General features: G+C 37.0%; 1 protein-coding gene and 3 pseudogenes across 1 annotated transcript; 3 read left to right on the top strand and 1 right to left on the bottom strand.

The window, feature by feature from the left end:
• Positions 1 to 6,630: 6,630 nt before the first annotated feature.
• LOC149170996 (putative thimet oligopeptidase) lies at positions 6,631 to 10,436 on the top strand (annotated as a pseudogene).
• Positions 10,437 to 13,089: 2,653 nt separating this feature from the next.
• On the top strand, positions 13,090 to 19,125 carry LOC149170995 (putative thimet oligopeptidase; annotated as a pseudogene).
• A 1,146-nt stretch (positions 19,126 to 20,271) lies between these two features.
• LOC149170994 (uncharacterized) lies at positions 20,272 to 20,927 on the top strand. The gene has a single exon (XM_089425804.1). It carries the CDS (start codon positions 20,272 to 20,274, stop codon positions 20,812 to 20,814), a length of 543 nt encoding a protein of 180 aa, XP_089281930.1. The 3' UTR covers positions 20,815 to 20,927.
• Positions 20,928 to 29,323: 8,396 nt separating this feature from the next.
• Positions 29,324 to 67,638, bottom strand: LOC149170993 (photosystem I chlorophyll a/b-binding protein 3-1, chloroplastic pseudogene; annotated as a pseudogene).
• Between the last annotated feature and the right edge of the window lie 4,451 nt (positions 67,639 to 72,089).

Raw genomic sequence — 72,089 nt, 5'->3', positions numbered from 1 at the left:
AAAACATTTAACTAGAGTCACATGTTCTTCCAAAGAAACTAGAGCACCAATCCTACTAGAATCATCTCAAGAAAAAAAGCGAGGGAAATGCTATAGGACCTTAGGTTGTTCCTAAAGAATATATTCCCCTAGATCCTTATAAATCTCAAAGGAGTGTGTTCTAGCTGCTTACCCTAAATCTCACTGAAAATAGATCAAATAAACCTCACCATCCTGAAGATCCCAAATGGATTTTTTATTTCTCTTAGAGGAAGAAAATTTGTGAAATAACTTTGTGTTACCATCCCCCTCTCGGATCTATATGGCCTTACTCTTTAAATGCCACCTTTCCTCTTCGACTTTTAGAAGCTGGGATTTTCTCTCATCCAACGAACATAGATCCCCCTTTAGAGAATTCAGGAAACATGTGGAAATATAATTAGATTTACAAAGATTAATGTCAGCTTCAATACATTCCAATTCTCTTTATTGTTTGCGGATGAAGTTCCGAGCCCATCTGGTAACGTGAGACTTTAAATGAGACATCTTACATTTCCAGAGAGACATAGCAGATTCGAAGGGACTAGGATGACAACTAAACTAACAATCACAAACCAAAGCAAGGAAGGATTCCTACTTCAACCATGAGTGATTAAATTTAAAAGGAGTATGTACCCAAAGTCGTTGAAATGAAGTTTGAGACAGATACGAAAATGGTCTGATATAACATCTAGGAAAATCCAGGATCTATACTTAACCACCCTCGAAGTCAATGATTCTGTGAGAAGAAACCTATTAAAACTCTTCGCCACCCCATCAATACTCGATCTGTTGTTTATCCATGTTGCACCCAAAAGGGATGGGGCAACGGTTGACAAGTTTTGAGTCCATTATTAATTTGGAAATCACCTTTGAGAAAAAGTCAAGGCTAGCAGAATGACCCAGTTGTCATTGGCACATGTTGTAAAGTTAAGGTGACATGCTAGAATAAGATTTGGGGAGCAGAGAAAACCACTCTGAGAAAGTAGGTCCGAGAAATTCCTGTTGTCTAAATAAGAACCGTAATAATTAAACAAAAGAACTCGTCCATCTAAACCTCTGGAAGTGCCTTCTAAAATAATACCCGCCAAAGAGAAGTAGGGTTGCGAATTTGTCTCTCTAAGGTCCATAGCATAGTCAAGCCCTTGAGAACACCAATCAACATCCCCCGCACATATAAACCAATCTGGACAATTTTTCAAAATAGAATCTCTAGCCTTTTTAGCAGGAACCATAATTTCTTCGAAGAAAAAAACAAAAGGTTGATGACTAGAGACAAGTTTGTGAAGGAAACAGATCTTATGAGGCCCCGTGACACATCTAACATTAAAAACCAATATAATCATTGAAACCCTCATAAGAGGGCAGTTTCACTCTAAGGGCCCTCGGGTATTCCAAGGAGATTCAAATACCGTGTAGAGAATCTCCCTAAAGGTGACAGTCATGAGCAAATGGTTTCCTAGAATTCTTCTTTTTTTGGGTAGTAACTTTCTTAAAGGAAGGGATGGGAGCACCGTAGGGAGACAGAGAGGCAAACGAAGTAGAGAAAGTGGAGATGATTGGAACATTGAAAGAATATATAAGAGAGGGATCCAAAGTTCCAAGGTCTTGTTCCTTGGAGAATCCATTAGGAGGTATAGATGGCTAAAGGAGTTTTGAATGCAGAATAAGGGAGTCTAAGACTAGTTCCTGATCAGTAGAGACGATATGGAATGAAGAGGTGAACAAAGAAGTTTGGAAAAAACCTCCGTAACACAAGGTACGATTTATGCAAAAGCGTTCTACAGAGCTAACGACAGCAGGTGAAGGGTAGGAGGAATTGTAAGCAATTCTATCTAACAAGGAAATATCATCATATGAGAGGGAGGAAAAGAGCCTACCTGACATAGAATCAGTAATTGAGTGTGTCAACGACGGTGGAGGAAATGCCAAACTAGAAGAAGTCGCCGAAATCCTAGAGCACGAAGAACCAATAGAATCATCGATTGATGTCTTTTGATTGCCAACATCCTGAGTTGTGAGATCCAAAGGGCCCAAATCTGTTGTGCCCACTAAACCCTTAAAAACAGAAGCCCCGACAAACCCAGGAGGTAGAGGCACCACACCATCATGACCCTAAGCACCAAGATAAGGTGTAGCTCAGAACCCCTACCCGTAAGAGTCCAGTGAAGTTAAAAAATCATGTGAACATAGAGAAATAACAAAAAATATAGTAACACCACTAAAAAGAAAAACCACATACATATATACAAATAATTGTATTAACAATAATAATAATAATTAATAATTAAATCATCAATAATAATCCATATATTCCCCATAGTTAACCATTGAATAATTAAACCATCTGTACTTATACAAAAAGAAAAGCCAAAGGAAAAACTTGGATGGTTTACATTTACCACTGCTATTGTTTACTCGTAACACAACTGAAAGGAAAAAAATATTTACACTTCCAAAAGTATTCAAGTTTACAAAAATGAAAGCCCAAGATTCTGAGGAAAAGCACGACAGGCGCCCTGTATGTTGGGAATTTTCTGGTAAATTTCAAAACAAAATCACTGAACAGAGAGTAATACTCTGTTTTTGCCACGGGATCTTTAACACAGGGAAGCTTAAAATAGATTGCTGGAGAAGCTCAGAGTTTTTCACACACATAAAAACTTTATATTCATTAATAAATTGCCTGATACAAACTTCATCCTCTTAACAGAGGGATTCACCAAGAACTTAAAAAAAAATTACTCTATCTCTTTTAGAAATTTTACACTACTGTGTGTAAAAATTTCTTTTACATTTACTGTTGTAAATAAAAAAAAATACATGGATTTACTGCTGTAAAATAAATCCCTTACATATGCTCTGTTGCGATTTTCATTTCATATGCCCAATCAACAAAAAAAAAAAAAATTACAATTCATTCGCACTAATGTGCGTTACACTTCGTTTTTCAACGAACACCCAAACAAGCTTCACGCTACTGCATATTACATTAAGAAACAATCTGCCTCTGCATACAAAATGTTACACTGCTGTGTAATAGTTTTCACTCACACGCTACTGTGTGATTCACTCTATATTTTTTTAACAAAAAAACAACGAACATTGCATATGCACAAAATCAAAAAAAAACATAACAAAATATGTTGACCTATGCCCATACTTCCGTAAAAATAAAAAACATTAAAATTAAAGATCTTACCAACAATCTACGAACATAATAAATTCATTAAATTACTTTCCTGACGAGCCGGCGGTCAAATGAAACTTTTACTCCATGCAAATTTATGTGCAGGTTTGTTGTTGTACATCAACCGTTGATCTGCCCTCAAAAAATCAGACGGCTGTGGTCAATATCGACAAGCCTCTTCTTACCGACCTTTACCTTCCAGGAAATGGTTGTTTTGGAACAGTTCCCGTGGACACGCTTCAATAGGTGAGTGTGATCGGAGCCGTCTCGGGAAATACCAGTGTACAAGAAAAGCGGTGCGATAAAAAACAGGTGGTTTACAGCTGAATTAAATGTGCAGTTGGAATTATATTTCAACACTCCCCTTTAATTTCAACTGCTGGGTTATCAGTCATACCCAAACACTTCTTCAAAAATTCAAAACTCTTCTGGCCCAATGGCTTGGTCAGAATGTCTACAACCTACTCCTGAGTCCTGCAATGTTCTAAAACAATTTCTCTGTTGCTTACCAATTCCCTGATGTAATGAAACTTTGTGTCAATGTGTTTCGTTCTCTTATGAAACACCAAATTCTTGGATAATGCAATAGCTGAGCTATTGTCACAAGAAATTATTGTTTCTTTTGGCTGCTCTTGGCCTAAGCTCCTTAACATCCTTCTCATCCAAACTGCTTGACACGCTGCTATTGTAGCTGCCACATATTCAGCCTCTGTTGTAGACAATGCTACAATAGGTTGTTTCTTAGAAGCCCATGAAATGGCTCCTGAACCCATGTGAAAAACATAACCGGATGTTCTTTTCCGATCATCTACACTTCCAGCCCAATCACTATCAATGTATCCAATTAAATCTGAACACTCTGAAGTAGTATATAAAATGCCAAACCTTTTAGTGCCTTTAACATACCTCAAAATACTTTTTGCTGCCTGCTAATGTGCTTCTTTTGGCCTCTCCATGAATCTGAAAATTAAACTAACAGCAAACATTATATCCGGCCTAGTTGCAGTTAAATACATGAGGTTGCCAACTATGCTCTTATACAAACTAGGATCAAAATCCTTCCTGTTGTTCTATTTGCTGAGTTTTAATCCCATCACTGTGGGAGTGATTGCTGCTTTGCTGTCCTGCATGTTAAATCTTTCTAATACTTCATTAACATATTTTTCTTGTGAAATAAAAATTCCATTTTCATTTTGATCTACTTCTATTCCTAAGAAGTATCTCAGCAAACCCATGTCAGTCATTTCAAATTCCTCTTTCATGACTGCTTTGAAATTTTCAATGAGATATTCATCATTACCTGTGAAGATAACATCATCAACATATAACACAACAATTAGTATTTTACCATCCTTTTCTTTGATGTAGAGGGTGGGTTCTCCCTCACATTTGTCAAATCCATTTTCCAGTAGATAGGAATCTATCCTACTGTACCATGCTCTTGGTGCTTGCTTCAGCCCATAAAGAGCTTTCTTCAATTTGCACACTTTGTGCTCTTGGCCTTTCTTTTCATAGCCTAGAGGTTGTTCAATGTAAACCTCTTCCATTAACACTCCATTTAGGAATGTTGACTTCACGTCCATTTGGTAAACTTTCCACTTGTTTTGTGTTGCTATGGACAACATTGCTCTCACAGTTTCCATTCTTGCAATGGTTGCAAAAGTTTCCTCATAGTCTCTCCCATACTGCTGCTTGTATCGTTTAACAACCAGTCTTGCCTTGTGTCTTTCTATTTTGCCTTCAGCATTGCTCTTGGTCTTGTAGACCCATTTAACTCCAATGACTTCCTTTCCTTTTGGTAGTTCAACCAAATCCTATGTCTTGTTTCTTTCTATGGCATTGATCTCCTCATCCATAGCTTCTATCCATTTCCTATCTTTAGTTGCATCTTCGAAATGAATAGGGTCATCAACATGACAATATAATGCAAACAAAGAATTCATTCCTTCATTTGCTGTCTCTTGTTCATAAATGTCATTTAAATTTCTAAACTTCTTACCTCTTTCATTTGGTGTACAAGTGCTTGAAGAAGCACTTGAATTTCCTCCTTGTGGTGTGCTTGTAGAAGCACTTTCATTTCTTCTCAAGGGTGTCCTTTGCTGTCCTTGTATTGGTGTTGCTATTTGGGGATGTATTTCAGCCATCTCCTCATCATCTTCATCATGAGACAAACAGTTTTTAACATTCACTGTTTTCTCTATGCTTCCATCCCAAGCTTCCTCCTCAATGAATTGAACATCTCTGCTCACAAAAAACTTCTTGGTCGATGGGATATACAACCTGTAAGCTTTGGATTCCTCACTGTATCCAATGAAAATACATTTTTCCCCTTTGTTGTCCAACTTCCTCCTTAGCTGATCTGGAATGTGTGCATAAGTCACACAACCAAAAACTTTCATGTGGGTGACTCCTTGCTTTCTCCCACTCCATGCTTTTTCCGACACTCTATTCATCACTGATTTTGTAGGGCATCTATTCAAAATGTATGCTACACAATGTACAACTTCAACCCAATAATCATTTGGCAAATGCTTTGCCTTTAACATACTCCTCGCCATATCCATGATTGTCCTATTCTTTCTTTCAGCTACTCCATTTTGCTGCGGAGTGTACCTTGTGGTAAAATGTTTGTGTATCCATTTTCTCTACAAAACGGTAGAAATTCCTTGGAGATATACTCACCTCCTCTGTCAGTTCTTAGAACGTTGATATGCAGCCCACTTTGATTTTCTACAAGTGCTTTCAAATTGCGAAATTTTTCAAACACTTCACTTTTGTTCTTTAGAAAGTAAACCCAAATTTTTCTAGTAAAATCATCAATGAATGCTAGAAAATATTGGCTGCCTACTAGTGATGGAGTTTGCATTGGTCCACATAAATCTGAGTGGACAATTTCTAAGGGTTCTTTTGCCCTGATGCTTTTCCCTGATGGAAAACTTTCTCTGTGTTGTTTCCCCAAGATACAACCTTCATAAACGTTGTCTGGTTTCTCTATCAATGGTAATCCTCTTACCATTCCTTTTCTACTCAACAAGTTAAGACCTCCAAAGTTGAGATGTCCAAATCTCAATTGCCACAACCAATTTTCATCCTTTGATACACTTTGGAAAGCCTCTTGTGTCACTGCTGCTATTACTTATTTATTTTTCAAATCTGCCCTTATTCTGAGAGGGAACATCTTGTTCCTCGTCATCTTCACTTCAGCAATGCATCGTTTGTTGGGTGCTCTATCCATGATGGTGCATACTGTTATCACTGAAAATTCTGTTGCCAAAATTGCTCAGACTAGCTTAAGGACAAAGTGTTTTCGCAGCGCATAAATCCTTTTTAGCAGTTTCGCAGCGCTACATGTTAGGTGGTTTCGTAGCGCGCTACGAAATCGGGGATTTGTCCTAATCCATAGCAGACCTTACCCAGCTGTCATGTTTATGTCCACTGGTGAATGCAAGGCTAAGGTAACTGCAGCTCGCTTGTCATTTTTTGATGGTGATTATTGGCCAGGTGCTGCAAAAGATATGATAATGCAACTTCAACAAGCGAAAGGAAAGACCAAGAAAACTGCAACCAAAAGAGCATCAGAAGCTGCATCACAAGCTGAGCTTGCAAGCAATGCCTCAAAGGATGCTTTATTAATGCAGAAACTTGGGGAGTCCATATCTCCAATGAAAAAAGACTTTATTATGGTTCATTTGCAATATGCATGTTCTCATTACTGTCATTTCATTGTTTCTGGCAAACGCTGGGCTTGCAGCCAATGTAAGAGTTGACAATTATGTGATATTTGTTACGAGGTACAACAAAAGCTTGATGAAAGGGAGTGGCATCCTGTCAATAGTAAGGAAAAAGCATTTATTTAATTCTGTTGAAGTGACAGATGTTCCTGCAGATACTAGGGATAAAGATGAAATTTTGGAGAGTGAATTCTTTGATACCCGTCAGGCCTTTCTTAGCTTTTGTCGAGGAAATCACTACCAATGTGATACTTTGCCACGTGCCAAGCATTCTTTCATGATGATTCTTTATCACTTGCATAATCCTACAGCACCTGCATTTGTAACCGCATGCAATACCTGTCATCATGATATTGAAACAGAGGATGGGAAGCTACGGGTGAATGATAAGCCAACCCATACTTATCCTATACTAAAGCATTGCAAGGTTGGAACAACTAGGAAAGCTATGGCAGTAGCAAAAGACTAAAGATGCTTGACGGAGAATACAAAGATCCTTGAAGAATTGATCCAATTAAGGCATAAGATGGCACGCTTGCTGGGATATTCTAATTATGCAGAATATGCACTAGAGAATCAGATGGTTAAAACACATTTAAGGTTATGGAGTTTCTAGTGGATATATCAGAGAATATATCAAATTCAGCTGCTAAGATCAGCAGCTGCTGGGTCCCAGCCCTATCTTCCTAGCCTCCACGGTCCTTGCTTGGTATGGTCTCTGTGTTTCTTGTTTCCTTTCCTTAAGATTTGTTTCCTCTGTGTTTGTGGTTTATTTGCTTGCTTTTCTCTTGATTTGATTTGTTCTCCTTTTAATTATCGCCCTTATGATCTTGATTTAGTCCCCTCTTTTTCCCTTTATATTCGAAGATTATTAAATTTGGCAACCTGGGAATATTTAACATAATATATGATTGAACTATCCTTAGATTGTACGGTAATTATTTACTTTTTATTAACCTTATATTTTTAACATCCTTATGCTATAAATACATGTATAATTAAAATATGCATTTTTCTTAACTAATCAATATTACTTTTCATTTATTCATTTGATTAATTTTGATTTTTTGTTAGTTCTAGTTAATTGAACTAACCTTAAGAGATAGTGTAGGATAAAAATTTTAAAAAAAGTTTTTTTTTTTTAATTATATAAATAGAAATTGATATAATATTTTAATATCTATACTTTAAATAAAAATTTTATTAGAATGATTAGTTATTAAAGAATTTTAAATTGATATATTTATATATATATATATATATATATATATTAAAAAAAAAAAAAAAAAAAACACACACATATATATATATATATATATTCAAACATTAAATATAATATTATTAGAATGTTAGGTATGGTAATATATTAATTTATATATATACTTATATATATATATATATATATATATATATATATATATATCTATATATATATATAATATTTTAAATAAATAAATGATTTAGTTTGATAACTAACCATTGATCTAATTCAATTTTTAGTAAAAATTATAGTTTTCTAATAATTTAAAAACTAAATATTAAATATAGTATTATATTAGGTATTGAAAAATATTATATATAATTATATATTAAATATATAAATAGATTAATAATCTCTGATCTAGTTAATTTTTACCCAGTTTACTTAGCTCTAGTAGTATAATAATAATTATAAAGAATATTAATATTAATTTAGTTAAAGGGGTTTGACTGGGTCCTTAAGTTGAAAAATAGCCATTAGTCTTTTTAGCCGTTGGAGTCTCTGCTTGGACTATTTAACTCGCTATACTGGATCTGTATCTTCAACTTGTCCTGACGATGAACCACACTAGTTGGTTCGAAACGCGTCGACAAATGATCAATTATGTGATTTCGCCAAAGATTTTTCTAAACAAACGTTATGGATCACAGAAGTCTAAATTCCTTGCTAAGGAACTGCAAAGACTTAAGGATTTGAAGAGAGACGAGGAAGGAGAAGCTGTATTGGGAATGGAGGATTTACAATACTATATGCACAAAGCAGAAGAACTAGAGTTTGAAATAGATTATGCGACTGTGAAACAATATTTTCCAGTGGATTCTGTTACATCAGGGATTCTGAAAATTTATGAACAGTTTTTTTTGCCTAAAATTTGAGACAGTACAAGCAATCGAAGTTTGGCATCCTGATGTGTCACTATACTCAGTTTTTGATTCATCTTGTAATCAGCTTTTGGGTTTCTTCTACCTTGATGTGTATATTAGAAATGGAAAGTTTTCCCATGCATGTGTTATCCTTCTTCAGGATGGTTGCTTGATGCAAAATGGCACTCGCCAGTTACCAGTAGCTACGTTGATTGCAAACTTCACAAATCCTACGGCAGATAATCCTGCAGTTCTGCGATTTGCAGAAGTGGTTACATATTTTCAACATTTTTTCCATGTGGTACATCATATTTGCAACCATGTATCATTAGCAAAATTTTCGGGGATTAGGGTGGAAACTGATTTTGTTGAACCTTCTAGCCAGCTGCTAGAAAATTTGTGTCATGAAAGTGCAATCCTACAAATGATGAGCGGATTCTATAAGGATATCCATAAACCAGTTACAGATGAAGTTTGCAGGGCTTTAAAGAAGAAACGAAAATCTTTCTCTGGGCTGAAAACTAAACAAAAGATAGTCTTATGCCTTTTGATCAGATTATTCATACCAGTGAAGTGGTGGATACAAAGGCACTTCTTCGAGATCTTTATCCAAAGGATAGCCCTTACAGTGTTGACAATTTGGTTTCACAGGTTTTGTAAAAGTTATTTTGAGCCTACTTTCCGAAGATATCCACTGGAGGAAACCAGGGCAAAGGATACTTTAGAACAGTTGAAAGAATTTTTCTAAAGAGGGTGGAAAGGATTGTTCTAAAAATAGAGGGCACAGCATGTTATTGAACACATGTTTTTCACCTGTTAGATCTCCAGCAAAAGACGGAAAGAGAGCAAAGGAGCAGAGTGATATCCAAGAATTCAACAAGCATGATAAGGACTTTTTCAATTTACTTGAACAAGTTTTTGGCAATGGTATCTGTGTCACTTCTGATTCAGATATTAAAAGACAAGACAAATCTGGTGCTCCTTTTTCAGGAAATGAAATTGAAGATAAGGTATACAAACAGAGGAAAGTCAAAGACTGTGTTTTTGAAATTACACAGCAGTTTCGTAGCGCGCTACGAAACTGCTGTAGGTGTTGTTTTATGATGAAGACAAACAGTTTGATGGAAGGATCAGAAAATTATCAAAGGAAATACCTAAGGAACATTAAGGAGACCACATGAGGCTAGCATAGCCCTTCAGATAATGACAAGTGTACCTTTTTGAAAAGGTGAAATGTTTTGTCTTAAGTTAAAGCTTTGATAAAGGTACTTTATGACCGGTTGTTAGGGTTTGGAAGGAGGTGCATACGAATAGTTTTGGCTTGCACACCTGTTCAATCAACGAAGCTTCCAGCACATTTGGGAATATGGTGAAGCTCATCATTTTTGGGGTATTAAAGAGCTGGGAACATGCTGCTTAATTTTCGAAGAATGGTGGGAGACAAGGACCGGAAAAACAGGGGTTTTATCATAATGATTAATGAACCATCAGCGCATTCAACATCCAATGCTAACCTTGTTCATTGCATCCTCTTCTCAGCTATCTCGGCCAAACTGAAAGGAGACAGGTGTCAAAGAGCAAAGAAGGATCATGATACGAGGAAGATAGAATTAGATATGTAGTTTAATTAGGACTCTTTGTATTTCCAGTTCAGCACTTAATGTATTTAATGAGTTAGTTAAACAGTAGATAGGGGTAATTAGTAGCAGTCTTCGAGCTCTCCTCATGCTGGAGGTGGAAGCTCAAAGTGGTTAAGGATGTATCTCTATATATAGATCAAACTTTGATGTAATGGAGGTTGGATGTTTTGGAGAAGACTGTTTTGGTTTATGTATAAACAAATTTCAGTAATGCAAATGACTGTTTTTTTCTTCTCAGGATTCACAATGGATCTTCTTGTTCAAATGTGTGATGGTATATTTTCTTTAAGGTTCTTTTACAGTTTTGTTAATGCATAATCACTCAGAACTCATGGATCATGCTCTGACTTCCTGTATGCCTTGGAAAACTGTGGTTTCAAAGTTATGTTTGAACATTTAGATGTAAAGTGCCCTGATTTCTATGAAAAGATAATGTTATTGTTTACTGAGATATGAGTGACTCCATAAGCCCAATGGGAATCAATTCAATGTTGTCCAGCCAAAATACTTGTTCATGTGTCTTATAAGAGTTAGCCATCTTGTCATTATTCAACATTCATAACCTTTGAGAGAGCCCTCTCAGACTAAGGAGGCTAAGCCTTAGTCAAAAGCCTGGTTTGAAATAGTTACACAGAGTCTTACTGATTGGCAGCCTTCAGTGCTTGATTTTGTGATAACATTTTGGTGCGTCTGCCGGGAGCCTGAAGATTATTCATTCCCAAAATCATGAAGCTGAACTTCTGAAGGTAGCAGGAGCTCAGACATCTTTTTGAGGCTGCAAAACTACCTTGGCGACTCCACACATCAAATAACAAATTGGAAGGTGACTCCACTGCTAGAAGATCAGTAGCTTGATGAAGTTTCAAGATGGATTCTACTGCAAGAATGAATGCCAGGTATGCTCCTATGGATCGGTCTCATATCCCTGGTTTTCCAAATCCTATGCCAAAGGTTGATTGGTTAGATGATCTTCCAATATTCAAAGATGAAAAGAAGGATAATGCTGCTCTCCATTTGGTTAAATTCCATATGCATGTACGCAGTCTTAAGGTTCATTTCCCTGAAGATTGTCTCATGAAAATGTTTATGACCACTTTAGAAGGAAAAGCATGGTCTTGGTATAAAAGTTTGGAAAATGGTTCAATATATTCGCTTGCTAGTTTTCATGATGAATTCTGTGAAATGTATAAAGAAGGTTATCCTTCCTTATTGCTGCTTAAAGATTGCTGTAGGCATTCTTTAAATCTCATTCAGTATTTGAAGGATTGTTATGATGATGATGAGTTTACGGATGAAGAAATTTTAGAGGCTCTTCATAACAATGCATTCCAGCACCAAGGAGAAGGTATAACATTCCATGAAACACAGTATGAAGAGCAGCAGGAGTTTACTTGTGAAAACCATGTTTTATCCTTAGATATTGATGTAGAGATGCATCAGATTTGTCAGGCTTCAGATCATGATGAAGATGAAATTGATTGCACCCAGCAAGAAGAAATATTGGAGGAACTTTTCTATGACCCTCAGGCAGAGGATAAGATGAGATTTTTGGATGAAGTTGCTGAGGACATTGAGAAAGAAATTGAAGGTGTAGAAGGTCAAATTCAGGCATGTAGTTTTCATAATCATGATCATTATTTTCAGAAGTTTTCTATGGTAGAACGCAAGGAGACAATGCTGGTTCCTTTCTCTTTCACGATTGAGGAACTGAACACTGTTGTTGAAGATCAGTTTGCACAACCAGAAAGTTACAAGAAAAATCAAGCTGATCATGTATTCTGGGATCCTATAGCTGATTACATGGAAGAGTTTTACTCTCCAGTGTTTCAGTTTTTCTATAAAGATCAGAGACAATTTCAGTGGCAGCGGTTATCATACTATCATATTGGCTCAGAACTCCGATGCAGTCAAAGAAATCAAATATCAGATAAGACAAATGATTGGCTACATTGGAAATTTCACATTGATTGAGCTGAAAGAAGTTTGAAATTGATAGGGTAGGTAGGTAGGAAATTGCAAATAAGCTCAAGGTTGACTGAGCATTTTTTTCAGTAGATGTAGTTTTCTTTCTCCTACAGTGATCATCCAGCTAAAGCCCGAGGTGAAGGCCCAAGGAACTTAAATAAGATGTTTGTCAAATAAATTTTATAAGGCACTGGACCTGCGAGTTCTTAGTGTACCACAAGGGCACACTATCCCAAGTGGAGCCACTGTTATCACTGAAAATTCTGTTGCCAAAATTGCTCAGACTAGCTTAAGGACAAAGTGTTTTCGCAGCGCATAAATCCTTTTTAGCAGTTTCGCAGCGCTACATGTTAGGTGGTTTCGTAGCGCGCTACGAAATCGGGGATTTGTCCTAATCCATAGCAGACCTTACCCAGCTGTCATGTTTATGTCCACTGGTGAATGCAAGGCTAAGGTAACTGCAGCTCGCTTGTCATTTTTTGATGGTGATTATTGGCCAGGCGCTGCAAAAGATATGATAATGCAACTTCAACAAGCGAAAGGAAAGACCAAGAAAACTGCAACCAAAAGAGCATCAGAAGCTGCATCACAAGCTGAGCTTGCAAGCAATGCCTCAAAGGATGCTTTAGTAATGCAGAAACTTGGGGAGTCCATATCTCCAATGAAAAAAGACTTTATTATGGTTCATTTGCAATATGCATGTTCTCATTACTGTCATTTCATTGTTTCTGGCAAACGCTGGGCTTGCAGCCAATGTAAGAGTTGACAATTATGTGATATTTGTTACGAGGTACAACAAAAGCTTGATGAAAGGGAGTGGCATCCTGTCAACAGTAAGGAAAAAGCATTTATTTAATTCTGTTGAAGTGACAGATGTTCCTGCAGATACTAGGGATAAAGATGAAATTTTGGAGAGTGAATTCTTTGATACCCGTCAGGCCTTTCTTAGCTTTTGTCGAGGAAATCACTACCAATGTGATACTTTGCCACGTGCCAAGCATTCTTTCATGATGATTCTTTATCACTTGCATAATCCTACAGCACCTGCATTTGTAACCGCGTGCAATACCTGTCATCATGATATTGAAACAGAGGATGGGAAGCTACGGGTGAATGATAAGCCAACCCATACTTATCCTATACTAAAGCATTGCAAGGTTGGAACAACTAGGAAAGCTGTGGCAGTAGCAAAAGACTAAAGATGCTTGACGGAGAATACAAAGATCCTTGAAGAATTGATCCAATTAAGGCATAAGATGGCACGCTTGCTGGGATATTCTAATTATGCAGAATATGCACTAGAGAATCAGATGGCTAAAACACCTTTAAGGTTATGGAGTTTCTAGTGGATATATCAGAGAATATATCAAATTCAGCTGCTAAGGAACTGCAAAGACTTAAGGATTTGAAGAGAGAGGAGGAAGGAGAAGCTGTATTGGGAATGGAGGATTTACAATACTATATGCACAAAGCAGAAGAACTAGAGTTTGAAATAGATTATGCGACTGTGAAACAATATTTTCCAGTGGATTCTGTTACATCAGGGATTCTGAAAATTTATGAACAGTTTTTTTTGCCTAAAATTTGAGACAGTACAAGCAATCGAAGTTTGGCATCCTGATGTGTCACTATACTCAGTTTTTGATTCATCTTGTAATCAGCTTTTGGGTTTCTTCTACCTTGATGTGTATATTAGAAATGGAAAGTTTTCCCATGCATGTGTTATCCTTCTTCAGGATGGTTGCTTGATGCAAAATGGCACTCGCCAGTTACCAGTAGCTACGTTGATTGCAAACTTCACAAAGCCTACGGCAGATAATCCTGCAGTTCTGCGATTTGCAGAAGTGGTTACATATTTTCAACATTTTGTCCATGTGGTACATCATATTTGCAACCATGTATCATTAGCAAAATTTTCGGGGATTAGGGTGGAAACTGATTCTGTTGAACCTTCTAGCCAGCTGCTAGAAAATTTGTGTCATGAAAGTGCAATCCTACAAATGATGAGCGGATTCTATAAGGATATCCATAAACCAGTTCCAGATGAAGTTTGCAGGGCTTTAAAGAAGAAACGAAAATCTTTCTCTGGGCTGAAAACTAAGCAAAAGATAGTCTTATGCCTTTTGATCAGATTATTCATACCAGTGAAGTGGTGGATACAAAGGCACTTCTTCGAGATCTTTATCCAAAGGATAGCCCTTACAGTGTTGACAATTTGGTTTCACAGGATTTGTAAAAGTTGTTTTGAGCCTACTTTCCGAAGATATCCACTGGAGGAAACCAGGGCAAAGGATACTTTAGAACAGTTGAAAGAATTTTTCTAAAGAGGGTGGAAAGGATTGTTCTAAAAATAGAGGGCACAGCATGTTATTGAACACATGTTTTTCACCTGTTAGATCTCCAGCAAAAGACGGAAAGAGAGCAAAGGAGCAAAGTGATATCCAAGAATTCAACAAGCATGATAAGGACTTTTTCAATTTACTTGAACAAGTTTTTGGCAATGGTAGCTGTGTCACTTCTGATTCAGATATTAAAAGACAAGACAAAGCTGGTGCTCCTTTTTCAGGCAATGAAATTGAAGATAAGGTATACAAACAGAGGAAAGTCAAAGACTGTGTTTTTGAAATTACACAGCAGTTTCGTAGCGCGCTACGAAACTGCTGTAGGTGTTGTTTTATGATGAAGACAAACAGTTTGATGGAAGGATCAAAAAATTATCAAAGGTAATACCTAAGGAACATTAACGAGACCACATGAGGCTAGCATAGCCCTTCAGATAATGACAAGTGTACCTTTTTGAAAAGGTGAAATGTTTTGTCTTAAGTTAAAGCTTTGATAAAGGTACTTTATGACCGGTTGTTAGGGTTTGGAAGGAGGTGCATACGAATAGTTTTGGCTTGCACACCTGTTCAATCAACGAAGCTTCCAGCACATTTGGGAATATGGTGAAGCTCATCATTTTTGGGGTATTAAAGAGCTGGGAACATGCTGCTTAATTTTTGAAGAATGGTGGGAGACAAGGACCGGAAAAACATGGGTTTTATCATAATGATTAATGAACCATCAACGCATTCAACATCCAATGCTAACCTTGTTCATTGCATCCTCTTCTCAGCTATCTCGGCCAAACTGAAAGGAGACAGGTGTCAAAGAGCAAAGAAGGATCATGATACGAGGAAGATAGAATTAGATATGTAGTTTAATTAGGACTCTTTGTATTTCCAGTTCAGCACTTAATGTATTTAATGAGTTAGTTAAACAGTAGATAGGGGTAATTAGTAGCAGTCTTCGAGCTCTCCTCATGCTGGAGGTGGAAGCTCAAAGTGGTTAAGGATGTATCTCTATATATAGATCAAACTTTGATGTAATGGAGGTTGGATGTTTTGGAGAAGACTGTTTTGGTTTATGTATAAACAAATTTCAGTAATGCTAATGACTGTTTTTTTCTTCTCAGGATTCACAATGGATCTTCTTGTTCAAATGTGTGATGGTATATTTTCTTTAAGGTTCTTTTACAGTTTTGTTAATGCATAATCACTCAGAACTCATGGATCATGCTCTGACTTCCTGTATGCCTTGGCAAACTGTGGTTTCAAAGTTATGTTTGAACATTTAGATGTAAAGTGCCCTGATTTCTATGAAAAGATAATGTTATTGTTTACTTAGATATGAGTGACTCCATAAGCCCAATGGGAATCAATTCAATGTTGTCCAGCCAAAATACTTGTTCATGTGTCTTATAAGAGTTAGCCATCTTGTCATTATTCAACATTCATAACCTTTGAGAGAGCCCTCTCAAACTAAGGAGGCTAAGCCTTAGTCAAAAGCCTGGTTTGAAATAGTTACATAGAGTCTTACTGATTGGCAGCCTTCAGTGCTTGATTTTGTGATAACACATACATCATTCACAAAGAAAACATTGTAACCCTTTTGAACAAGCTGTCCAATACTTAAGAGGTTACACTTCATTCCAGGAACATAATAGACATCTGCTATGGTTTTATTTTCACCTTTCTTTGTAAATATTTTTACTTCTCCTTTTCCCATAACAGAAATTTTACTATCAGTGCCAAGTGTGACTTGTGACTTCACACTCTGATCTAGAGCAGAAAACAGGGCTATGTTTCCTGTCATATGGTTGCTGCAACCAGAGTCTAGAAACCATATATCATCACTGTTTGTTTCAGCCATATTACAAGCTAAAAGCACATTATCTTGGCTGATATTTTCTCTAGTGATATTTGCACTTGATCTATTACTCATATCATACTACTTCTTCCTACATTCATTTGCATAATGCCCATATTTTTTACAATAATAACATTGGACATTGGATTTTTCATATCTTTGTCCTTGAGCATGATGTTGTCCACTTTGTTGGTTGTTGCCTTAGCCTTGGTTCTGATTTGGATTGTTGCCTCTTCCTTGAGCATTTGCTGCACTGTTTCTTCCACCTCTGTTTTGGCTTCTGCCTCTTCCTATCTTGTTTCCTCTGCCTTGACCTCTTCCTCTTCCAAAGGACATCTGTGTCTTGAAGGCTTGCTCTAGAGATGAGTTTTCATTTCTACTCAACCTCTGCTCATGTGTTATCAGTGATGCATGAAGTTCATCAACTGAAAAGTTTGTGAGATCCTTTGTCTCTTCTATGGTGGTGACAATCACATCGAACTTTGAGGGTAGGACCCTCAATAGTTTCTCCGCAATCCTCCTTTCTTCAAGAATTTCTCCATGAGACATTATTTGTGTGACCAGACCAATTACTTGTGTGAAGAATGAGTCAATATTATCTGACTCCTTCATGCAAAGATTCTCAAAATCTCTCCTCAGCAACTGCAGTTTTGCTGTCTTCATTTTCTCCATGCCTTGATAGGCTGTCTTTAGAGTTTGTCATGCTTCTTTGGATGTTTTGGCTACTGCTATCCTTGGAAACACACTCTCATGCACTGCTTGATACAAAAATATGAGGGCTTTTGAATCCTTCTTCTTATTTCTCTTCAACAGATCTTTCTCCGCCTGAGTTAATCTATTAAACTCATCTTTATCTCCTGGTTCTTCAAACCCATATTCAACAAGTTCCCATAAGTCTTGTGAGGCAAACAGGGCTCTCATGGTTATTGCCCAATAGTCATAGTTTTTCCCATTAAACTGTGGGAGCTGACTATTAAAGATACCCATGCTAGTGCTAGTGCTGGAGCCAACCATTCTTGCACTCTTAACTATGTTTCAAAATACTTGACTGTATTTAAAAACCACTGACTGTTTCTTCAACAGCAACACAAAAAAAACTTGAGAAATACCTTGGACTTTTCACTGAGTCTTCACACCGGAGAAGCTGCTGCAGCAAGAATGCTTCCTTCAGCTTCTTTGACACCTTCAAAGAGCCTCGAGAAGCTTTGATATCACTGTTGGGAATTTTCTAGTAAATTCCAAAACAAAATCACTGAAGAGAGAGTAATACTCTGTTTTTGCCACATGATCTTTAACACAGGGAAGCTTAAAATAGATTGCTAGAGAAGCTAGAGTTTTTCACACACATAAAAACTTTATATTCATTAATAAATTCCCTGATACAAACGTCTTTCTCTTAAGAGAGGGATTCACCAAAAACTTAAAAAAAAAAATTAATGTCTCTTTTAGAAATTTTACACTACTGTGTGTAAAAATTTCTTTTACATTTACTGCTGTAAAAATTACATAGATTTACCGCTGTAAAAGAAATCCCTTACATAGGCTGTGCTGCGAATTTCATTTCATATGCCCAATCAACCAAAAAAAAATTACAATTCATTTGCATTGTTGTGTGTTACACTTCGTTTTTCATTGAATAAGTTGACCTATGCCCATACTTCCGTAAAAACAAAAAACATTAAAAATAAAGATGTTACCAACAATCTACGAACATAATAAATTCATTAAATTACTTTCGTGACTAATGGGCGGTCAAACGAAACTTTTGCTCCAAGCAAATTCATGTGCAGGTTTGTTGTTGTATATCAACTGTTGATCTGCCCTCAAAAAATCGGACGGCTGTGGTTAATATCGTAAGGTATCTTCTTATCGACCTTTACCTTATGGGGAAATGGCTGTTTTGGAACTTTTACTCCCCGCAAATTCATGTGCAGGTCTGTTGCTATATATCAACCGTTGATCTACCCTCAAAAAATCGAACGGCTGTGGTTAATATCCAAAGGCCTCTTCGTACCGACCTTTACCTTCGGGGAAATGGCTGTTTTGGAACAGTTCCAATGGATACGCGTCAACAGGTGGTGAGTGTGATCGGAACCGTCTCGGGAAATACCAGTACCAGCGTACAAGAAAAGCGGTACGATAAAAAAACACGTGGTTTTCAGCTAAATTAAATGTGCAGTTGGAATTATATTTCAACACTCAAATGGAATTTGACAGGAAAATTGCCCGTGCTTTGCCGCTCAAAAACAGCCAATTTCCCGCTTGTTAATCTTCTATGTCGAAATGATTAAAACGCGCATTACACGGTGGGTTCAGATTTGAAATTCCTAACCTGCGGGCGCCTATCTGAGCATCGGACGACTCGGACGTGTCAAGATTTTGATTCACGAACGCTCTCAGTTCAAATTCTAAATTAGGTGCGTTTCTTAATTTGGTCGAGTACCCCCGTCCGTAGCTGCGCAACCTGATTTCGACTGCCACCGATTGAACGAAAATTGATTTACACTTGCACGAATAGTGAAGTTAAGTCCAGATAAGCAAGCAGAATGCGAAATGAAACAAGATAATGTAAAATGACGGGAAAGTCACTGCTGTCGCCTATCTGATTTCCAATTTTCTCGTGTACCTTACGACTGTACCTGGGAAGCCTTCAAAGGCGACTAGCTTTACGTATGTTCGAAAACTCTTTGAACGAACCAAAGGAAAGATAAGCTGAAAAGTACTTTGGTTTTGTTGGGAAAGTCTAACTTCATGCGAGATCTCAGTCAATCTTTAAAATCTTCTCATCCATCAACTGCAACTCCCTCTATTTATTGACTTTTTGACAGGTTTCAGTCCTTCCCGGTGGTGTGTAGCCGGAAAATAAACTTTGAACCGTTCTAAGGAATAAACGACCAATTAACGATTTACATTGGTACGATTTACGTTTGTCCAAACTTTAAATGTTAACAATATATGGAGTTAGGGTAGCTACTCTTCCCATAATGTATTTGGCTAAATTTTATGGTTGGCATGTATTGTTTTAGCGCAATGGACGGATAGAAATTCCAACGGCATTTTGAAAAAATCTAGCAAATATTTTTGGAAATCTATATCATAGATGCAAAATTTTTGAAAATTTAGATAACCTGATATTAATCTATTTTTAAGCTTAAAAAAATCAAACAATCTATTTCCACCCTCAAAAAAGTCAAACAACCCTAAATTTAGATTTCTTGAAATATTTTAACCCAAGAATTTTTTTGCTGCCATACCGGTGGACTCGGTAGAGAACGCAAAAAGTACTGACCAACTGACGCTTGACATCTATCATACTTTGAAGTTAAAAGGATAGCATAGCTTATTTAAACGAGGTTATCTGTAGTTGTATTTGTTATTGTGTTCTAACTTTTAATCACAGCATTTTTTTACGGAAATGGCCTCTTCCTTACTAGTTTCTCAGAATAAGCGAGGGACAGATGAGTATTGGAATTGTGAATTGGCTTTGCCCGGGGCAAAGAGAACCAATACCGGAAGGTTGGTGCATGATAGTGTTATTATGGCTTTACTTGAGAAGATCGATAATATGGATGCTATTAACAGTAATCCAGAAGAAACACATACAGAGATTCAGTTCCAGGACGAGAGGCTGAACGGGGTAATGGAAGATGAAATCGGATTGAAAGGGCGAGCAGATGACGATGGCGAGAAGGGCATCAGTGAGGTGGGTTCAATTAAACAAGGTGAAATAACGGAAGTGAATTCTCAAGCGACCTCGGATTCTGACACAGCAGACATTCATTTCGAAGGAAATTTTACGTTTTACGACTATGTCAGTCCAGAACCTGGCATCTTCATGGACCATACTGCCGTCGAGCTTGGAATCATCATGAACCTTTTGGATGGAAATTCAAAAGGCGATATTATGTTTTCAGATGCCGTTTACGCATCTCTTTGGGAGGATGACATTTGGCAGTAGAATGAACATTCAGTCATTCAAAATGTTTTTTTATCGACACAGCACGAAGAATTCATATTTAGTGGAGCCGAGTTTCATGGCATTTCCAACGAGTTTACATGGATCCAGCGTCAGAGCGCCACCGCCGAGGAAGGTGGCCTGCATCGTAGAGATAGTTTAGAAAGTTTGCCTATTTTATAGAGTTAATTCTTCCAAATTATGATAGTTGTGTAGACGCGGCCACGAGCAACATATCACTTCAGTGCCGAAGGTTGATGCATAGTTTTCATTTTCGTTGAGATCCTTGTCTATATTTTCAAAAGACTTTCTCAATTTTTAGTGGATGGTTTGTTAAAATGTAGTCGATCAAATGTTTAGCCACTGCTTTCAAGGAATTTCAGTCTTGCAGTCTCTCTTAGAAAGAATTTTAAAATGGTGTAATTTGTAATATCAATTTTGAATACAGCGATTTTATATATGGATTGCAAATTCAATGATCATTAATATTGAAAGATTTAAATTTTCAAAATATTCGACCTTCTGTAATTTAATTGGTTTTTAAATGGTTTTAGCATAAATTTAGTGGTTTTTTTGAGGAATTGCCTGATAAAAGTGGCCGGGAAAAAAATTTAAGAAATTTTGTAGTATTATTATTTAAATCATATTTTTGATAGTGGAAGTAGATTCAGCCTCATCAAAAAAAATTGGGACATTCAAAATCTTCAAATTTGACAACTGTAATTTAGATTAACAAAAACTCTCATTAGATTTTATCAATATTATCAAAAATTTTATAAATTTCAGTAAAACAATTCTAATTAGACTATGGCTAAATTTACTATTTTTTGACAATAATTATCTCAATATGCTCTAAATTTGAATATTTCTCTTTGGATATATCATTTTTCTAGAAGTAAAATTGTGTAACAAAATGTAACCCCCACCCGTGGGGCTTATGCGCCAGCGAGTTTGAAATTTTTAATGACGCACGCATTAAATCAGGACACTTTTTTTATGACGCGGGAACTTCATACTTCATGACACTTTTTAAATACTTCATGACACTTTTTTCAGAAGCAGGGTAGAGCATCCTATGAGAACGACTACTTTACAATTTTGTGAAATCAAAAATCAGATTAACAGGAAGTCTCTGTGTAAATTCAAGCATAGCTTATATTTGCTTCTACAGAGTTAGTGTTAAAGAAGAGTAACTCATTGTAAAGCATTCTGCAGTAGGTCTTCGATGTTTACATAGGCAATTAAGGCTGATCTTAATTTCAGTTTTTTATCTATTTTAATAATTAAATTTTTCCCTATATTGACACATACAAAAACATACTTTCACACACTCATTATAGCACCCCGTCAAATCATAACCCAAATAAGGTCAAAATGGTAACTTAATATTTAAGGGTAACAGAGATAAGGTCAAAATCGTAACTTATTATTATTTAATGTTGTATATTGTGGTCTTATTAATTCCATGACACCCACTGGTATTATGTAAAAAATTCACAATATACCGTGACAATTTCACAATATACCGTGAATAAGTTTATTGATTCTTAATATATCTGTAACGGTATGTTTTGCACAAAATTGCCGTAAAAATGCCATTATCAATATTAGCAAATCCGCAAAACCTTTAGTGGTGACGAGGATCATTAGGGAATGGCCATTTTTTTAAAGTGATTAACTAGTTCGATGAAGAAATACACGGCAGAGTAAGAATTTGGAAGTACAGAAGACAAAGTAGGAACTGTTCTAGATATTCCGAATATTGAGCGAACTCCGGCTTCACCCAAAAAAGAAATCAGTCTCCTTTGACTCTCATAACTTTTGATAATATAGCTAATCATTGTGAAGAGGCTTGGAGTTATTTACCCTCTCTATGAAGTGAAAATTTGATGACAATTAATGTTGTGTTTGGGTTTAAAAGAGTATTTACAAGTTTACTTAGTGTGTAAATTTATAAAATTAATTCAAATAGTTAATTTACTTATTTAGATGTAAAATGTATTGTTAATTTATAAAATTAATTAAAATTGTTAACTTATGTAAAATAGTTAACATGAAGTGAAATTTTGATTTGTGTTATTTAGATTGGTTTTTTATCATATCTATGGATTCAGTCCTTTTAAAAACCCTTAGGGCACTTCGATTGTGCAGAGGTACCTATCGAACTTGATGTTTCAATAAATTCTTATCAGATTTTAGAGAAATTAAACTAAAATCTACATTATGTTGATAAAAAAAATTTAGCCGGTTCAACTGGGAAGCTATATTTATTATGTTAATATGTTGCCCAATAAAAATGCATCATCAATTTTAAAAGAAGCCGGACGTATAATTACGCATATTAGCGTGGCTAACAAATAAAAATGTTATTCAAAATGCTTTACGTTATTGGCATTGTTTTCATATATTTATCAATTTATTATTTACGAATCAATGTATATTCATTTTAATTTCGTTGTCACGTCTCTCATTTATATATTGATTTTTTTATTTTCTATATATATATCTTAATCACTACAACTTTTTAATTTATAAAAGGATAACACATGAACAAATAGCTAAGGCAACTGTGTTGAGGATTTTAGTTATATTATTTGTTTGTCCTTCAATTTACAGGGTATGAGGGTTCAAAGGGTTTCAGAGCGATGAGGATGAGTGTGAATGATGGGAATGTAAGTGGCAAAGGTATAAAAGAGTGCGAAAAAATCTAATCGTTGAGTGCATGAATGAGCATGATTTGGGTGATTGGATCAATAAAATTGGGATGTGGGTTGGAGCGTAAGTAATGATGAGGGGTGAATGGCGGATTAGATCTCATTTGATTAGTAATAATGATTTTGAATTTTGGTAGTACTATGCGTATATAATTTATACTTTTAATGTTTTTGATCCTTATTATAAAATTAAAGAGTTTTATACATTTGAATTATTGCTTTCTAACTTTTGGTTGTTGTCCTTTTTATTGTCTTACTTTGCAATGGATGGAGTCAATTATTTTTTCAATTATTCCGTCAGAAATTTCTGTCAAATTTGTTGTAGAAATCTGTTAGAGCTGCAGAAACTCAATAATTCTTTAGTTATTTTATCTTTGAAAAAGAAAGAGTGAGATATAAACAAAATGGATTTAGAACAAATATGAGGAAAATTAAGTCGTCAAAAATTGATTTTCATGTTAGATTTTTTGTATAAACATGTCAATTATTGTTGATGACCTCCTGGGAAGTCCTGGTTACCGGGTGCAAGCCCCGGAAGTGATGATTGATGCTATGTGATTCGTTCTCCACATTTCACTAGTTTCAATCCCACTTCTTCACCCCTGTGAGCATCACCCGACGCAATGAGTGCTAAGTGAACTATTCAAAAATCATGAGATATTAGTCACTTTACGACTACCTCTCATGGAAATGGTCATACTTTGAATGACTTACTTAACGCAGTTGAATCCCAAAAATGATATCTAATTATTGTTGATTTTCAAGTTTATACATTTTATTATTATTGTTATTTAGAAAGAAAAAGACTTTTAAGTTACTATTAATTAATATAAATTTTAGTATATAATATTAAATATTAATATTAATATATATAATAGTTTATATATATTTAGGTGAATATATTAAGATTTTTTAGTTTATTATTATATTATTAATTATAATATAATTATAAATATTATAAGTTTAATATCAACATTAAAGGGGTCAGATAGGAAATTCGAGTAAAAAGACCCATAAGATTGCTATCTATTACCATCTCTGAGTTAGGTAAGTGTATTAAGAAGGGTTGTCAAATATATGCAGTGGGTTTTACTAACTCCAAAGGTAAGTTGGCCTCCTTAGAAAACCTCCTAATTATTTAAGATTTCACTGATGTTTTTCTAGAGAAAATCCCATGACTAACTCCTAAGCGAGATATCAATTTCACCATAGAATTAATATCAAGGGTTGCACCTATGTCAAAAACCCTCTACCGTATGAGTATTCCCAAACTAACTGTTGGGTGTGGATCCTGATTGTCTTTTTTATTCATAGCTATCTCCACGTTGGACCCCACGTTGACGTAACACAAATTCTTCAACACAAGAAAATCCCATGACTAACTCCTAAGCGAGATATCAATTTCACCATAGAATTAATATCAAGGGTTGCACCTATGTCAAAAACCCTCTACCGTATGAGTATTCCCAAACTAACTGTTGGGTGTGGATCCTGATTGTCTTTTTTATTCATAGCTATCTCCACGTTGGACCCCACGTTGACGTAACACAAATTCTTCAACACAACTAGCTTTCTGTCTCCTCAAATCATTGTTCTTGGCATTCATTCTATTCCTAGTTGGTAAAAATATGATTTATCACGAAGAGATATTCCTTTTTCTTTTTGTAACGACTGTGACATAACACAATTTCTTCAACACAACTAGCTTTTTGCATCCTCACATCATTGTTCTTGGCATTGATTTTATTCCTAGTTCGTAGAAATATGAGTTATGAGGAAGATCTATTCCTTTTTCTTTTTGTAATAGCTTTGACATAACACAATTTCTTCAGCACAAATATATTTATGTGTCCTCAAATCATTCTTCTTGGCATTCATTCTATTCCTAGTTGGTAAAAATATGAGTTATCGGGGAGAGCTATTCCTTTTTCTTTTTGTAACAGAGAATATTTAAAAAATAGGATTATTACTAAAATAGTTTATATAATATTATATTAATAATTATATAATTTATATTAATAGGTTGTAAGCAGTACACCCTTTTTCTTTTCGCAAAAGGGATCTATCATGTTCGAGTGTCTGTGCCATTCAGACTTTATCATCATCTGAAAGTTTTTGAATTTGTCAGCCCATTCTGCATATGTAAAATGTAAATACTCTCAGTATGATCGTGTCTCTATGTAACAGCCTAGGTAAACCTATGGTTTTGGTGATGATATCCATTCTAGGAGGTTTTTTGTCTCACTTATTCATCCGTGTCTCTAAACACAAATGATCAACAAAGTTTTTCCCTCCATCATCACCCCAAAGCTAGGGTGGATTTTGTCACTAAGATTTTAGGCGAGTCCAAGTATTTTAGATCAAGTCTATGTAAAAGTGATTTGGGAATAATCCTAGCTAATTGCCTAGATTATTTTACTACAAGTCACTTAGTCTAATAGATAATATTTTGTATTGCAAAAATTGATATTTTTTTAGGGTCTATAACGAATAATTTTTTCCCCTTCATGTATTAAAATGTAAAATCTTGGTGTAAAAAATATTTAGTGCATGGTCCCTCATAATAGACACCACGGCTAAGTATTAGAGGGTTGGGAAAATAATTAATCCCCTCATAAGTCAATTAATTAAATTTTCTAGACAAATTAAATTAAAATCCTAAGCCATAAATTTAATTAATTTTTTATTTAAATGTGATTAAATTGATAATATTCTCCAAAGTTTGCAAGTTTGAAAAGTAAATCATATGTTTTCTTATTGAATATTTTCTTACATATCTATATATATGTTTTTTCAAATTGAAATGGTTTCCTAAGATATTGTAGATAGATATAATATTTGAATCCTTAAAAAAATATGCTAGTTAGTAGTGTTCATTTTGTGGAAAGAAGGACCATTAACTTGCATTTCTATAGGAGAATAAAGGCACATGCCACAAGAAAAAATAGTTTTAGAGGAAGAATGGAAAGGATACTTCCCCAAACCAACAAAAAATTCAAAGGATTCGTACTCCACAATCTTATAACTACATAATTTATTTGATATAATATAATAATTTTATTATTCTTCAGAATTCTCTAACCTTTTGAGTTTCAATATCCCTTTCCCTATCTCTTGTCGTAGTGGCAGAACCATATTACTCTCATTTATATACGATCTATCTTAGACAATTACTGATCGATCCTGATGATGAGCCACGGTGGATGGCTTGAAACATCGATGCAAACAATTATGGATGCAAGAACTCCGGAAGAAAACTACACACAAAGTTTCACTTGCCATTGTAACAAAATAATAAATCTCTATGTTTAGACCAGTCATAGTAGTACCTTTGGTGATTGGTCTTGGATTGTGATTATGCTGTTTAAATATGGGCATATTCTCACTTGAACAATTTTGATGCATCCGGTCGAGAAATCAACAAGGTATTTTGCATTATAAAAAGGAACCAGTGACATAATTAGTACAGGAAAGAGTTACAGAGTCATCAAGCATGTACTAAGAAAAATTATTGAACCGAAGACATCCTTGTAAGATGAGCACCTCTATTTATAGTGTTGTGATTACAAACATTATGCACAGAACAACAAAATTAATCTTTTATCACCTAATAGTCTTGATTCTTCAGCTACTTATTTCTATCCTCGCCAAATGACATTTGAAGAGAATGAAATTAACTTGAATCAAATCCCCTTCCATAATAGTTTTCCAAAGAGTTGAAAAGGTTAATTTTGATTGGTTAAGTTCTTCTTTTGAAAATGTTAATTTTGATTGGTTAAGTTCTTTTAGGCTGGACTATGAAAAAATGGGCAGTTGGTTGGCCTCACTCAAACCCTATATCACTATTCTTGCAGCTCAGGCATGTATTGCAGGAATGAATATAATTATCAGAATCGCTTTCGAAAATGGAATGAACCATTTTGTCTTTGTAGCTTACAAAGAAGTTGTTGCAACAATGGTGGTCAATCCTTTTGCTTATTTTCTAGAAAGGTATAGTATATGATAGAAAATATGGTCTGAATTGGAACAAAACATGTTGATGATTTCTAATCTATTAAACGTTTGAAATTATGTTATTTTCATGTTTTTGCAGAAACAAACATCCTACAATGACCTACCCCATATTTTTCTAGATATGTTTGCTTGGACTTTGTGGGTAAATGCATAATCAAATGGTATTTCCATTATCATTTTCTTTTCTTCTTTCAGCTGGATTGATCTAAAAGAATTGGCTTGGCTTGAATTATTGTTTACATCATACTTAGTAACACAATTATCATCAATTTTCATTATTATTAAACTAATAATTGTAATATTATTAGACTAATGAGGTATTGAATATTTCCAACCATATTATTGCAGGATCACAATATTTAAGAATTTTTACTTTGCAGGCCTCATAGACACTTCCACCATATTTTCTTCTACAACCTCAGACATTATTCCTATTGTTATATTCCTCTTGGCCACAGCTTCTGGGTACTCCGACTAATGATATCTCATGCTATAAATATAGATATTTGTACAATTTTATGTGTGGTCAGTCTTCAATTGTTTTATGCATATGATGAATTGTTCAGAATGGAGAAAGTTGATATGACTAGCATGTATGGGCAAAGATTATTTGTCACTATGGCTAGATCTAGGTTCGATGTTGGTAGGGCCTGGTAGGTAGGTTATCCACTTCTGGTACATACTATTCCATGTCCTGTGTTAATGTTAGGTTTTTGTCTCCATCCAAAAAAGAGAAGAATCCTTATAGTTAGTCTCCCATTCCGAAAATAAGATAAGAAAGAGAGTATCTCCACTAAATAAAATAAGAGGAGAAAAACCTAAAGTTAGTTAAAATTAGGGCAAGAACTTGTAGTTCAACCTAGTTGTTAGTTAGCGACAATAGATTAGCTTTGGCACTTTCAACTTACCTTGATCATGCCATAGCAACACCTAGTCAGCCAATATCCTAAGTCCGTTGATGGTAAGGTGCCCAGGAGGTCCTTTGTGGCTTTCTGGTAGATTTTGAATAGTCATAAATAAATGGCACATCTAGTGTTGGTGTGTTTTGCTTTGATTCTTATGAGTTTGGCTTGTTACAACCCTTGTTAGTTGATATTCTGAGCATATGAGACAGTATTATGAGGACCTTTTAGGATTCACCTCCATTTACCTATTGGTGGCATCATGGCTGTAATGTGCCCTTGTATCACAAAAGAAGACACATTTGCATTAGTTTTTACAGTTGGCAAGTGCTTCAAGGTCTTAACCTTCACTGTGAAGACACTGAGAATGGGAAGGTTGTGGTGGAATGCTTCAAGCAAGGTAGAACATATGACATGGGAATGAGATATGTAAATGCTAAATCATTAAAACTTAAAACAACTATGAAAATGACAAAGCAGACTATTGTTTGGATTTTCTGTTGGGTCGAGACTTGACTCTAATGATTACCTAAGCTAAATATTAAGGATTTTTGTGCCTGCTGACGTACAACGATCTATGTTTACATCCTATATTCCACATTAGGTTGTGCCAAAGGCACCAAATGTTGTTGTAACTACCCAGTAGATAGAATCTACAACATATTATTGTAATAGAAATGACTGGAGTTGATGACAAATGAATATCACTTTGCAACAGAATTTGATAAGTTTCATTACACATTTCATAAATAAATAGTAATGCTATTCAACATGAACGTGATCCTTCTATTTTTACATTGCAATTTTACATATACAGAAGGTTCATTATACAATATATTAAAAACATGAACCGACATGAACTAGTCAAAGCCAAAAGAAATTTCAGTGTGTAATTCCTTCTATATTTTTTGCTGAGGAGTCGATCTTCAGGTTGGTGAGAATCTTGTTGTTTATTGAATCATCCAAACGATCCAAGAGGTTTTGAAATGGACTAAATCTGGTAACAAGGCCCTGAATGATATAATCCAAGATAGCCAACATTGCAAGCCTTCTATTCTCGACCTCTTTCAGCTTCAAATCTTTCATGTTCTTTTCATCATTACATAATCCCAGAGGATTGAATAATGGACCTCTAGGGTATACGGGATTACTTAAATCACCCAAGTATTTCTGAATTCCCAAGAAATAAATATTATTTTCCCATCAATGGAGGATTTCTGTAATCTAGTAATCTTCTTTGTTCTGCAAATCCCATCAAGGAAATCTCTAGCACAAAAAGAGTGAAAGGGTCATCCTAGTAATCACATTTCCCTGCTTGAGGAATGACACCAGTTCTGAACTAGGGAAGTGCAGTCTCCTATGGGGTTAGCCCAAATTTGCATAGGATTTGAAGAGAAATGTCTTCAACTACATGTAGCATTGTGTATCGCCCGTTCATGATTTCTCCATAAGTGAGCCAACCTGGTTTGATAAAACCTCCAGGTCCTTTAGGATCCATCAAGCTTAACAAATCAAATCCAAAGTCACTAGGAAGCTTGTAATTAACCAAATATATTCAAATAATTAGAAGAAGAATCACCATTCCAAATATATTAATGTCGCATGAATGACCAGCCTAAGGAGATGTTTATAGTAATAGGTGAGCATCACTACAAGAAAAATGGACATTGGTGAGGGGTGAAAAATGTCACCATAACCTCAATGGTGACGGTCAAAAGAGCCTTTGTCACCAAAAATTGAACGTCACCAAAGGTGGCATCGCCAAAAGTATAGGTGTTATGGTGACATTCAAATTCTGTCACCAATAATGATTTATAATGATGGATAGTGACCGTCACCATTTCATATGAGAAATGGTGATGTGCCATAGCCTCGGTCACCAAAAATTCAACGTCACCAAAGGTGGCATCGCCAAAAGTATAGGTGTTGTGGTGACATTCAAAGTCCATCACCAATAATAATTTATAATGATGGATAGCGATCGTCACCATTTCATATGAGAAATGGTGACGGGCCATAGCCTCGGTCACAAAAAATTGAACGTCACCAAAGGTGGCATCGCCAAAAGTATAGGTGTTATGGTGACATTCAAAGTCTGTCACAAATATTGATTATAATGATGGATAGTGACCATCATCATTTCATATAAACAACAACGATTTATTGTGATGGATCTTTCATGCCCATCACTATTGGTGCATATATATGGTGATGTTCATTAACCGTCAGCAAAAGCTGCATTGTCAAAAGTATAGGTGTTGTGGTGACATTCAAGTTCTATCACGAATAATGACTATAATGATGGATAGTGACCGTCATGATTTATTATCAACAACAATGATTTATGGTTACGAACCTTTCATGGTCATCATTACTGATGCGTATATATCGTGGTATTCATTGACCGTCACCATTTCATATTTTGGTGAGGGTCGAAAAACGTCACCATAAGCTCATTGGTGATGGTCAAAAGAGCCTCCATCACCAAAAATTGATCATCGCCATTCCATATGGATATCAGGGCACGATGGAATCAAACCATCAACCTCCTACTTGTAAAGTAGGTGCTCTTCCATTGAGCTAGCACCCTTTAAAGAATTAGACCTTGAAACATCATAAATTGTAAATTCTACAACTTTCAATAAATTAAAGTTTTCACAATCTTTTACTAAATAAGCAAAGTAGCATCGAAGTTGCAAGTCCCTACCTAATGGTTATGGAAGTTATGAAAAGTGGGTGGAGGGAAAAATATATAAGCTTCCAAGGAAGAGGACATGTCCTAATGAGGTCGACTTCTTAGCTGCCAAACTGACTTGGTCTTGGAGGGGTATTTTGACACTTTATACACAAAAATAATTCTTTTGACATGTTACAAGATGTCCAATGGGGTCTTTTTCATGTGAAAATGACTCTATTGACTTCTTGACTTCATGACAAACCCTAGAAGCACTCAATGGGTGCTTGACTATAAATAAAATGACCTTGAGCATGAAACCCATGCTACAAAAATAATAATAATTTTTCTTTTCTTTTTACAACATAAAAGAATCAAGAGTACATTTCATATTTATGAAGACCGAACCTAGTTACATATTTCAACATATCCCCCCTCTACCTTTATAGAATAGATCTAGGGGATAACAAAAAGATCCATAGAGAATAAGATTGGGGTGGGCAAAATAAAGATGATAAGCAAAAAGACAACAAGCAACGAAATCTACTAATTTGAACATGTGTCCACATGTACTCAATGATTAGAGGAACCAAAATAACCCAATGTGATTGATTATGCACTTGATAAAATGGCATTCACTTCTTTAGTAAAAATAAATAAAATCATAGCCTCTTTTGTATTGTCCTCTAGAATAAATCATCTATGTATGGCATTGGGGTTTTGTGCTACACTCTATGCTTATAATCCAACAATAAAGTAAGAGTTCCCAAATTTGTTTCTAAATGTCTGATTTGTTTGAGTTTGGGCCAGCTTAGTCAAATCTTGTCAATTTTGGCCAAGATGTAATGAGCTTAATTATGTTTTCCTGAGCTAGTCAACAAGCTTGACCCCAGATTTTGAAAAAGAAGTCTGATAGAGATGAATACTCTAACATATTTTGACAGATTTTCCCTTTTTTTATGTCTTGAAAAGAGAAACTAAACTAGCCTCCTCTTACCATAATGTGGCTAGATAAGCAAGACAAATCAAAACCAATAGTATCCACTAAGAGATTATGAGATGGGGGGGGGGGGGGGGGGGGGGGGGGCATTTATTCTACCAAAAGATGTTCAAAACTTGCATCTGACTCCAACAATTGTTTTTTGTGCTGCTTCATCCATAAGCACAAATGCAATTTTGTCATCAAAGAGGCTTGAACATTGATATGGGCAATTTCATCATCTCACTTTTATCAACTAGGCAAACTACTATTTTAGAATTTAGTTTAATTGTGGAATTTTATGCCAATTTTCTATTGGGGAATCCAAATCGGGCTTCTTTTTTAGACCTTTCCCAATGCTTCTTGGGTCCATACCTTGTGACTATGCTCTCCACCATGATATAAAATTTTGAAAACTCATCTCTTTGAATCAAAAACTTGTACCATAATATAAATAGGCAACTCGTGTCTTCCAATTCAGAGGTTACCCTAATTAAAGATCTCTCTCCACATTTTGTTTCAGATATGAAGTTAAACATGTTAACTAGGATTGGTCATAGAGTTTACAATAGCTAAGCAACATTTTAAAGGTTGGTCCCAATTTGAATTCATATTCATAGCTAGAGGCTTTCTAGCTATAAGGTGGTTTCCCATCGTTTCTCATATGCAAATTTGAGTTAAAATGCAATATTTTAGATCATAGAACAAGGTTTTGAATTATATCTATGACTAATAAGATGGATCTCAATTAGAACTAGTCATTTCTCATTGGGTGATGCATTCCTTTACTTGCACATAGATGCCAACGTTATTGCAAATGATGGAGAGGTTCAGTAGGGAATTCTAATTATAAGAATATATCCTCTAACTCAAATCAATAAAATTCCTATATTAATGTGGAATAAAATTGTTTAGGATGAACCAACTTTCACTTCAAACCATAATCATCAATGGACCATGTAAGCAAAACAACCAAGAGCTTGATTAACCAAAGCTTCTTAACAAAGCAATCTAAACATGATATCTTGGACTGTTTTAAACTTACAAAGAGTAGTAGAGGTGTTGCACAAAATATTGTCACCATAAAATTCTACAATCAGTGTGAGTTTATCACCACTCATACTTTCCTCCTTTGCAAGTCTTAAGCCTCAGTTCTTCATGTCAAGCCTTGAAAAAAGAGAGAAAGCTCTTAAAAATCTCTAAAACTTTGGTTTCGCACTTTCTCTTAGCATTACCTGTGGTCCCGCACCTACTGGTCATGTCCCCTGCATACCTGACCGCTCTGTCTTGGTGTAATGGGTGCGAACCCCTGTAAAAGTCAAAAAGGCACAAGTACATTCCTAAAAAATCACTTTGAGTCATTTCTGGAAGCTTCTAGAGGGAATCTTGAGGTGGCAAGTTCGCTCCTTTAAGGTTCATGCATCCCATATCTAAAAAGACTAACCCCTTGATAAGAGGAGCTTATCCCTTTGAAGGAAGACTCTATCCCTTCATAGGTGGACCTGTAACCTCCTTCCTTTGCACTATAAAATGAGGCATTGGGCTGGTTACTGAGGAGGTTAAAAGCTGAATATTTTTGAGGGTAAATGTTGTTGGAATTTAGTCTTCCTAATTAAGCTTGAGAGGAGAGATTACATATCTTTTGATCTCATTGGGAAGAGTGTGAGGCTTATCAAAGTAGAGGAGATTCTTGCTTGGACCCTGGGAGGAGCTTGTACAACATTAAGGCACCAAAGGTTATAAAGTTTTTCTTTGTTCAAAGTTAATACAATCAAGTTTATTTTTCTCAATAAGCTGTATTTTATGATTTATTTCATGGATTCCTTGATCACCATGATGAATATGATTTATTATATTATATATGTAGGTGTTATTTGATGTGTGCTTGTTTTTGTTTGCAGGTTCTTAAAAGGAAACTCATTCGGACGGTCGAAGCATGGCTGCGACAAACTAGTGTTGGACTTAAGGTAGGGTCTAAAACACCTCTTGGTTTTTATTTATAAATCGCAATATTTAGAGAAAGATAGATTTGCTTGTTCTACTTGTCGCTAGATATCTGTTGATACTAGGGAGATCAGTCTTGTCCGCAAGAAAGGTTTATCCGGCCGACAAATTGGCGAATCCACTGGGGATCAAACGCAGAATCTCTGGTTTCGCAGACCATAGATCAACCAAGTGGGGTACCGAATTTATTACATGTAACCCTCACTCGACCCGGGGGCATGTGTATATCATCCTTGCAGTAGATTATTTCACTAAGTGGGCCGAGGTGATGCCTACCTTTTTGGCAGACGGAAAAACTGCTGCAATTTTCATTTTCAATCATATAATTACTAGATTCGGTGTTCTCCAAGCGATTATTACCGATCATGGGAGTCATTTTCGAAAAATCATGATGACTGAACTAACAGATCAACTTGGCCCACGTCACGATAGTTCTACTCCATATTACCCACAAGCTAATGGTCTAGTTGAAGTGATCAACAAAGTTCTAGTCATTATGATCCGACGAATCATTGGTATTCATAGGTTGAATTGGCATAACATGTTATTTTCAGCGCTTTGGGTGTATCGAACCTCAGTAAAAACATCAACTGGTTTCACTCCTTTTCAACTGGTTTACGATTTGGAAGCTATGTTACCCATTGAATGCGAAATCCCGTCATTGCAAATAGCCATAGAGTTACTCCCAGCCACTTCCGAAGAGGAGAAACATTTGTTGTACTTAGCTCAGCTAGATGAGAATCGACGTGATGCTGCATTAGCAATCGAAACTCATGCCAAACAAATTAAAGCTCAGTACGATCAAAATGTTACACCTCGTAATTTTTTAGAAGGAGACCTAGTCTTACTATATGATCAAGCAAACGATAAGCTATGCCCTGGAAAATTTGTACCTATGTGGCATGGTCCTTTTGTTGTTAAGCGAAAGCTGGCAAAAGGGGCCTATGAATTGGTAGATTTTGACGGTGTCTCTTTGGGTAAACCAAGAAATGGTCTTTATCTAAAGAGATATTATGCTTAAATCTCGGTGTGGATATTTTAGTTAGATTAGTTTCCTTTCTAGCTGGTGTGTTTTAGATTATAAAAGTGTGCTTAGTTTATAGAGTGTTTTTATCATTATTCCTGCTTATCTTGATTTTACTCTTGATATTGCAGATGTCGATGTCTCTTCAAGCATACGTTGGTTTCGCTGATGGTGCTTGTCATAATACATAGAACATTTCTTCCGCAACTTGGATTATCTATTCACCTCTGATGAGTTGCTATTTATGCATGGGGTAAGCCTCGGTCAAACAACAAATAACATTGCAGAGTATAGTGCAGTGATTGAGTTATTATCTGAATCCATCTCATTCGGGATTCAGAGTTTGATTGTTAGGTTAGATTCTGAGAACTCGTTGTATTGCAACTTAATAGAGTTGATGCCATTAGAAATCCAGTGTTATTAAGATTATTTTTGAGAGTTCGTCTCTTGGAACGTGAATTTGACTATATTGAATATCAGCAGATTCCAAGATATTTAAATACATTAGCAGATGCAATTTCTTCTCGAATGTTAAATAGACATTTGCAATAATCAAACAGTAAATTTAAGAACATTCCATAACATGTTTTACAAGATATCTAATAATAGTGATATAGCATAGCATAGAAGTATGTCAAATATACATCGTCTTAGATCATAGGTTGAAAAACACCTTATGATCGGCAAAAATGATACTACAAAAAGCAAAAATGTTGTATGAGTCTACAAAAGGCGATCATCCTATCACTGGTGATGATCACGATAAGAAACCACTGCTCGGGCCACCCTACAAAGGAACCTCCTGAAAGGTCCTAGGACCCCAATCACATAGCATTGTAACCTAAGAGGAACATCATCTATGCTAGTCTCTGGAATATCTGCTATCAAACGCTCTAGATGACTTTCCAATTCAGTTAGGGTCTATGTAGATTCGTCCCATGGGGCCGGTACTGCTGCAGCTAGGTGTCTCCTCTCATACGGTCGAAGAGTGGCTGGTCGTCGTGGACCCACATCTGCATTTGAAACTTTTACTATCAGTTTTGGATGATATAAAAATAAAAAAATTAGTTAAAAACTTAGAAAATGTTGAGAATGATTTTACCTGAATCATCCCACTGCTCTCCTGGTGGAAGAGTCATGTCTGGGTCACCACGATAATCCATCCCAGCATAAGGAAAATCTTGAATCACAAAAAGTTGGTTCTCTAACCAACGGAAATACTCAGGAGAAAATCGAACAACCTCTGAACCCTCCTCAGGATGACAGGCCATAACTGCAACCCAACGCATTAGCTTAGGCTCTCGGGGAAGTCCAACTCCAATGGAAAGATGTTGTGGGACCAACATTGGGACCCTCTCTAGACCAAAGCTCACAACTAGGAAACCATATCCAAAGTTTTTTAGTTGTCCGTTCTTTGCTCTAGTTAGTTGGCCTTTTACATTCACCAACACAGCTTCGCACCAGTTGAAGATGGTGCCTTGATAACAGTCTACTGCCATTCGCATTTGGGATCCGGTAGCAACATGCAATGTTGTGCTTCCACAGAGTCTGGTGACAATAAATGCAGTCACTTTGAGATCAGGATGGGAGATAGTTTTGATATCAATCCCTTTGTCCTTCGTTTGGTCATTACAAACTCTAGTCGGAGACTATAGACAAACTGGCCACCTGGCCTAGTCCCGAATAGAGATAATCGTTCACCTCTCTTAGGCAAACCAGTCAAGAAGTAAATGTCCTCTGGCTCCATTTCGAGCTGGTGGCCACCAATAATGAAACACTGGTCCTGTATATTCCATTTGTCCACCAGCCACTGCAAAAAGTCTACTTGGGCCCTCATGCCAGGTATGGCCCAGAATTTATATAGCCCGCATGCTTTTAATGCCTGTATTGAAGGGGGATGAACTAATGCGGCTAGGTCCACATATTCGTACTCCCGTTCCCGCCAAATGAGCATTGTGTATGTCCTACATTGCAAAAAAGGTGGATTAGAACATTTTAATTCAAGAATTTTTGGGCGGAAATGAAAAATTTGTAGATTTAAAACCTATTTCATGGGGTCCACGCCCGCTAGTTAGGGACAGTGCATAGATCCGCACTCTGCCCCAGCAGCAGGTGCGGGCCCCTGGCTCTTTCCTTTGTAGGAAAAAGTCGGGGTCCACAGGTTTCGCATGTTGCGCTTGCGGACCCCCGCGAGCGATCTTTTAAACTAATTTTTCTCTAAAAAATCAAAATGGAAGCCTAAAAACAAAATTAGAATGGTTGAAATGCAAGATTAAATTAATGTGGATTACCTGAAGCTAACGGTTTTCGATTCCAACGGACGGATTTTCCGCAATCTTCACAGGAAGTTTCTTACCCAAAAGCTCTTTTTCTCACTCTAAAGTCAAATAGTAAAAATGAATTTACAAAAGCCCTTTTTATAAGCTTTTTTGAATAAATGAATTTTTAATTTGTTTATTTTTCACTTTAAAAGGGTAACTTTTTGATGCATTTTTATTTATTTCAAACAGGTATGAGTAATGTTTGAGTTTTTGTGCAGAAAATTGGATTTTTCAGGGAAAATTGATCATTGTCAACAAAAAATATTGGAGTCCTCTTTAAGCTCTTTTCTGACTCGTAAAATATGAAAAGATTGTCGAGTTTTTCTTTTTAAGCTCGTTAAAATGGAATTAAAAGGACGGTCCACTTACAGCTCTTTTTTGACCGTATAAACATGAAAAGATTATCGGACTTTTGTCGTTTCAAGTTCGATATTGGTTATAAAATGATGTGTCCTTGATCACTTTTTTACTTTTTCAGATCAGAGACACTAATTATGAAAAGTACTCCTTGATCGTAATGGTCAAGCGGTTCTCTCAAGTATTATTTGATACTTTTTCGGACTTGGGAGACACAAATTTACGAAAAAGGATAACCATGGAGTTTTCTCAAGTTTTTCTTCTGACTCCCTAAAATTGAAAAACGTTGAGTTTCTCCTATACTGGACTCGTTAAAATTTAACAGTAAAGGACCTATTCAATTACAAACAGGAACGAACCACTCCTTCTTAGGGTTCGAATTTTAAACTAAGTTGGACTCATCCGAAGGATGAGCTTATAATCAAGCAAATGTTATCCTCCTCAAGCTTGTCAAAAATAAAGAGGTACTTGCCAGAAATGGTGGGGGAAAAGAGAGAAAAATGAACCTGTTTGTTATACTTTGTGTCTCAGAAAAGCATTCAACCACTCTTGAACATGACACTTTTTGTTCACCTGGGTTGGGAAATCCTTTGCCTAACAGTTAATCAAACCATATTGAAAGTCTTCAGCCGGTTTCTGGGTATTAGCTTTGGGTCAATTGTCACCAAACCATCTGCAGTGTCATTATGTGTTCAAGAGGTCAGTTCAAATAAACCATTCATCTGCAAAATATATGTCATCCATCTTGACCGTCCCTGAATTAGTCCTTGCAAATATATTTCTTCAAACTTGATCTATGATTTCGTGTTGTGGGCTTGCCTATGACGAATCGCTTTCTATCGACTACAGCTCATTATCTAGAAATATGATCTAGAAATCATCAGTACCTTGGAATCTGCATGCCTCAATGGCAGGTTTCTCGCCTTCGACGATAGGTTGCATCATTGACCTTCCATCAAAGGATTTTGTGACATGTTCGACATTAGCTCATCTATTCACATTTCATGGATTGTATTGAGTACTTTGAGAGCCATTGACATTACTGGTGGTTTCTCTCACACTTGTTAACAGTTTACATCATTGACTGGTAATCAAGTGGTTTCTACCATGTTCGACTTCAACACATTCATTCACATGGATAGAATCATACTAGTTCAGGAAGCATAAATCAAGACCATGGAGCTAGTTTTCACCATCCAGGCTGCGAGGAATTTTATCATTCATTATACAGTAGACTATTCATTAACAGATGACTGCGTCCATACTTTGTCTACCTATGTCTATACTTGTGATGTATTACAAGATCATTCCTATATCAGAGCAGTTTAGTTAGTTCTCTAGTCAGCTTTGATCTGAGTATGGGAATTCCTACCTCAGTGATGATATGATCACATATATATATTTTGTATTGAATTTTTTTACAGGTTCCAACCAAGTTGTCCACAAGATGATCCCTGAAATGATAAAGTTATTCACTCTTCTTATATGACAAATATTATCCTCATCTATTACAGACTTCACACTTTAGGGGGCAATCTATTGCACAAAATATTGTCACCATAACATTCTGCAATCAGTGTGAGTCTATCGCCACTCATACTTTCCTCCTTTGCAAGTCTTAAACCTCATTTCTTCATGTCAAGCCTTGAAAAATAAGAGAAAGCCCTTAAAAATCTATAAAACTCTGGTTCCGTATGTTCTCTTAGAATTACCTGCGGTCCCGCAACTACTGGTCATGTCCCCTACGTACTTGACCGCTCTGTCTCTGTGTAATGGGTGCGGACCCCTGTAAAAGTAAAAAAGGCACAAGTACATTCTTAAAAAATCACTTTGAGTCATTTATGGAAGCTTCTAGAGGGAATCTTGTGGTGGCAAGTTCGCTCCTTTAAGGTTCATGCATCCCATACCTAAAGGAGCTAACCCCTTGAGGTGAGGAGTTCATCCCTTCGAAGGAGGACTCTATTCCTTCATAGGTGGACCTGTAACCTCCTTCCTTTGCACTATAAAATGAGGCATTGGGCTGGTTACTGAGGAGGTTAAAAGCTGAATATTTTTTAGGGTAAATGTTGTTGGAATTTAGTCTTCCTAATGAAGCTTGAGAGGAGAGATTACATACCTTTTGATCTCATTGGGAAGAGTGTGAGGCTTTTCAAAGTAGAGGAGATTCTTTCTTGGACCCTGGGAGGAGCTTGTACAACATTAAGGCACCAAAGGTTGTAAAGTTCTTCTTTGTTCAAAGTTAATACAATCAAGTTTATTTTTCTCAATAAGCTGTCTTTTATGGTTTATTTCATGGATTATTTGATCACCATGATGAATATGATTTATTATATTAGCTATATAGGTGTTATTTGATGTGTGCTTGTTTGTGTTTGCAGGTTCTTAAAAGGAAACTCGTTCAGATAGTCGAAGCGTGGCTGCCACAAACTAGCGTTGGACTTAAGGTAGGGTCTAAAACACCTCTTGGTTTTTATTTATAAATCGCAATATTTAGAGAAAGATAGATTTGCTTGTTATGCTTGTTGCTAGATATCTGTTGATACTAGGGAGATCAGTCTTGTCTGCAAGAAAGATTTATCCGTCTGACAAGAGGATACACAACGAATCATGACTCCTAATCTTGCTTTACTCAAACGTATAAAGGGAAATAATTCTACTACATGAAATATAGATACAAACTAATCAATAACAACTTCTGGTTGCAGCATTACATATAAGCCCGATCTATAGAAAATGGAAAAGGATGAATGGCACAACCATGGCTACCCCTATTTTTCACTGCCCTTGGAGATCATTTTTTGTCTTATTGCAAACTTCGGAGGATTAAACCCAAAAAATCCACGCCTTATAGATTTTACAACATCCTCAATGTAGATTGTTTTGAAGAAGTATAAAATGATTATCTAATTTCTAACCTTGACCATTTGGCAAAGTCAACGTTTATTTTCCAATAAATACATACTATATCATTGATCAAGTCAAAGATGATCATCATTCCTCTCATAAAATTGGTGATCAAGGAAGTAATTTGCAGCCCTCAACATTAATCCCTTTTACATTGTCAAAGATGATAATCCTCCTCCCAGGCCTTAATCGTTAAAAAAAAGTTCCCAAACCATTAAGAATCCTACCATGCAATATGTCATCTTTGAGTTTGACAAAGTCAAACTTGATCACTAATCCCATACTTGGAGGTCTTTGGAATGGGTAATTTGCCAAGTTAGCCTTTATGATGATTTTTTGTCATGCCACGTCTAGGTGGAAACCTACTCATATTTCTCACCAACACCATCTCGTACCTTGATTTATACTCCCATGGGCCAAAATATGCTTTCTGTAAGACCAAATTTGCTTTCTACCTATTATTTTCATAGCGCCAAAATGTCCACTTGCATTAAAAATGCATGCCATGATCATAAATTGCAAACCTGATGGATGATAAGGAAAAGGGGCTATCTTATATCCCATGAAACATCATATTCCATACTTAGAATGCACTCCAAAGTGTCAAAATTACATGCCAAGTGGAAAAATTGCATTTCTCAAGTTAAAATCTGTGTTACAGCCTGACCTGATTGCACACAACCTCCTACACATGTACCTATGGAGAAGCCATAAAATATAGTGCTATATTGTTTCTCCTTGTGCATCTTCCTACACTTCCATAATTCTAATTTACATCTTCGAGTGAGGGTACTAAGTCTCCCAAAACAATTTCACTAATTTACCTCATCTTTGGCTAAATGCAAATAGTCTTTAGTAACATGCATGTCCAGGGCTCACTAAAGATCAAAATTGAGATTTTCAAATTTATTTGTGGTTCTTAAAACATTATTTATCTTTTTACATTGTTAGAGTTTCACTTCCAATCCAAGAAGTCACTATTGTGCAAAAATACCATGAAACTGCCAAATTACACAACATGACAAATTAGGCTAGGGTGCCTTCATAATTTTATATGCCAAAACATACGTGAGCACATATGGTGAAATATAGAGATTGATAGCTAGAGTATCTTATGGTCTACAACAATACATGATCAAATTCCCAAGAACAATCTCCAACTATTAGTTATTAAGCATCAACCATAGCAATTTGTTTGGTTTGGAACTTTTCTCCAACTCTAGAAACACTCTCAAGCTTAAAATAAATTGCATACACTATTCTTATTATAAATCCAAATGCTAATTCTTGAATTCTACGGTTAGCTCAAGTAACGAAACACAAATAAAAGAGGAAGCTTTACATGGAATCAAAGGTCTGAAAATTAATTATCTTATTTGCAACCATGGAATTACCTCAACAACAAAGCGGACCGAGATCTTGTCACTGTGAGCTTCCATGATTTCATTTAAAATCATATGCCCCAAGCGTCGAATGATGTTAGTTATTCCAAGCAAAAGCCCCCACTCCTCACAAAGCATCTATAATATTGGTGAAAACTAGCACAAAATATCATGACAACATTAAACTATGTCTCAAAATAAAACAAATGAGTTATTGAGTGGATATAAAAACACTGTTAATCTAAGAATTTAACTAGCCTGTATAAGCAATTGTCAGGGTTGACTCATACTCTCCACTATGATAGGGCACCCCATGGATTGACCACCCAATTCCACTACCCAGCTTACCTTTTGAAAAAAATCCACCATCCTTATCAAGCACCTACATAGTTTCCAAGGAAATAAACAATCATACTTGACTGGAAATTTTACAATGGTATTTTCTTATTTTTTTAACTATTGGAAAAGGAAACTATCAGCTAGAGTAACACAATCACTGCATAGATGGATAATACATAAACAAGCATAAGAATATCAAAATGGAAAACATAAATCCCTAGTATATTATAATGGAAATGTAGTATTTTAAAGCACCAATTCATATTCCCCTGTGTATGGGCGGAGTAGAGAATGAAAATAAGATAAAACTAAAAAGATAGTTGTAAGGATATGATGGTATGATGCTCCCAATCATATCATATCTGTGCATTGCAATTTGGCATGTGTGTAAGTGATTAGAGCATATGGCTACATCTTCCTGCTTAAATAATTGAAAATTTAGGAAAAGACAGTGGCATATTGCATGCAAAAGCCCCTATGTTTCATAAATATGTCTGTAGTAAAAATTCAGTAGGAATATATATTACACTTTCCATAGTATTGATTTGTAACAAAATTCTCTCTTTTCTCAAGAATGGTTTCCAAAATAATTGGACCTTTCAAGTTCCCAGAATAAGACTGCTAAATATTAAATTTTATATGTGAGCATGGAGGGGAGAAAAGCATAAAGATGTATACAAAAAGCAGTCGTTGATGTCAGCAAAACTTTAGAGAGGTCTGCTTGGCAATTATTTCTACAAATTAAGGTGCACAATTTACATAGGGAATGATGTAGAGAGGATAAATAATAATTGACTTAAAACACCTAGGTGACATATTCATATACCAACAACAATTTTGAGTGTTACCACTCTACCACCACCCCTCCATGCCCCAACATTGAATAGCACATTTTATCATTACTCAAATCCCCCCAATCTCCCCTAGTAAAATAATTCCAAATTTTACAAAGATGACTAAAAAATTCTTAAGACCACATACTGATTTACCACCATCCACTGAGGCACCTAGGTAACCAGCCATAGTGATTGTTGGCTATCTAGGATGGTAACCCAGTTCCCAATTACATGTCATATCTTCAACTTTCTTCATCTCTAGGTCTAGGTCCTTGTTGGTTCTCCATCATACTCTCATTTTCCTCATTTTGAAGGGCATATTTCCATAAACTCATCAAAACAATATTTCCACTCTATTCAATTGCCATCTCTTTCCATCGATAAAAGGATTTAATGGAATTAAGCTGGACAATATATCAAGCTAAGAATTCCAACTCATGTACCCTTTGCCTCAAAACCTAATTGAGTTACTTAATTAAAACTGGAAGTCTTTATTGGTTTTCACAAATCACATGGTAAATTCTAACATGCACATAATTTTAAGAATTAAATCTTCAAAATGCTTTCTAGAATAAAATTGGATAGTGTTTTGGCAACTCTCAAGGTTTTCTGGTAGGCAGGCAAACTAGTAGCTTCATCCCTAAGATAGTCTTGATCATTAATTAAGAAAATTCATCAATAATTTTCCAAAAAAATAAATAACTCCAAAAAAAAATAATGGAATTAATTCACCATCCACTGAATATAAGCAAAGACAACAATAATGGGTTGCACACATCTCCATGCATCTGCAAATACAAGGACATGCAGATGGTTTTGATTTCTTCCCTACGTCAACTTTAGTCTAGGTCTAACAATGTTCCTTAACAAGGAAGTTTCTATAGTGGCTTCCATCCTATTATCAATGGCTACACAACATGTTCATTGATCTATGACTTTTTTCATAAATTTGCAAAAACGTTGTCCGATATCTAGGGCACATAGCAATTGACTCAATAGCCATACATTCTTTTCCCACTTCTCTATACAAGTTTTGGGTATCTGATTATCACCATATCTTAGTGTAGCAAGAGGAATAACACGTAAATAAAATCAAGATTGCATTAATAATGATATAAACGGCTACAAGCTAGTCAAGTCAAATCCACTTTATGAATGTGGGATAGACAAAAAAATACAGTAAAGTGAAATAAAGAATAAAAGTATAAAATAACCTAAAGTAGAAATTGACTTTATTAATGACCATGTCTAATATCTAATTGACTATCATAACCTGGTATTTATTTTAACACCCTCTCTTACTAGTCAATTTCCTAACTACATCAAGTTTGTTGGAACCCAAATACTCATTGAAAATCTTTGTAGTCTGATCCTTTGTGGTACAATTCTACAGTTCAATAGATCCATACTTTGTAAGTGTCTGATGAGGAGGTAGTGAATCTCAACATGCTTGGTACACTCATGAAAAAAATGATAGTTGGATAATATGAGCACCCATTGATTGTGACAAAATAAGGGTGTTGACTTTGTCTGCAACACCATTTCTGAAAGCATCCTCCTCAACCAAACGACCTCAAATTGTACTTTCATTGATCCTCGATATTATATTTTTGTCAATGAAGGAACTATTGTGTGTTGCATTATTGCGAGCCTATGTGACTACACCCACACCAAGCTTGAATACATATCGAGAAGTTGGTTTTCTATCATCCACACAAACTACCCAATCTGATTTTCTATTCAAACATAGCCTAGGGTCTTTTCTTCTTCTATATTCAAGTGTCTCTTTCACATATCTCAACACTCACTTCACTATAGTCCAAATATCTACATTTGATGCTGTCATGAATCTAGAAATGAAGCTCACGGCATAACTCAAATCAAGTCTAGTGGCAACAAGATATATCACACTCCCCACTAGTTGCCTAAAAATTGATTCATTAACTGCTTTAGAGTCAGTCTTAGCTGAAAGTTTCAGCCCTATCTCCACAGGTGTAGATGAGATTTTGCACTTCTAAACCTGTCAAGTAAAATCCTAGCATTTTTCTTTTTGTGAGACAAAAATGTTTCTCCCTATTTTCCAAACTTCTACACCTAGACAGTAATGTAGGAGGCCTAGCTCAGTCATGTCAAAATCTTTCATATTAGAATTCATCTGTTTAATAACACTAAAATTACTAGCTATAATAATAATGTCACCTACATAAATGACCAATAGAATGATATCATTACCAACACTTTTGACATAAAAATTAGAATCTGAAGGACTTTGTTGGAACCCTATTCATCGAAGTATCTTCCAACCCTAATGTACCATGCCCAAGGTGTCTACTTTACACTATATATAGTCTTATGCAATCTGCAAACAATATGCTCCTCCACTAGAACCCAAGACTCCTCTAGTTGATTCATATACACCTCTTATTGAAATCTCCATCATCCATGTGATGGATCTTCCAACCAATCTATGCTTCTAGGGCTAGAACTAATCGAGTGGTGCTCATCTTTGTTGTAGGAGCAAAGTTCTGCTCATAGTGAATGCCCTCTTGCTAACAGTACCATTTTACGACCAACCCAACCTTGTGCTTGTTAAGTGTGCCATCTGTAGGTTTTAACCCCATACAAAAATTACCTGCATACAAATTCTAAAACACAAAAAATAAACAATGTGAGAGCATAACACTTAAAACAAATATACACATAGATTTTCCCCTGGATCCCAAAACCGGGACTACCAATTTGATTTTTTTTACTTTCCTTTCAATGTTACAATACATATTTAGATATGTTGAAGCATCCAATCCCATGGACCGAAAACCATTGCGTCCAAAACCATGTGCGAAAATCATGCACAAAATCATATGTAGATCCGCCCAACCTAATATAGGCCTTGTTCATTCTTTCTGCAACTCCATTTTGCTTAAGTGTATATGGAGTGGTCTTCTGTTGTGCTATACCACACTTCTTACAGAATTATTCAAATTCCTTACTTCAAACCTCTCCATCCTTATCTGTCCTCGGCGCCTTTATCATCTTCTCTGTCTTGTTTTCCACCAGAGCCTTAAATTCTTTAAACATATCAAAGACTTCAGATTTCTTCTTAAGGAAATATATCCATGTATTCTTTGAGAAGTAATCTATAAATGATAGATAGTACACATAATTACCCAGTGATGGAACCTTCACAAGTCCGAACACATCACTGTGCATGAGCTCTAATATCTGTTTTTCCCTCTTACCACCAAAGGGGAAACTCACTCGATTCTGCTTCCCATATACACAATTTTCACAGAAATCAAAATCCAGAGAGCTATTACTAATACCTTCTACCATACCTTTACCATGAAGCATTCAAAGGCCCTTCTCTCCAATATGTCCAAGCCTTTGATGCCACAACATGGTCTTCTCTCTAGAGACCACTAGATTTTCTGCTCCACTTTCAGGAACCATAGAACTGTTGCACCCAAAAAAAACAGTGCTACCTTGCAGCTTGTACAAAGTTCCAATCCGAACTCCCCGCAACAATACTAGTGCTCCCCAAACCATCTTGCAGGTATCCTTCTCAAAAACTCTTTTTACACCTACATCATCCAACTTTCTTACAAAAATCAGATTTCTAGCCAACGCAGGAATATGCAGAACACCCGGAAATGTTCTAACCTTCCACCTTGTAACTTCAACTTTACTTTTCCATGACCAACGATTCTAGCCTTCCTATCATCCCCTAAGAAGACATCACCACCATCGTATTTCTCATACTAGCAGAACCACTCTCTATGGGGAGTGAAGTGAAAGGATGCACCTAAGTCAATCAACCATGCCTCATGATCTACATGTGTACTTGAGCAAGCCAATTTCACGTCCCCACCTTAATCTAAGGTGGTTTTCACCTCTACAGAAGAAGCATCATCAGATCACTTTCCTTTATTAGGAGCTTTAGATTTACAGTCCCTTTTGTAGTGCCCTTCCTTTCCGCATTTCCAGCATACCACCTTTACAGGTTTTCCTGGAGAATTAGATCTCCCTCTAGATTTATATCTCCCACTCGATGACTTATATTTGTTTCTGTGCTGGGACCGTCCACGTACAGACAAGGCATGACCATTTTTTCTCTCCATATTTTTCCATCTCATCTCCTTCGTCAGCAAGGATGAGAATATTTCATCAAATTGCATGGCAGTTGCATTGCTACCTATTGCAATAACCAGACTATCCCACGAATCTGGTAGAGAACACAACAAACTAATGCACTTATCTTCATCTGAAATTTTGATATCAAGAGATGATAACTAACTTACCACAGTATTAAACATATTCAGATGCTCTGTCACTGAGTCTCCATCTTTCATCCTCAGGTTATACAGTTTTTTTTGTAGGAACAGTTTATTCACCAGAGAATTAGATTGGTACAAAGTCCCTAACTTGTCCCACAAAGCCTTCACCATAACTTCCCCTGATACATTCAACATACTGAATATAAGACACATAATTTTATTGTGCTCTTTTCCTTCCGATCCAAATTGTTCCATTCTTCATCAGACACTCCCGTTGGTTTAGTACCCGAATCTACCACTATCCACTGATCTTTATCCACCAACAGATTCTCCATCTTTAGTTTCCACAACTCAAAACTCTGGCCATTAAATTTCTCGATTTCTATCTTTCCATTGCTTGTCATCTTCTTTCACCACCAGAATCGATCTTGCAAATCTCCCACTGAACAGGGCCTACCACAGGCCCAAGCGAAACCCCTCAGCAACAAAGGCATCCCCTTGAAGCCAAAAACAACTCTGATACTAAATGTAGGTTTTAACCTCGTACAGAAATTACCTGCATACGAATTCTAAAACACAGAAAATAAAAAATGCAAGAGCATAACACATAAAACACATATACTCAAAGATTTTCCCTTGGATCCCAAAACTGGGACAACCAGCTTTATTTTTCATTATTTTCCTTTCAATGTTGCAATAAATATTTATACATGCTAAGGCATCCAATACCATGGACCAAAAACCATTGCGTCCAAAACCATGGACTGAAATCCATCGCATCCAAAACCATGTGCAAAAATCATGCACAAAACGATAGGTAGGTCTACCCAACCTAATATAGGGTCCAAAAAAAATTTCCCAGGGCGCTGCCCCAGACCCCATAGAGGGGGGCTACCCGCCCCCACTATGATCCCTCCACTGTGCAATTTCCGCAATGAAGGGGGGGCTCCACCCAACCTCTAACCCCTTGGTTCACTACGTGGGCTAGTCGTGGAAAGAATAACACAACCCAACACCATCTACATTTCCCTCGCCCTTGTATACCCATTTTCCACCAATAGGTTTCTTCCCTAGAGGAAGGGCTATGAGATTCCAACATAAGCCTTCTGTTGAGGCCCTCTCTCACCATTTTTCTAATCAGCAGCCTCTATTTACAATGTTTCTTCATATGGCCCACCTTGCTATAGTGGCATATGTTCTTCTAACTTCTAGTTGCATCTTCACCATTACATTCACCTTTTCTTTTTAACCATTTTCCTTTCCCATTGACACTAGTTATAGAGGTCTGCTTTGAACCCCCTGTCTCATTATTGCTATCGATCTGTTTCTTCCATATGTCTTACTATAAGAGTGTATTTCATAGCTCATCAAACTTCAAGTCAAAATTCATATTCAGATTTATAAATTACCTAATGACTTCAGATCAGATCTTGTGATTCATGAATGGTTTTAATTCAAAACTCTTAATATATTTTTTTAATTTTAAAAATATTAATACATTTTTTGTACTTGATGTATCCTTTCCATTTCCAAATACTGTGTTTTCAAAAATCTGGCTAGTATGTATCATCGTAACACAAATTTTAACCTTACAATTCCATTTTTAGTATTTTATTAGGATATACAATAGCTTTTTTGTTGGTGTATCATACACCACGTAGTTGGTGTGTCTTCAAATGATTGACTTAGCGTGGGAAAGAAGACAATAATTGGTGACATCCTGCAAAAAATTGGTCAAAGTTCGCATTTCTCTTTTCAAATATGTGAGAAAAGATTACAACAATGAAAACCATGATATACATCACCATATAGTCTCCCATGCACTTGATTTTACCAATTTGGTTGTAAGACAAATTACACAAGGTCACAAAAGCTACTAAAAAGAAGATAAGTCTGATTCAACATAAATAATGGTTTCATAAAAGCAAATTAATTTTAAATAAATTAAAGGCAAGCACAGGAAAAGTTGCGGTAGGTAAACAGGTTAAATGGATGACAAAAATCAAAGGAATATGACTGAAAAGAAGCCTAATAACCAGCAAAGGGGAAACTGATCCCTTGTAAAAACTCCAACTGCCCAGACCTGAAATGTTGTAACTAAAACAATAGGAAAAGTTTTCTTCTATCCCTTTTGGGCGGGACAATATGTGATATTACTTACCAGCTTCTCGTTCAAATGCATCATTTCTCTCTTGAAATATGTATGAATTTATGAGACACCAAAGCTTAAACATATGAGCAAAAGAATCTATAGAATAGTAATCCAACACCAAACAACTATAAGTAGCCTCCACTATCACATCTAAACATTATATGACAGAAAATGCAGGCATGTACATAATTGATTTTGATGCCCTATAAAGCAAATATGCAGATGGAATATCATGTAATAAAAATCGACGTCTGACTACCAAAATAAGGTTGAGCACAAGAAACACATGCATAACACCAGAGAAAACTAGTACACACTAGATAAACCCATGTTTTCTAAAACCTAACAAGGAAATTCCAAGGTTGATAGTCGAAATGAAAATCATTTACTTCACTGAAATCACCACCATCCATTAATTTCATGGCATCATCTCTGAGTTGATTAAATATGGATTCTAGTTTGATGCTCCCTTCATCCTCCGTGGAGCTTGTAGAACCTATATCCATGGCAAGTTTTATTTAAAATATCCTTTAGAGATGCCTATTGCTTTACCCAGATTCAGGGGACCTTTTGAGTTTAATACCTTAAATATCTTTAAATTTTCAGGATTGCTAATACTTGCAAGAAACTAGAATACGTAGCAGATTGTTTCCAGGTAGATGTATTAGAAATTTAAGGTTGTTTTCCTAAGTCACAGCTAGGATTTAGTTGCAATATCTATTTGGACCTTCCCCTCACTTAAAATTCAATTAGAATATCGACAACAATTTGAGAAATAGCGAATGTATGACAAGGGAAACCAATGGAAAGGGTCCTCGACAACTTTAGTTAGACACCATTTAGAGATGGATGTACATGCAGTCAGTATCATTAGGGATTTTGACATTTTAGATAAGCAAGATCCTTTATATTGCCAGAATTGCCAATATTTGCGATAATTTGGTATGCTTAGCATATTATTTCAAGGAAGTTGTCCTGGAAATTTGAAATGCAAAGAAACCTTTTGGGAGTTGGTTGTGAGCCATATTTGGACCTTTCCCTCACTTCAATGATAGTTAGGATATATTCCTAATTCTAGCAAAAAAGTTCTCTAGGCTGGGGTTAAGACTCAATGACACTATGGAATAGGAAGAAGGGTTCTTAGTCGAAAAGATAACTTGAAATTTACTCCCCATGCTTTATATCTATGGAAACACTACTATATTGGAGTTTCGTAAGTTATTATTCTAAAATCTAGTATCTTTAATATACAAGTAGAGGTGAGCAGACCTAATCAGCAGGATTGGTGATAGTATATGACAAGCACTTCTTTACTATGAAACCAACAAACTACATTAAGGGATATGAGTTACCTCCAGATAGCAGGAAGGATTAGCAAGAGTCAGACAATTTAGGACAAGAATGACAGATGGATAAAATAGTGTCAAACCATATTGAAGTCATAACATCTTTCAAGTCCCAAGTTTTAGGCTAGTTTGTAATCAATCAGTCCCTTGTTGCCAATGCAATTCATAAAATATTAAAATAGGGTTAACCAATGGTTTGCTTACATTTTAAATAGATGAAATAGTGAAACATGTCTTTTAAAGTTGTAGAGCTCGTTGAGTGTTGTGGGTATGGACCAATTTAGAATAAACAAACTTCATGCTTGGTCAACTCAGCTAGAAGGTGGCAATTTGAGGAGATTTATTGATTGTCAAACAAAATGGCAAGGAAATATAAAGCACTATTTTGCTCATAGGTTTCTATGGAGAAGGTAATGTATGGAAGACTTTAATGGTGCATCAACCAGCTTCTGCCTTATAGAGTTGACAGAGTCTAAAGTTGATATAGTTGCAAAATTTGCAACCAAAATGAGTTTGTATAAAAAATATATGGATTCTATGGAGTTTGGCACTAAGGTGGATATGTTGCCTATGCTTACCTATCTCGGGAGAGAGAGAAAATTGCAATATCCCCTTGCTAATTAATGATTTCATCAGTATAATCATATTGTTCTTTATTGCAAGAAAGAATGTACCATTATCATAATTATATGTATGTTTTGATTTGTAGTATGCATCATTCTTTGTACACATTTAATCTGTTGCTATCGATAATATTTTATTTTAGTACCAATTATTTTCCTCCCTCAATCATCTCAATCATTTCATGTCTACCCTCTTTTTAACCCCCATATTTTCTCCATGTTATACTGGAGGGTTTAGGGCCAGCACATTTCATTAGGCTAGTGTTCAGAGTATGATTTCAGAGACAATTTTCATTGAGTCAGAGGTTGGTTTAAACAAGAGTTCAGATGCAAGATGCTTCAGTAAAATTGTCCAGAGTTGGTTTCCAGAGAGAGTATACAGGTTTTCATCATATTGGAGATTTGTTACTTTTGGGATTTAGTAGAAGTGGAGACAGGAGAAGCTAGGGTGGAGGCACTGTGGTCTAAGAGGCATAGTTTGGTGGTCTCTATGGCAGTATTGATTATACATTTGTATTAAGGTATTCAACATGTGCAAACATATCATGTTTTCAAAAACCAAGCACTGTAAGGTAAGAAGCAATATCTACTTGATTGCTTCCTAGTATAAGTGAGAGGTATTTATAGTTGGCAAGTCTAGCAGAAATAATGATACAATGCAGTCAAGGGAGAAATCCAAAAGCTCGTAAGTATTGGGTATTGGGTGAAAACATTCAACCAAAGGATGATAGATTTGAAGGTTTTTAAAATTAAAATAAGCCTGACATTGACATCCAAGTTAGGTTTTCCAAGTTCTAAACTTTGCAAAAGGAAAAGAGCCCACAAAATCCAATATTTTAACTTATTGTTGTACTATCTAATTTTCTCCTAGAGATTACGCACCTACAAATCCGATTGTTGTTTATTCAGTGCTCATAGAGCATATAAATTATAAATTTCGAGCTTAGAAAAAGACACCGTCATGGTTGCTGAAATCTCGGCTTGATGAGACAAAAGCTGAAATTAGTAAAGGAATTACACTCATTACTAGCTCATTACAGCCTTGGAAATGAACTGATTGTGACCCTTCCAAGTGCAAAGTCTCAAAAAAAATGAAATCTTGGAAAAAAGCTTCTGATGAGCTATTTAAGGGTCTCCTTAATGATATAAAGTTCAGTCTCTGTATTCAGATGCTAGTCGTCTCTACATCGCAACAGAAATATACAATACTCTTGCAGGAGGACCCAACCACTCGATTTGTAGGGTCTAAGATTAACTCTGAGAAGCTAATTAGCTTGCTTGCGGGAGAGCCAGATGTTCATGTAATTTGTATATATGGAGTGGGAGGGGTTGGTAAAACAACATTGCTAAAAATAACATACAACGTTTTCAAGGTCAATAGAGGAGGCTTTGATTTTGTGATTTGGGTTAAAGTTGGTCAATTCCCTAATTTGGCCGACTTGCAAAGTTGTATTTTTCATGAAATCAAGCATGACTTACCAATCTATAATGATGTTGATTATAGGAACACATCATTGTCTACTTCTATGAGGGACAAGAAAGTTCTTGTGTTCTTAGATGATTTATGAAGATTCGTCGATATTAATTAATTGGGCATGGTGTTTGTCAATAAGTAGGGAAGCAAGAATGTATTTTCTACTCGTCAGGCTAGAGAAAAGGGTGCACAAGAGTCCATGAAAGTACAAACCCTATTCCTTAATGAAGCCGTTGATTCATTTTGCAAGATAGCTTTTGAAGGCCAAGGTATTCCCCAGGATAAAGCGAATACATGGAGACAAGTTGCAGATGAATGTAAAGGTTTGCACCCTAGCCGTACATGTACTAGCTGCTACATTGAGGAGAAGACCTATGGATGATTGGAAACTTGCTTTAAAGCATATGCAAATAGGGGATCCAAATTTTCTGAGTGCATATCCTCATGTTAATGGGGCATTGTTTGAGCCATTGAGATGGAGTTACGATAATTTTCCCAATCCTACTTTGAAGAATTGTTTTCTTTATTGTGCCATGTTTCCCAAAGATGCTGAAATCCATCTGCAACTTCTTGATTTCAGCTTGTAGTGCTTAAGTTAGAAGCTGCTTTGATTGTCACTCTTCCTCAATTTATTTTAATTATTGTTCCAGTTTAGATCCATAAAAAAGAAAGAATAAATATGCAAATCTAAGCTAATTAAATTTACAAAAAAAATAATCTAAAGCAAACCAATTATTTTTCATAAGAGAATTTGGGCAGAAAAACCTCGATGTTCATCTCTTCTATCAGTGATTCATTTTCAAGCTCATTGTTGCATTCCATTATTGTCTGGCCTACCCCTAATAAGTATTTTCCTTGAGTACAAAGAAAAAATGTCAAAAGGCATTAAAGCCAATATAAAAGCTAGTGCTAGGATCTCGTAACATACAATATCCATCTCACATGTAGCAGCAGAAATTGATGAGAGCACCAAATAACTTGATGGTACGTTGGCGGTTGAGCCTGAAAATGTCTTTCAGAGAGAAATCATGGGCTACCATAGCCTACATTAGCTTCTAAATTTTTGAGGTAGAATTAACATTGCCCACAGATTCTCTATGTGGCTCCTCGTTTTGCAGCACCTCCAAATCAGATAAAACTAGTAATTTTGTCTTGTTCCTACATGTAGATTTGAAAAAATAAACTCTAAACTCTACAGCATGCTCTCATTCTTGTGAATTCAACTCTAAACAAGTAGATGCATACATCCATATAAGCCTTGTGCCTGGGTCATGTATTGACAAAAGCAATGGAAAATATGGGAGATCATATCAGGGTTTTATTGCAGAAGTTGGTTGTAGGTAACGAGTTGGACCAAAACTCTATTGAACTACTGACAACATCTTTGAAATGAGTAAGAAGCCAAACCTCTCTGGCTTTCTTCTTTTTAGACTCTGAATCAATGGTCTGATAGAAAAGTTATGTTTTAAACTTGAAACCACTTTGCTTCCCACCCTTAGTTGATTGTGCAAGGAGGTAATGCATGGTCAGGTAATGGTTTTCAAATGTTTTGTTTCCCGCTCTTGATTATTTTTCCGTGGTAACACATGGTTAGATAATGGTGGTGAAATTTTCTAAATGGGGGTAGAGTCAAGTGGTAAATCACTTTGACTTCTATTTTTTTTTTTTATTAATTTATTTCATTTTAAAATGTGTGTGGTGTAACTAATAATATGTGTGGATAAATCTAAGGACTTATTTTAAATCAAATTAGAATAATAATATATTGAGAATGATAAATATTTATTTATTTTTGTTTATAAAACGTGTGTATTACATCATATATTAGAGTTTTCAGAATTAAGTAATCTCATTGTGTTTATGTGATGTCTAAACTATTGCATATATCTCCTCCTAATAAGAAGATATTGAGCTCTCATACAATTGAGACCTCTAACATTGTATCCTAATTCCAGATATTCCCAAAAGCATTGACTTTCCTTCATGTGATCAAAATATGACCCTCCAATGACAAGGAGTTTTGCTTCTTCTCCACCGAGTTCCTATGTTTTTCCTTCAACAATAGTCTTCCAAAAAAGGTTGGGCCTTGTGTGACATAAATGATTATGTCAATGGGGTGAAACCACAAGGAGAGCACCCACCTTATGTGTGGCCTTATTTTACATATATATGCATGGGAAAATTCCATAGACTTCACCATCTTTGATGGATGGTAATTTAGGTAGACCATCATTGCCCAACTTCCAAGCATCTTGTCCCTAGAGGACCAAGAGAATTGAACATCTAACCTCATGAAAATGGAGAGATAGATCTCACATCTTACTCATGGCTACTTAAACTAACCCTCAAGGCTACAAGACATTTAGCCCATATTTGGAGAATAATCAATGGAATGGTAAATTAGTGATATCGTATTGATCCACACTCACATATAATGTGGATTATGTCTAACTCTTTGCATTAGAGCCACCCAAGGGTGCTAATTACTTTCCCTCCCCCACGACACTTAGCATGTGACCCTCATCCATGCATTTGATGAGCTTTGTAAACATAATCATTCTCAATGAAAGGGAAGCTCCTCACTCCAAGGTGTTCTTCTCAATGCCTATGTGGTTCATTTGTTGTTCAACCCTACTCTTGTCCTCTCTCCTTTACTTTATGTGATTTCCCTCACAACAAAACTTTATTACATAAACATTCGAGATAAATGCAACATTTTCCCACTTGTGTTCCATTTGGAATTTCAAGCCTCCATGCATTCAACATGGCTTTCCATCCCAAACTTATTTTATATCATAAACACTAGGTTTTATCGTTGTTTTATTAGATTGATGTTGGCGGAAATAGAAATAAAAGGGATTCAAGGATGTTCTTTTGAACTAGAGAATGTGGGATGTTGCCCAAGATATTACCCAAAGGCCACACTTTCTCACTATTATATTTCAAGAATTTGGAATTCATCTAAGGCTAGTTGATTTCTACTTGGGATACTTCCTTCATCACACCACTCATTTAGTGTTCAAAGGCAACAATTAGAAATAGCTGCAGTTTTCATTTTGAGCTCTTGGGTTTCATTATCATGGGTTACCATTCATCGGGCCTAATTTTCCTTTCTTCACCTTTTTCTTATATCTAGGACTTAGGGAATGAGTTTTTCATTAGTTTGGAACAACTCATAGATATAAAATTTACATGCATTTGCACTTCAACCTTCAAGTTTAGACTTAGATACATCGTATTAGTGTATCTTTAATTATTTTGGCTTTCAATTTTTTCTTTTCTTTCATCACAAATGACAAAAGGGGAAATAATTTGCCACAAATCTATGAATGCTTAATCATAAAGGTCTCACCCGAGGAAAATGAATGAATATCCTATAGAATGACATGGGATAAAATTTGACTAAGGGAAATAAGGGGTACAATAATATTGATGTGTAGCACCTACTCAAATCACCAAGTATATTCCCAAACCATCAAGATGACACACTTCTTTAAGTAAAATTATGAAACACCATGGGACAATCCAACTTAGAATTTATAGGCAAAGCATTAAGAGTTAGAATAGATTTCTTAAGCGATCACAATAAAAATAATACACATTCAATATATCATATACACATGGACCATACATATCAAGCTAAATGGGGTAGCTAAAGCAACCTATTCCTACACCTAGGGTCCTAGATGGCCAAGGAAAGGTGTGATTGAGCCAATGATAAATCCATGAATTACATATAGATGTATATACCTCATCTAGAAAATGATCAATGTGAAAATAATTCCAGAGGCTAATATGACAATGAAAATTTATAAATTTACTCTAAAAACCCATATATAAAGGGGGGTAATAGGTCCTATGACATCCAACCTACAATTTACAATGGGAAATCCTCATAAGTATCTTTGAACTAATATGTCCCATTAAGGCCAAGATGAGGTATGAGGCCTCACTAATTTGATAGTTGAAGAAGTTTGAATCTTGGTTTGTCAAAGTTTGGCCCTAAGTAGGCAAGCCGACATGGAAGGAGGTGACCCCCTTAAAAGAGTTCAAATGGGGAAGGTCACATAAGGCTTTATATAAATATCTAAATCCAAGAACCTCGCTCATAAAAAGAGCTAGACATGTATTGAAAGAATGTAGACAATGAACCATCCAAATCTTGATATAGACAATATAATATCCCTTGAATCTCATAATAAATGCAGCTTCTACATATGAGGTGAACCTCTAACTCTATCTCATGTATATGGAAAAGCTAGCAAATGTTATTGAGAAGAGGAAGATCATGATGATTAGTTTCAACTTAATGCTAATGTAAACCCACTTCGAACACAACAAGGGGAATCTAAGAGCAACATCCAATGCTCTGGTGCATATGTGGGTTAAACACTAACACCCCCTCTCATTTGCATGAAGTGTACCTAGTACAAATCCATCTTAGAGTCGAGGCAATGAAAATATGAATTCCAAGTACACTGAATGTATTGGCTATAAATAACCTCTCTAATTACCTTACATAAGCATATAATAATGACTTTTACATTGGAGGTGTATATCACTTGAATTGTGTTACAACTTTAATCGCTCCCTCACAAAAATGTGTCATGCTCCCTTGTGATGATGCATCAACCTTAATCGAGAACAACCTCACGATGTAAAAGGAAATTAAACATGATGTAACTTTAATAGTTTCACACATTCACCCTTGGACTCACCACTCATGGCTAATGTGAGGTTATTTAAAGCATTTATGTGGATAAAGACAATAGAACATCCCTTGAATATCATAATAAATGGGGCATCTACAGATGAGGTGATAAACACATCCTGTCTTACACTATTATAGAAATAAATGGATCTTGTTGGTTTTGATACGTGCCATTTAGTGTCATTGTGCAATATTTCATATAGGGTCTTGACAAAAATCATTAGAAACCATTTAAAAGTTCATTCAATAAAAATTAACCCATAAGAGAAAAGTGGGTTTCATAAAGGGCAGTATAATACTATAAAACTTTGTAATGGTCCACAAATATATTCACAGCCGCCTAAGATGAGTTATAGTAAGCTCTTAGGTGAACAATTCATAGTCTAGTTGTAGTAGTTGTAACTTGGTCAAGTTGTTGTAGTCGAGGCAAGACTTGATTGGGTTCCCAAGTCCCAAAAAAAGTAAGGGAATGATAGCTAAGGAGTGCCAAGGCATGCCAAGGAATGAAAAGGAATGCTAACGCATGTGAGATAGTGTCAATGCATGTTGAGGAGTGTTAGGGACTGCCATAACATCACAAGGGAGAACTAGGTCAAAATGCATGGAAATGAACAAATAAGAGTGTGTGCCAAGGAGTGTCAACGAATTCTAGGTGTCTCAAGGATAAAGTGTGTTAGGATAAGGTCAGAATAATACTTGTAGGAGGCAATCCTATGGTTACAATAAGGGCCTAGACAAAGAAGTTTTAGACAAATAGAGACTTTGGGTTGGGCACAACATTGTTTTTCCAATGACTTGGTTGGTTCCCAAGTCGCAAAAAAAGTAAGGTTATCTATGAGGGCATGATAGCTAGGGAGTACCAAGGTGTTCCAAGGAAAGCTAGAAAGTACTAGCACATGCTAGATAGTTCCAAGGCATGATAGGCATGCCAAGACAAGCCAAGTTCTAAGGCATGCCAAGATGTGTCAGGTGCCAGGGTGTGCAAATGCATGCTAGGGAGTGTGAGGGCCAAGTATCAGGGAAACACAAGGGAGCACTAGTTTCGAATGCATGGAAATGAAGTGTCAACAAGTTCCAGGTGTGCTAAGGAGGGAGTGACAAGGTATGTTAGGTAGTTTCAAGGCATGCTAGAGTGCTAGGGAAACATACCAAGATGTGCCAAGTTCTAGGGTGTGCCAATGCGTGCTAAGGAGTGTTAAGGAGTGTCAGGGAAACACAAGGGAGAAATAGGTTAAAATGGATCGAATGAATGAATAAGAGTGTGTGACAAGGAGTTTCAGTGAGTTCCAAGTGTGCTAAGGAGTGAGTACCATGGTATGTTAGGCATCACTAAGTCATGCTAGAGTGGCAGGGCGACATGCACCCAAGATGTGCCAGGTGCCAGGGTGTGCCAACATGTGCTAGGAAGTGTTAGGGAGTGCCAAGGAAACATAAGAGAACACTAGGTCAAATTATTGCATGCAAATGAACAAATAAGAGTTTGTGATAGGAAGTGTGAATGAGGTCCAAGTGTGCTAAAAAGGGAGTGACAAGGTTTGTTAGGAAGTGTTAAGGCATGTTAGAGGTCAAAGAAACATGCCAAGATGTGTTAGGTGCTAGGGCATGCTAATGCATGCTAGGGAGTGTTATGGAGTGCCAGGAAACACAAGGGAGCGTTAGTTTCAAATGCATGGAAATGAATCAATAAGAGTGTGTGACAGGGAGTGTCAGTGAGTTCTAGGTGTGCTAAGGAGGGAGTGACAAGGTATGTTAGGTAGTGTCAAGGAATGTTAGAGTTCCAAGGTGACATGCTAAGATGTTCCAGGTTCCATGGTGTTGCAATGTGTGCCAGGAGGTGTTAGGGAGTGCTATGAAAAAACAAGAGAGAACTAGTTCAAAATGCATGGAAATGAACATATGAGAGTGCGTGATAGGGAGTATTAGTGAGTTCCAAGTGTGTTAAGGAGGGAGTGACAAGGTTATATCCTAGGAAGTGCCAAGGCTTGGTAGAGTTCCAGGTCATGTCAAGGAGTGGTAGGGTGTGCTAGGAAGTGCCAAAGCATTCCAAGGAATGTAGGGTATACTAACATGTGCCACATAGTGCCAAGGGATTGTTAGATGTACAAGGTTCTATGGCATGTCAAATGTAAACTATGTTGCTTAGTTGTTTTATTACCACGGTTGGACGTGAGCCTTCACTTGGTAACTTGCTAAGTGGGGTGAGTTGAGATTGGACATGAGTAGCTTGAGATGAGTTATAGGTAATTCTTAGGTGAACAAGGCATAGTATAGTTGTAGTAGTTGTAACTTGGTCAAGTTTTTGTAGTCGAGGCAGGACTTGGTTGGGTTCCCAAGTCTGAAAAAATTAAGGTTAGTGGTGAGCCTAGGTATTGTAGCAAGAATGTTGCAACTCCCAGGGCTACCAGCTTTACTTTTCAACCTAGGTTTCATACAAACTTGGAGGTGACTATGCTATATACACAAGTAGGATTGGCGGTACTACCTGTTGTCACTGCTCATCTGGCAAGAGACCCCAAGGGTTCCAAGCCAAACTTCTATAGGGTCAGAAGAAGCTTGATGTTGATGGAAGGAGAGAAAACCTAGTCTACGAGAGAGCTAATCTACTGCAGGAATAAGAAAACAACATGCAACCCTAAATCACACCATAACCTGGTTAATCATAGAAACAACTATGCGTGAATGGAATTGGAAATTAACACTAACTTACTACTGTTATCTGGATTGCAGAAGTAAAAAGCACTAGAATTAGCCAAAGGGGGTCAAAAATGCAACTAGGCTAAGCCTATGTCTAAGCGGGGGAGCGATCAGAGGCCTAAATGGCGAAAGGAGGATTTGGGTGAAGCAAAAAAGCATGAGGACCGTTGGATTAGGAAGGTGAAGGGTAGATGAACAATCGAGATCAGAGAGTACGAGGGTACATAGGAAAATGGGTGGACATGGTGGCCTAACAGGATTGGACGACTAGGATTATATCGCACGAGCAGTTGACAGATGGACAACAGATATCATGATCAAGAGAAAACGTGCGGAAATGGTATTGGGTGAAGTGGAAACTGGCCGATCTGGCATGGCAGATCGACAGTGGAGGTTGGAGCGTGAAAATTGAACGTGCTAAAATGACAAGCGGGTTTGGAGGGCAGTAGGCGATATCTCGCGTTCCCTCATAGCTGTAAATAGTTTTGTCGAATTTTGCTTGATTAGCTTCCCCGGCCGACACATATCATGGGGAAACTAGCCATATCACGTGCTCTTAGCCCAATAACGGTCAGACAGAAATCCACACGATATGATGCGATGACCGTCGGATCTATCAAGGTAGATCTACGGTGGAGGTTGATGAAGAGAGTTGGTGAGCAGGTGCGTGACAGCCGTCAGATCTGGTAGGGAAGATCAATGGTCGGGATTTAAAGAGTGAAAAGTCAAATGAGAAAAATAATTTGAGCGGTGATTGGACAATTTGGCTTGTGAAAGACGATTTGTCAGCAAAGACTGTTTGAAAGCGAATTCAACAGTCCCCTGCTCAGGCGTTTCGTGCTGAAGGAAACTGGCATGGGACGGTGAGTGAGGTCAAATGATGAGGAGGGAGAGATCAAGCTGATGACTAGACAAGGAAAGAGTGACGATGAACTCAGTGACTGTGTTTGAATGACAGAACTCCATGAAAACCTAAACCTTGTGTTTTTGGGGTTGTTGCAGGGTTTCTTACTCACACCATAGTCCCAAAAGGAGGAGGTGAGGCCGAGACACCTGTGAGCAACCTTGTGGATCTTTTCCTTGCTAACCTCTTGATTCAATGCAAACATGGATGGAACAAACTGAAACACAACTACTCTGTTCTACCCTGTTGTAATGGACTACAACTATTCAAGCAAACAAACAGGGAACAGGAAGCCACTTCAATAAATGAACAAGAAAACCATGAATATATGTTGAACCACTAGAATAAAAATGCATCTACTTAATCAAATGAGCAATCAAGCATGCATCTATATTGTTTTTGTAATGGGAATGCATCTGATTAAACAAATGGACAAAAAGTAGTAAGCTAAGCTACTTAACAATACAAGAAAGAGGAGCTTTGGCTGCTAGGGTTGGGCCCTAACCCAAGAGCTTCAACCCTCTGAGCTAACTCAATGTTGGCTTGAATCAAAACTCATCTCATAAGCAACTGGACAAAAATTCTAAATACGAGCTAACTGACTGACTGACTATTGGTTAACTGCCTAAAACAACTGAGGTCCTAAGCCTCTATATTTATAAATCCAAAGTCTCAATGACTTCCCTCAAAATTAGGGAGGTACAGCTCCCATCTTAATGGTAACTTGTCCTATCACTTTCACTAGCTTAGTTGCCTTCTAGTAGGGAGGCTACTTGTACTTCCACTTGCTTGGTTGTCTTTTAGTACTTCAGATTTGGTTGTTTGTACTTTCAGCGGATGGAGGGATATTCGAATGGATGGGAAGTAAATGAGGAAGGTTTACCTCGTGTAATTCCTCTCCCTTGTCCCATTTGAGTTTTTACCAAGGTCTTTTACCGTAGTTCCTTGCTTTTACCTTTTATCCCTACATTTCCCTTGCTTTTATCCTTTATTCCTACATTACATGCACATTAGACCACAAAGCAAAATATCCAACTCTAAATCATTTCATAAGCAAAATATAATCAAAAGTATGCAATTAGTTGTAAGAATAGTTGGTTTGACTAAGATAGGATGTGAATTAAGGCCAATTAAGGTCCATATAATTACTCAATGATGAGACTCATTAGGTAGTGTGAGGGCATGATAGCTAGAGAGGGTCAGGACATGTCAAGGAATGAAAATGCATACTAACACATGCCAGAAAATTTCAATGCATGTTGAGGAGTGTTAGGCAGTTCCAAGGGAACACAAGGGAGAACTAGGTCAAAATTCTTGGAAATGAACGAATAAGAGTGTGTGTCAAGGACTATTAACAAATTCTAGGTGTCCCAAGGATGAAGTGTTTTAGGAGAAGTTTGGAATAGGACTTGTAGGAGGCAAGCCTATGGTTGTGATAAGGTGTGGAAAAAGAAATTGCAGAGAAAGGGAGACTTTGGGTTGGGCACAACATTGTTTTTCCAATGACTTGGTTGGGTTCCCAAGTCGCAAAAAAAGTAAGTCTATCTATGAGGGCATGACAACTAGGGAGTGCCAAGGTGTTCTAGGGAATTCCATGAAGTAATAACACATGCTAGATAGTTCCAAGGAATGTTTTTCATGCCAATACATGCTAAGTTCTAAGGCATGCAAAGATGTGTCAGGCGTCAAGGTGTGGCGCCAACACATTCTAGCGTTTGTTAGGGCCAAGTGCGAGGGAAACACAAGGGAGCACTAGTTTCAAATGCATGGAAATGAATGAATAAGAGTGTGATGGGGAGCGTTAGTGAGTTCTAGGTGTGATAGGTGTTAGGGTGTGCTAGGGAGTGCTAAATCATGTTAAAGAATGCAGGGAATGATACCATGTGCCACATAATGCCAAGGTATTGTTAGACGTGCTAACATGTCAAAATGTAAACTATGTTGCTTAGTTGTTTTATGAACATGGTTGGATGTGAGTCTTGTCTTTGTAACTTGTTAAGTTGTATGATTTTAGATTCGACATGAGCATCGTAAGAAGAGTTATGGGAATTTCTTGGGTGAACAAGGAATAGTATATAGTTGTAGTAACTGTAACTTGGTCAAGTTTTTGTATTTGAGGTAGGATTTTTTTGGGTTCTCAAGTTACAAAATAAAGTAAGGGTAGTTTCAAGGGCATGATAGCTAAGGAGTGTCAGGGAATGCCAAGGAATGAAAAAGTGTGCTAACAAATTCTAGACAGTGTCAATTCATTTCAAGGAGTGTTGGGGAGTGTCAGGGAATCGCAAGGGAGAACTAGGTAAAAATGCATGTAAATGAACAAATATGAGTGTGTTCCAGGGAGTGTCGGTGAATTCCAGGTGTCCCAAGGACCAAGTGTGTTAGGAGAATTTTATAATAGGACTTGCAGGAGGCAAGCCTACAATTGTGATAAGGGGCTAGACAAAGCAGTTTCAGACAAAGGGAGACTTTGGGCTAGGAAAACACTATTTTTCAATGACTTGGTTGGGTTCCCTAGTCACAAAAAAAGTAAGGCTATCTATAAGGGCATGACAACTAGGGAGTGACAAGGTATGCCAGGGAATGCCAAGAAGTGCTAACACATGCTAGAAAATTCCAAGGAATGTTAGGCATGCCAATACATGCCAAGTGTTAAGGCATTCCAATATGTGTCAAGTGTTAGGGTGTGGCGTCAACACATGCTAGGGAGTGTTAGAGAGTGCCAAGGAAAAACAAGGGAGCACCAGTTTCAATTGCATTGAAATGAATGAATGAATAAGAGTATGTGATAGGGAGTGTTAGTGAGTTTCAACTACTAAGGAGGGAGTGACAAGTTATGTTATGTAGTGCCAAGGCATGCTAGAGTGCTAGGGAAACATGCCAAGATGTACCAAGTTCCAAGGTGTGCGTAAGAGTGGTAAGGAGTGATAGTGAGTGCTAGGGAAACTCAATGGAGCAGTAGGTCAAAATTCATGAAAACGAATGAATAAGAGTGAGTGACAAGGAGTGTCAACGACGTCAAGGTGTGGTAAGGATGGAGTGACATGGTATGATAGGTAGTGCTAAGGCATGCTAGAGTGTCTAGGAATCATGCGGCCAAGATGTGCCAAGTGTCAGGGTGTGCCAATACGTGCTAGGAAGTGTTAGGGAGTTCTATGGAAACAAAAGGGAGAACTATGTCAAATTAATGCATGGAAATGAATGAATAAGAGTTTGTGATAGGAAGTCTTGGTGCGTTTAGGGTGTGCTAAGGAGGGACTGACAAGGTATGCTAGGCAGTGATAAGGATTGCTAGAGGATAGGGTAGCATGACAAGATGTGCCATGTGCTAAGGTGTGCCAATGCATGCCAGAAAGTGTTTAGGAGTACCAAGGAAGAACAAGGGAGAAATAGTTTCAAATGCACAAAAATCATTGAATAAGAGTGTGTGACAAGAACCAAGGGTTATTTCTTTCACACTCCCAGGCCTTTCCAAGCTTTTCTTGCACGAGCTGTGGGTTTTTCAATTAGATATCTCCCTTATAAATATTTGGGGATATCCCTCATTGTCAACCTCCTCCACATTGCCCCCTGGAAAAACCTTTGCAATAATCTCTCCAAAAAGTATCAACCTGAACCTTCCATGTTCTCAACCTGGTAGGGAGGGCCACCTTGGTGAAATATGCTTTGCAAGCTATGTCGTTATTTCAACTATCTTCCCTCTTGGCCCGTAAGAGCATCTATGTCAAGTTGGTTGTTGCGTTTAGAAGATTCCTTTGGAGTGGGGCAACCATGGAATGGAAGTGGCCATTAGTAGCCTGGCATAAACTTTATCTCCCAAAGACCATGGGAGGGCTCGGTTTGCGCGATCCGAATGTCTTGAGTGACACCCTCAGAGAAAATCTCTAGTGGCAGTGGATACAAGGAGGGAATGAACTCTAGAAGATGATCTGGTCTCAAAAATATGGACAAGGAAAATTGCAGGAAGCCTGCCTTCGTGAACCTCTTACAAGCACTGGATCTACAATATGGAATCACGCTAATAATAATAGTGATATAATTTGAGACTACTTCTTCTGGGAAGTAAGGAATGGGAAATCCTCCCTCTTCTGGTAGGACTCCTGGAAGCATCTCCCCTGACTTGCTCAAGATCAATCACTTTCTAACCTGATACCCCTCTTCCACTCAATCTCGACCCTCCGTGTATTAGATTACTGGATGGAAGATGTGGAACACCACGGATGACGAAGATGGAAATACGGTGTTGATTGGCCAAGAGCGATCTCATGGGAGGTCAGTGCATGCCTGGGGACTTATCTCTCTCAACATCAGGTCCATATATCCCAGGAGATGGACAAACTAAGATGGGGTCATTCTATGACAAGAACCTTTTAAGTGAAAGAAGCCTATCTCATCTAGGCTAATGGTCAGGCTCAATCGAATCACCTCTTCTAGTGACACATCTGGAGAAGCAACCTATGGCCCAAGGTTGCTCACTTCCTCTGGCTAGTGGGCCACAAGCAGATTCTTACCTGGGATTGCCTCCAAAAATGGGGTTTTGTTGGCCCGTCAATATGTATCCTATGCAAGCAAGCAGAAGAATCCCTTTCCCATCTCTTTGGAGATTGCCCCATAACATGTGAAGTTTGGAATCATACCTCCAACCTGTTTGGCCCAATAGATACCCATCTAGATGACATCCACGATCTCCTTGAGAACTGGCAGACTAACCAATTCTCCAATCTGGTGGTGAACTGGGCCTCGTGGTTAACCTTGGGTCTAATTCTATGGAATGCTTGGAAAGAAAGGAGCCAAGTCCCGTTAAATGGAGAAAATATGTCTAGCGTGCACATATGGAGCCTAACAATGTCGAATATCCAGGAATCCATCCTTTCTAAATCATGGTCCCTTGATGACTAGAACCCTGACCCATTAGAAACCTGGATTCTTGCCCATCTGAACCTCTTGTTTTCTTTGATTTACCTGAGCATGCCTATCTCACAACCCCCCTTGCCCACTCCCCCTCTTCATTCCTCCCCCTCAGATAGCTGCCTCCAGATTAATTTCAATGGAGCTTCCAAGGGTAATCCTGGACTGACAGGTTTCAGCAGCATCATTCGTGACTCAGTAGGCTCCCTAAGGGCAGCTTACTCTGGCTTATGTGGTATAACAATGAATAATGTGGCTGAGCTGACAAGATTGGAAGTGGGCCTAAGCCTGGCCTCCAACCTTCAATATCGAAGAATCAGAATAGTGGGGGACTCATGCCTCATCATAGATATGGTACAAAGGATTATCAATGGATCTTCCCCCCAGAAGGTGGCTAGGAGATGGAGACTGGAATCTCAACTTTCTCGCATCCAGCAAGCCCTGACAAACTTCGAATACATCAGTACCAGTTATGTACTCCGTGAAGGCAATAAAGTCGCAGACTGGCTAGCCAACTATGGGGCGAACTCACTGCATAAAAAATTCAGGGCAGCTTTGTCAAATATTCACACCAAAGTGGACCTGGACCTTAGGGAAGTGTAGGATCTTCAAAAACTGTTGACACCTAATCCTCAAGATTGGGTGAATTTATGTAAATAGTTAAATTAGGAATGTGAACAGTCATCAGGAGATGAACTGAGCAGTCACACCCTTTTGTATATAACAATAGCATACCTAATGAAATAAATCGAATCAGTGTTACTACCTATTGGAGTTACTGCCTAACCTGACATGGTATCAGAGCCAGTTCTCAAAATAGTTGTAACTCCCTTCATGTTTTTCTACTGTGGGCTATACGCTAGTCTGCGCACTGTCCACTAAGCGCTGTCCTCTGTCATTCTGACCTGAGCTCTGTCCTCAACGCCTCTGTCCTCTACGTTGTGTTTCATTGCCTCAACGCCTCTGTCCTCTGTCCTCTCTGACTGTTCAGTTCTCTGACTGTTCATAAACGTTTCAAAAAGGGCGTTATTGCACCTGCGCCTCCATTGCATGAACTGCAAACCTGACAAAAACTGCATTCACCTGATTATTCTGTCCTATCTGTGCGGATCCCCAGCATCTCCCACTCGTTGTAGGTTCTATCAAACAGAACCAGGGACTCCCACCTCACTTTCACGCGGAAGTATGTCCAGCTCTTGCGGACCCTGGTGACCGTTTCTGTCATGGACGCGGGCTTTTCCAGGGAGTTGTGGTCTACGAGCCCTTTCTTTGTCTTCTGAGTCTGGCGCACCATCGACACACATAATTCACGCTCCAGTATTCATAGAGGGACAGAAGTGGGATGGTTAATGTCTGCAGAATGCATGCACTGTGAAGTTATATCAAATACCTTCGTATTAACATTGTTGTTCATCGATGAAACTCTGGATTGAATTTTCTTAAAGGAAATGTGATGAATAGAGCATGTGAACGGTGTGGTTTGGTGTATGCGTTAAAGCCAATCGAATATTTGTTCGTTTGTTTTATAACTTGTGACTGCCATTTTTTTAAGAACCCTTTCTGAGCTGGTTCGACCTGCCGGATTCTAGTGAGCTGGTGCATCTGCTGGGAGTTGTGGACACTTCTCTAGTGAAGCGGAAGCGTGGTGCAACTGTTGTGGCGCAGCGGAAGCATTCTCTAGCGAACCGAGACCTCGTTCTATTCCAAAGTTTGGCATCACATTCCGAATTTATTCTTTTCCTTTTGTCGTTGCTCGAGGTCTGAATAATAGAGTAATATTAAAAATTGTTTGAATGGGATGCATTACTCCACGATTAAATTGAATGTCATGGTTGTGTGTTGAACTTTTTGGAGGATTGAACATTGTTAAACGCTGCATGTTGATGCGAACTGTGGGTTTTGGCTCCGTGAACACTAATTTTGAGACACGGTGAACGCTACCTGAAGCAAAATTCTATTCACAGTATATGAATAGCGTTTGGATGGTCTTAATGCACTTTGTATATAATGTCTGGTGAAGATCTTTAGCGCAACAGAATTCTGTTCATGCCTTCCAATGATCAATAGTATATCAATAGTGTTTGGATGGTTTTAATACACTTTGTATATAGTGTTTGTTGTGGTTGCTGGGATATATATATACCATGCTGTTAGGCTACCATAGTGGTGTTTTTTATAAAGCTATTCTCAAAAGTGGCTAACATAGTTGAGGCCAAAATACATTTTGATATCAGAATCAATTTTCTTTTAGTAGCAGAAGTTTTTTTTCCTCCACAAAAGCACATTTTTGCCAGCAAAAGTATTTTCACAACTCTCAGATTTTTACAGAATGCATTCAATCATATCCATGGTAGGAATAGTTCTCACTGGCAAGGAGAACTATCCTGAATGGTCCCGAATGATAAAACACACCCTCATCTTCAATGAGTTGTGGAAAGGAGTGTTTGTCAGAGAAGGAGAAAAAGACCCAGTACAGCCTACCTCGGACAAAGAGCTCGTCATTTGGGAAAACAAGAACAACAAAGCTTATGCATTAATTGCAGCATCTGTAAATGAAGAGGTGAGTCGCCATATTTCGTCATATTCAACTGCCTTTGAAGCCTTACAAAAGATAAGAGAACTCTATGACTCACATTCTGCACTTGAAGTTGTTCAACTCATGATTAAACTCTTCGCCCTTGAACTGCAAAATAATGATCCTCTTGCTCTTGCATCTGAAGTAAATTCTATAATGCATGATATCAATTCCACTAAGGTTGAGCTGGATATCCCTCTTATTGCTTTTCTCAAGGCACTCTATCCTACTTACTCCAATTATCTTGAGTCTTTGCAAGCAAATGGAAATCTCAAAGATATAACCTTTGACTCTCTTGTGAAAAAGTTTTCTGAAAGAGAGAAAGCTTTTGGAAACAAGACAGCCCCCGAATCTTCTAAAGAGACTGTGTGCCTTGCTCATAAAGAAAAGCATCCTGCTCAAGATTCTACAAGAGGAAGAGGTGGACGAAGAGGAAGAGGAAGATATTTCAGAGGCAGGGGGGGCAGACATTCTCAAGGAGAAAAGGCAGATCTGCATTGAATTCGCTGCAAAAGAAATGGATCACATGATGCCTCTACATGCAAGCTACCATGGGACAAAATTGAGCAGAAAAGAAATCAACAGAAAGGTAAAATTGATGATACAGACAAAGGTAAAGCACCTGAGTCCGCTCACTATGTTGAGGCACAATGTAACATTGGAGTAAATGAAGATTTGTTTAATGCTTCACTTGCTTCTTGGGAAAACGATTGGTTGCTTGATTCAGGAGCAACCTGTCACATGACTCATAGAAAAGATTTTTTTGAAGATTTTACTGAAAATGTTGATGGAGCAGTATAATTTGTAGATCAATCAAAAATCAAGCCATCAGGGCTTGGCACAATCAGGCTTAAACTGCCTGGTCTTCCAGACTTTCTTCTGGATCATGTTCTATATCTCCCACAACTCAAGAGAAGCTTGCTGTCCTTGGTCCACATCCACCAGCAAGGTCACTCCATTCATATGTTTGATGGCAAGCTTGAGGTAAGAAAAGCATCTGACCACTCACTTGTCATGAGGGGAATAGAAGATGAAAGGCTTCTCAAACTGCAAGGAACCTCTGCTCATGCACAACATTTCTCATATATTTCTCATCATGAAGAAGGTACACTTCCATCAAGTTTATTATGGCATGCTATATTTGGACATTTAAACTATGACATTCTCCACTTATTGAAGAAAAATGGTGTTGCTGGTTTGCCTACAATTCCTAGGAAACATAAGCAATGTGATGCTTGCATTCTGGGAAAGCATAGAAAACAGTCTTTTCATGATTCACATTCAAGAGCACATAGGAAGCTTGAAATCATTCATTCAGATTTATGTGGTCCAATCCTTGTTCCTTCTGCAAATGGAAATAAATATATCATGACATTTGTCGATGACTACACCAGAATGTGTTGGGTTTATTTATTGAAGAACAAATCTGATGCTTTTCAAACATTCAAGAATTTTCATAAATGGATTGAAAATGATGCACAATCTCATATTAGGTCTATTCGCACTAATAATGGAAAATAATACACATCAAATGAATTTGAAAACTATCTTCGCCAACATGGGATCAAACATCAAACAATTGTGCCTTATAATCCCCAACAGAATGGTGTAGCTAAAAGAATGAACAGAACAATCTTGAATATGGTACGATCCATGATTTTCTTAAAAAATGTAAAGATAATGTTTTCGGCTGATGTTGTCCTATGTGCTGCATATATAAAGAATAGATTTCCATGTAATGATATAAGAAACAAGACTCCTTATGAATTGTGGTATGGACATGCTCCTTCGGTAAAACATCTTAGGGTCTTTGGTTCCACCTATTACGCTTTGATACCAAAGGTACATAGAAACAAACTTGGTGCTAGAAGTCGTCAGTGTATCTTCCTGGGTTATTCAAACACCTCCAAAGCATACCGTCTCTATGATGAAGTAAATAAAAAGTTTGTTGTATCGAGAGATGTAATTTTTCTTGAATCATCCAAATCTGACAATGTTGTTGAGCGGCAACTTGATCGCTTGGATAGATTCGCAAAAACAAAATCATTTCAAGAATTTGATAATCAGATTCCACATCTTTACGGAGGGATTCCTATTCTAGATCAACATGTGGAATCTTCTTCTGAAGAACAGTATCCCCCGAATGAAACTCCAACAACGGATGATGCTTTAAGTGATGTAATTGATAGAATTGGGAGACTCAATCTTGATTCAGTCCCAACTCAATCAACAAAGCATCCTGGACCATCTCAGAAAGGTCCCCCAAAGTGGCTGACAAAGACACTTGAAAGTTTTCATCCTGATGAAATTGGAAAAACAGGAACCAGAAATTCAAACCAGCAAAATGGAGGTGATGTAGATGACTCTAATTCAGCTGTTGATATGGATGTTTCTTATGATTGTGAATTGAACTTGTCTACAGATTTTGAACCAAATTCCTTTAAAGAATCTACTTCTCATTATGAATGGAAAGAAGCGATGCAAAAGGAGTATGATGCCCTCATAAATAACGACACTTGGAAGTTGGTTGATCCTCCATTTGGAACCAAACCAATTGGCTACAAGTGGGTCTACAAGAACAAGTACAAAGCTGATGGCTCACTTGACGAGCACAAAGCTAGGCTTGTGGCAAAAGGTTTTGCACAGAAAGAAGGGGTCGATTATGAGGAGACTTTTGCCCCCACAGCAAAATGGGCCACCATCCGGACACTCTTTGCACTAGCAGCTCAGAACGGTTGGAAAGTCCATCAAATGGATGTAAAAACTGCTTTCTTGAATGGAGATTTAAAAGAGAATGTTTTTATGTCCCAGCCTGAAGGATTTGTTGTGAAAGTACATGAACATAAAGTATGCAAACTTGTGAAGTCCTTGTATGGCCTCAAACAAGCACCGCGAGCCTGGTATGAAAAACTAACTGAGCATCTTCTGAAACTCAACTTCAATCATTTTGATCTTGATGATGCAACTTTATTTGTCAAGAAAGCTGGCAAAACAATTGTATATCTTGTGGTATATGTAGATGATCTTTTAATGACAGGGAACAATGAAAGCTACATTGAATCCATAAAGAAGGAATTGGGGAAAAGTTTTGAAATGACTGATTTGGGCTATGTTCATTACTATATTGGCATTGAAGTAACCCAACATCCAAAGTCCATATTTCTTTCTCA

This window comes from Pinus tabuliformis, chromosome 4_2 (genome assembly GCF_031772625.1).
Source record: "Pinus tabuliformis cultivar Carrire ecotype Pingquan chromosome 4_2, CPIR1, whole genome shotgun sequence".
Classification (NCBI taxonomy): Eukaryota; Viridiplantae; Streptophyta; class Pinopsida; order Pinales; family Pinaceae; genus Pinus; species Pinus tabuliformis.
The sequence above is the reverse complement of the archived record's forward strand: the minus strand, read 5'-3'. Positions and strand labels throughout refer to the sequence as shown.

Coding starts and splice junctions, on each gene's coding strand:
- LOC149170994 (XM_089425804.1), top strand. CDS start 20,272: ATGGCCTCTTCCTTACTAGTTTCTCAGAATAAGCGAGGGACAGATGAG.